This window comes from Amaranthus tricolor, chromosome 7 (genome assembly GCF_026212465.1).
Source record: "Amaranthus tricolor cultivar Red isolate AtriRed21 chromosome 7, ASM2621246v1, whole genome shotgun sequence".
NCBI lineage: Eukaryota > Viridiplantae > Streptophyta > Magnoliopsida > Caryophyllales > Amaranthaceae > Amaranthus > Amaranthus tricolor.
Window position 1 is genome coordinate 2,363,888 of NC_080053.1, and position 72,089 is coordinate 2,435,976.

Below are 72,089 nucleotides of genomic sequence, written 5' to 3' on the forward strand. Positions count from 1 at the left end.
ATAATGAATGAACGATAAAGAATGAACAAGGATCAATGATCATTGAAGAATGAACGATGAAGAATGAATATGGTTCAATGATCATTAAAGAATGAACGATGAAGAATGAACAAGGATCAATGATCATTAAAGAATGAACGATTTAGAATGAACAAGGATAATTTGTCATTGAAGAATGAACGATGAAGAATGAACAAGGATCAATGATCAATAATGAATGAACGATGAAGAATGAACAAGGATCAATGAGCATTGAAAAATGAATGATGAAGAATGAACAAGGATCAATGATCAATGAACAATGAATGATGAATGATGAAGAATGAACGAGGATCAATGTGCATTGTAGAATGAACGATGAAGAATGAACAAGGATGAATGATCAATGAACAATGAACGATGAAGAATGAACCAGGATCAATGAGCATTGAAGAATGAACGATTTAGAATGAACAAGAATCAATGATCATTGAAGATGGAACGATGAAGAATGAACAAGGATCAATGATCATTGAAGAATGAACGATGAAGAATGAATATGGATCAACGATCATTAAAGAATGAACGATGAAGAATGAACAAGGATCAATGATCATTGAAGAATGAACGATGAAGAATGAACAAGGATGAATGATCAATGAACAATGAACGATGAAGAATGAACCAGGATCAATGAGCATTGAAGAATGAACGATTTAGAATGAACAAGGATCAATGATCATTGAAGATGGAACGATGAAGAATGAACAAGGATCAATGATCATTAAAGAATGAACGATTTAGAATGAACAAGGATAATTTGTCATTGAAGAATGAACGATGAAGAATGAACAAGGATCAATGATCAATGAACAATGAACGATGAAAAATGAACCAGGATCAATGAGCATTGAAGAATGAACGATTTAGAATGAACAAGAATCAATGATCATTGAAGATGGAACGATGAAGAATGAACAAGGATCAATGATTAATGAACAATGAACGATGAAGAATGAACAAGGATCAATGAGCATTGAAGAATGAACGATGAAGAATGAACAAGGATCAATGATCAATGAACAATGAACGATGAAGAATGAACAAGGATCAATGATCATTGAAGAATGAACGATGAATAATGAATATGGATCAATGATCATTAAAGAATGAACGATGAAGAATGAACAAGGATCAATGATCATTAAAGAATGAACGATTTAGAATGAACAAGGATAATTTGTCATTGAAGAATGAACGATGAAGAATGAACAAGGATCAATGATCAATGAACAATGAACGATGAAGAATGAACAAGGATCAATGAGCATTGAAGAATGAATGATGAAGAATGAACAAGGATCAATGATCAATGAACAATGAATGATGAATGATGAAGAATGAACGAGGATCAATGTGCATTGTAGAATGAACGATGAAGAATGAACAAGGATGAATGATCAATGAACAATGAACGATGAAGAATGAACCAGGATCAATGAGCATTGAAGAATGAACGATTTAGAATGAACAAGAATCAATGATCATTGAAGATGGAACGATGAAGAATGAACAAGGATCAATGATCATTGTAGAATGAACGATGAAGAATGAATATGGATCAACGATCATTAAAGAATGAACGATGAAGAATGAACAAGGATCAATGATCATTGAAGAATGAACGATGAAGAATGAACAAGGATGAATGATCAATGAACAATGAACGATGAAGAATGAACCAGGATCAATGAGCATTGAATAATGAACGATTTAGAATGAACAAGGATCAATGATCATTGAAGATGGAACGATGAAGAATGAACAAGGATCAATGATCATTAAAGAATGAACGATTTAGAATGAACAAGGATAATTTGTCATTGAAGAATGAACGATGAAGAATGAACAAGGATCAATGATCAATGAACAATGAACGATGAAGAATGAACCAGGATCAATGAGCATTGAAGAATGAACGATTTAGAATGAACAAGGATCAATGATCATTGAAGATGGAACGATGAAGAATGAACAAGGATCAATGATTAATGAACAATGAACGATGAAGAATGAACAAGGATCAATGAGCATTGAAGAATGAACGATGAAGAATGAACAAGGATCAATGATCAATGAACAATGAACGATGAAGAATGAACAAGGATCAATGATCATTGAAGAATGAACGATGAATAAATAATATGGATCAATGATCATTAAAGAATGAACGATGAAGAATGAACAAGGATCAATGATCATTGAAGAATGAACGATGAAGAATGAACAAGGATCAATGATCAATGAACAATGAACGATGAAGAATGAACCAGGATCAATGAGCATTGAAGAATGAACGATGAAGAATGAATATGGATCAACGATCATTAAAGAATGAACGATGAAGAATGAACAAGGATCAATGATCATTGAAGAATGAACGATGAAGAATGAACAAGGATGAATGATCAATGAACAATGAACGATGAAGAATGAACCAGGATCAATGAGCATTGAAGAATGAACGATTTAGAATGAACAAGGATCAATGATCATTGAAGAATGAACGATGAAGAATGAATATGGATCAATGATCATTAAAGATTGAACGATGAAGAATGAACAAGGATCAATGATCATTGAAGAATGAACGATGAAGAATGAACAAGGATGAATGATCAATGAACAATGAACGATGAAGAATGAACCAGGATCAATGAGCATTGAAGAATGAACGATTTAGAATGAACAAGGATCAATGATCATTGAAGATGGAACGATGAAGAATGAACAAGGATCAATGATCATTAAAGAATGAACGATTTAGAATGAACAAGGATAATTTGTCATTGAAGAATGAACGATGAAGAATGAACAAGGATCAATGATCAATAATGAATGAACGATGAAGAATGAACAAGGATCAATGATTAATGAACAATGAACGATGAAGAATGAACAAGGATCAATGAGCATTGAAGAATGAACGATGAAGAATGAACAAGGATCAATGATCAATGAACAATGAACGATGAAGAATGAAACAGGATCAATGAGCATTGTAGAATGAACGATGAAGAATATACAAGGATCAATGATGAATAATGAATGAACGATGAAGAATGAACAACGATCAATGATCATTGAAGAATGAACGATGAAGAATGAATATGGTTGAATGATCATTAAAGAATGAACGATGAAGAATGAACAAGGATCAATGATCATTGAAGAACGAACGATGAAAAATGAACAAGGATCAATGATCAATGAACAATGAACGATAAAGAATGAACCAGGATCAATGAGCATTGAAGAATGAACGATTTAGAATGAACAAGAATCAATGATCATTGAAGATGGAACGATGAAGAATGAAAAAGGATCAATGATCATTGAAGAATGAACGATGAAGAATGAATATGGATCAATGATCATTAAAGAATGAACGATGAAGAATGAACAAGGATCAATGATCATTGAAGAATGAACGATGAAGAATGAACAAGGATGAATGATCAATGAACAATGAACGATGAAGAATGAACCAGGATCAATGAGCATTGAAGAATGAACGATTTAGAATGAACAAGGATCAATGATCATTGAAGATGGAACGATGAAGAATGAACAAGGATCAATGATCATTAAAGAATGAGCGATTTAGAATGAACAAGGATAATTTGTCATTGAAGAATGAACGATGAAGAATGAACAAGGATCAATGATCAATAATGAATGAACGATGAAGAATGAACAAGGATCAATGATTAATGAACAATGAACGATGAAGAATGAACAAGTATCAATGAGCATTGAAGAATGAACGATGAAGAATGAACAAGGATCAATGATCAATGAACAATGAACGATGAAGAATGAAACAGGATCAATGAGCATTGTAGAATGAACGATGAAGAATATACAAGGATCAATGATGAATAATGAATGAACGATGAAGAATGAACAAGGATCAATGATTAATGAACAATGAACGATGAAGAATGAACAAGGATCAATGATCAATGAACAATGAACGATGAACAATGAACCAGGATTAATGAGCATTGAAGAATGAACGATTTAGAATGAACAAGGATCAATGATCATTGAAGATGGAACGATGAAGAATGAACAAGGATCAATGATTAATGAACAATGAACGATGAAGAATGAACAAGGATCAATGAGCATTGAAGAATGAACGATGAAGAATGAACAAGGATCAATGATCAATGAACAATGAACGATGAACAATGAACCAGGATTAATGAGCATTGAAGAATGAACGATTTAGAATGAACAAGGATCAATGATCATTGAAGATGGAACGATGAAGAATGAACAAGGATCAATGATCATTAAAGAATCAACGATTTAGAATGAACAAGGATAATTGATCATTGAAGAATGAACGATGAAGAATGAACAAGGATCAATGATCAATAATGAATGAACGATGAAGAATGAACAAGGATCAATGATTAATGAACAATGAACGATGAAGAATGAACAAGGATCAATGATCAATGAACAATGAACGATGAAGAATGAACCAGGATCAATGAGCATTATAGAATGAACGATGAAGAATGTACAAGGATCAATGATGAATAATGAATGAACGATGAAGAATGAACAAGGATCAATGATCATTGAAGAATGAACGATGAAGAATGAATATGGATCAATGATCATTAAAGAATGAACGATGAAGAATGAACAAGGATCAATGATCATTGAAGAATGAACGATGAAGAATGAATATGGATCAATGATCATTAAAGAATGAACGATGAAGAATGAACAAGGATCAATGATCATTGAAGAATGAACGATGAAGAATGAACAAGGATGAATGATCAATGAACAATGAACGATGAAGAATGAACCAGGATCAATGAGCATTGAAGAATGAACGATTTAGAATGAACAAGGATCAATGATCATTGAAGATGGAACGATGAAGAATGAACAAGGATCAATGATCATTAAAGAATGAACGATTTAGAATGAACAAGGATCAATGATCATTGAAGAATGAACGATGAAGAATGAATATGGTTCAATGATCATTAAAGAATGAACGATGAAGAATGAACAAGGATCAATGATCATTGAAGAATGAACGATGAAGAATGAACAAGGATCAATGATCAATGAACATTGAACGATGAAGAATGAAACAGGATCAATGACCATTGTAGAATGAACGATGAAGAATGTATAAGGATCAATGATGAATAATGAATGAACGATGAAGAATGAACAAGGATCAATGATCATTGAAGAATGAACGATGAAGAATGAATATGGATCAATGATCATTAAAGAATGAACGATGAAGAATGAACAAGGATCAATGATCATTGAAGAATGAACGATGAAGAATGAACAAGGATCAATGATCAATGAACAATGAACGATGAAGAATGAACCAGGATCAATGAGCATTGAAGAATGAACGATTTGGAATGAACAAGGATCAATGATCATTGAAGATGGAACGATGAAGAATGAACAAGGATCAATGATCATTGAAGAATGAACGATGAAGAATGAATATGGATCAATGATCATTAAAGAATGAACGATGAAGAATGAACAAGGATCAATGATCATTGAAGAATGAACAAGGATCAATGATCAATGAACAATGAACGATAAAGAATGAACAAGGATCAATGATCAATGAACAATGAACGATGAAGAATGAACCAGGATCAATGAGCATTGAAGAATGAACGATTTAGAATGAACAAGGATCAATGATCATTGAAGATGGAACGATGAAGAATGAACAAGGATCAATGATTAATGAACAATGAACGATGAAGAATGAACAAGGATCAATGAGCATTGAAGAATGAACGATGAAGAATGAATATGGTTCAATGATCATTAAAGAATGAACGATGAAGAATGAACAAGGATCAATGATCATTGAAGAATGAACGATGAAGAATGAACAAGGATCAATGATCAATGAACAATGAACGATGAAGAATGAACCAGGATCAATGAGCATTGAAGAATGAACGATTTAGAATGAACAAGGATCAATGATCATTGAAGATGGAACGATGAAGAATGAACAAGGATCAATGATCATTGAAGAATGAACGATGAAGAATGAATATGGATCAAAGATCATTAAAGAATGAACGATGAAGAATGAACAAGGATCAATGATCATTGAAGAATGAACAAGGATCAATGATCAATGAAAAATGAACGATGAAGAATGAACCAGGATCAATGAGCATTGAAGAATGAACGATTTAGAATGAACAAGGATCAATGATCATTGAAGATGGAACGATGAAGAATGAACAAGGATCAATGATCATTAAAGAATGAACGATTTATAATGAACAAGGATAATTGATCATTGAAGAATGAACGATGAATAATGAACAAGGATCAATGATTAATGAACGATGAACGATGAAGAATGAACAAGGATCAATGAGCATTGAAGAATGAACGATGAAGAATGAACAAGGATCCATGATCATTGAAGAATGAACAAGGATCAATGATCAATGAACAATGAACGATAAAGAATGAACAAGAATCAATGATCAATGAACAATGAACGATGAAGAATGAACCAGGATCAATGAGCATTGAAGAATGAACGATTTAGAATGAACAAGGATCAATGATCATTGAAGATGGAACGATGAAGAATGAACAAGGATCAATGATTAAAGAACAATGAACGATGAAGAATGAACAAGGATCAATGAGCATTGAAGAATGAACGATGAAGAATGAATATGGTTCAATGATCATTAAAGAATGAACGATGAAGAATGAACAAGGATCAATGATCATTGAAGAATGAACGATGAAGAATGAACAAGGATCAATGATCAATGAACAATGAACGATGAAGAATGAACCAGGATCAATGAGCATTGAAGAATGAACGATTTAGAATGAACAAGGATCAATGATCATTGAAGATGGAACGATGAAGAATGAACAAGGATCAATGATCATTGAAGAATGAACGATGAAGAATGAATATGGATCAAAGATCATTAAAGAATGAACGATGAAGAATGAACAAGGATCAATGATCATTGAAGAATGAACAAGGATCAATGATCAATGAAAAATGAACGATGAAGAATGAACCAGGATCAATGAGCATTGAAGAATGAACGATTTAGAATGAACAAGGATCAATGATCATTGAAGATGGAACGATGAAGAATGAACAAGGATCAATGATCATTAAAGAATGAACGATTTATAATGAACAAGGATAATTGATCATTGAAGAATGAACGATGAATAATGAACAAGGATCAATGATTAATGAACGATGAACGATGAAGAATGAACAAGGATCAATGAGCATTGAAGAATGAACGATGAAGAATGAACAAGGATCCATGATCATTGAAGAATGAACAAGGATCAATGATCAATGAACAATGAACGATAAAGAATGAACAAGAATCAATGATCAATGAACAATGAACGATGAAGAATGAACCAGGATCAATGAGCATTGAAGAATAAACGATTTAGAATGAACAAGGATCAATGATCATTGAAGATGGAACGATGAAGAATGAACAAGGATCAATGATTAAAGAACAATGAACGATGAAGAATGAACAAGGATCAATGAGCATTGAAGAATGAACGATGAAGAATGAATATGGTTCAATGATCATTAAAGAATGAACGATGAAGAATGAACAAGGATCAATGATCATTGAAGAATGAACGATGAAGAATGAACAAGGATCAATGATCAATGAACAATGAACGATGAAGAATGAACCAGGATCAATGAGCATTGAAGAATGAACGATTTAGAATGAACAAGGATCAATGATCATTGAAGATGGAACGATGAAGAATGAACAAGGATCAATGATCATTGAAGAATGAACGATGAAGAATGAATATGGATCAATGATCATTAAAGAATGAACGATAAAGAATGAACAAGGATCAATGATCATTGAAGAATGAACAAGGATCAATGATCAATGAAAAATGAACGATGAAGAATGAACCAGGATCAATGAGCATTGAAGAATGAACGATTTAGAATGAACAAGGATCAATGATCATTGAAGATGGAACGATGAAGAATGAACAAGGATCAATGATCATTAAAAAATGAACGATTTATAATGAACAAGGATAATTGATCATTGAAGAATGAACGATGAAGAATGAACAAGGATCAATGATTAATGAACAATGAACGATGAAGAATGAACAAGGATCAATGAGCATTGAAGAATGAACGATGAAGAATGAACAAGGATCAATGATCAATGAACAATGAACGATGAAGAATGAAACAGGATCAATGAGCATTGTAGATTGAACGATGAAGAATATACAAGGATCAATGATGAATAATGAATGAACGATGAAGAATGAACAAGGATCAATGATCATTGAAGAATGAACGATGAAGAATGAATATGGTTCAATGATCATTAAAGAATGAACGATGAAGAATGAACAAGGATCAATGATCATTGAAGAAAGAACGATGAAGAATGAACAAGGATCAATGATCAATGAACAACGAACGATGAAGAATGAACCAGGATTAATGAGCATTGAAGAATGAACGATTTAGAATGAACAAGGATCAATGATCAATGAACAATGAACGATGAAGAATGAACAAGGATAATTGATCATTGAAGAATGAACGATGAAGAATGAATATGGATCAATGATCATTAAAGAATGAACGATGAAGAATGAACAAGGATCAATGATCATTGAAGATCGAACGATGAAGAATGAACAAGGATCAATGAACAATGAACGATGAACGACGAAGAATGAACCAGGATCAATGAGCATTGAAGAATGAACGATTTAGAATGAACAAGGATCAATGATCATTGAAGATGGAACGATGAAGAATGAACAAGGATCAATGATCATTAAAGAATGAACGATTTAGAATGAACAAGGATAATTGATCATTGAAGAATGAACGATGAAGAATGAACAAGGATCAATGATCAATAATGAATGAACGATGAAGAATGAACAAGGATCAATGATTAATGAACAATGAACGATGAAGAATGAAAAAGGATGAATGATCAATGAACAATGAACGATGAAGAATGAACCAGGATCAATGAGCATTGAAGAATGAACGATTTAGAATGAACAAGGATCAATGATCATTGAAGATGGAACGATGAAGAATGAACAAGGATCAATGATTAATGAACAATGAACGATGAAGAATGAACAAGGATCAATGACCATTGAAGAATGAATGATGAAGAATGAACAAGGATCAATGATCAATGAACAATGAACGATGAAGAATGAACGAGGATCAATGAGCATTGTAGAATGAACGATGAAGAATGTACAAGGATCAATGATGAATAATGAATGAACGATGAAGAATGAACAAGGATCAATGATCATTAAAGAATGAACGATGAAGAATGAATATGGATAAATGATCATTAAAGAATGAACGATGAAGAATGAACAAGAATCAATGATCATTGAAGAATGAACGATGAAGAATGAACAAGGATCAATGATCAGTGAACAATGAACGATGAAGAATGAACCAGGATCAATGAGCATTGAAGAATGAACGATTTAGAATGAACAAGGATCAATGATCATTGAAGATGGAACGATGAAGAATGAACAAGGATCAATGATCATTAAAGAATGAACGATTTACAATGAACAAGGATAATTAATCATTGAAGAATGAACGATGAAGAATGAACAAGGATCAATGATTAATGAACAATGAACGATGAAGAATGAACAAGGATCAATGAGCATTGAAGAATGAACGATGAAGAATGAACAAGGATCAATGATCAATGAACAATGAACTATGAAGAATGAAACAGGATCAATGAGCATTGTAGAATGAACGATGAAGAATGAATATGGTTCAATGATCATTAAAGAATGAACGATGAAGAATGAACAAGGATCAATGATCATTGAAGAATGAACGATGAAGAATGAACAAGGATCAATGATCAATGAACAACGAACGATGAAGAATGAACCAGGATTAATGAGCATTGAAGAATGAACGATTTAGAATGAACAAGGATCAATGATCAATGAACAATGAACGATGAAGAATGAACAAGGATCAATGATCATTGAAGAATGAACGATGAAGAATGAATATGGTTCAATGATCATTAAAGAATGAACGATGAAGAATGAACAAGGATCAATGATCATTGAAGAATGAACGATGAAGAATGAACAAGGATCAATGATCAATGAACAATGAACGATGAAGAATGAACCGGGATCAATGAGCATTGAAGAATGAACGATTTAGAATGAACAAGGATCAATGATCATTGAAGATGGAACAATGAAGAATGAACAAGGATCAATGATCATTGAAGAATGAACGATGAAGAATGAATATGGATCAATGATCATTAAAGAATGAACGATGAAGAATGAACAAGGATCAATGATCATTGAAGAATGAACGATGAAGAATGAACAAGGATCAATGATCAATGAACAATGAACGATGAAGAATGAACCGGGATCAATGAGCATTGAAGAATGAACGATTTAGAATGAACAAGGATCAATGATCATTGAAGATGGAACAATGAAGAATGAACAAGGATCAATGATCATTGAAGAATGAACGATGAAGAATGAATATGGATCAATGATCATTAAAGAATGAACGATGAAGAATGAACAAGGATCAATGATCATTGAAGAATGAAGAAGGATCAATGATCAATGAAAAATGAACGATGAAGAATGAACAAGGATCAATGATCAATGAACAATGAACGATGAAGAATGAACCAGGATCAATGAGCATTGAAGAATGAACGATTTAGAATGAACAAGGATCAATGATCATTCAAGATGGAACGATGAAGAATGAACAAGGATCAACGATCATTGAAGAATGAACGATGAAGAATGAATATGGTTCAATGATCATTAAAGAATGAACGATGAAGAATGAACAAGGATCAATGATCATTGAAGAATGAACGATGAAGAATGAACAAGGATCAATGATCAATGAACAATGAACGATGAAGAATGAACCAGGATCAATGAGCATTGAAGAATGAACGATTTAGAATGAACAAGGATCAATGATCATTGTAGATTGAACGATGAAGAATATACAAGGATCAATGATCATTAAAGAATGAACGATTTAGAATGAACAAGGATAATTGATCATTGAAGACTGAACGATGAAGAATGAATATGGATCAATGATCATTAAAGAATGAACGATGAAGAATGAACAAGGATCAATGATCATTGAAGAACGAACGATGAAGAATGAAAAAGGATCGATGATCAATGAACAATGAACGATGAAGAATGAACCAGGATCAATGAGCATTGAAGAATGAACGATTTAGAATGAAGAAGGATCAATGATCATTGAAGATGGAACGATGAAGAATGAACAAGGATCAATGATCATTAAAGAATGAACGATTTAGAATGAACAAGGATAATTGATCATTGAAGAATGAACGATGAAGAATGAACAAGGATCAATGATCAATAATGAATGAACGATGAAGAATGAACAAGGATCAATGATTAATGAACAATGAACGATGAAGAATGAACAAGGATGAATGATCAATGAACAATGAACGATGAAGAATGAACCAGGATCAATGAGCATTGAAGAATGAACGATTTAGAATGAACAAGGGTCAATGATCATTGAAGATGGAACGATGAAGAATGAACAAGGATCAATGATTAATGAACAATGAACGATGAAGAATGAACAAGGATCAATGAGCATTGAAGAATGAATGATGAAGAATGAACAAGGATCAATGATCAATGAACAATGAACGATGAAGAATGAACGAGGATCAATGAGCATTGTAGAATGAACGATGAAGAATGTACAAGGATCAATGATGAATAATGAATGAACGATCAAGAATGAACAAGGATCAATGATCATTAAAGAATGAACGATGAAGAATGAATATGGATAAATGATCATTAAAGAATGAACGATGAAGAATGAACAAGAATCAATGATCATTGAAGAATGAACGATGAATAATGAACAAGGATCAATGATCAATGAACAATGAACGATGAAGAATGAACCAGGATCAATGAGCATTGAAGAATGAACGATTTAGAATGAACAAGGATCAATGATCATTGAAGATGGAACGATGAAGAATAAACAAGGATCAATGATCATTAAAGAATGAACGATTTATAATGAACAAGGATAATTAATCATTGAAGAATGAACGATGAAGAATGAACAAGGATCAATGATTAATGAACAATGAACGATGAAGAATGAACAAGGATCAATGATCATTGAAGAATGAACGATGAAGAATGAACAAGGATCAATGATCAATGAACAATGAACGATGAAGAATGAAACAGGATCAATGAGCATTGTAGAATGAACGATGAAGAATGTACGTGGATCAATGATGAATAATGAATGAACGATGAAGAATGAACAAGGATCAATGATCATTGAAGAATGAACGATGAAGAATGAATATGGTTCAATGATCATTAAAGAATGAACGATGAAGAATGAACAAGGATCAATGATCATTGAAGAATGAACGATGAAGAATGAACAAGGATCAATGATCAATGAACAATGAACGATGAAGAATGAACCAGGATCAATGAGCATTGAAGAATGAACGATTTAGAATGAACAAGGATCAATGATCATTGAAGATGGAACGATGAAGAATGAACAAGGATCAATGATCATTGAAGAATGAACGATGAAGAATGAATATGGATCAATGATCATTAAAGAATGAATGATGAAGAATGAACAAGGATCAATGATCATTGAAGAATGAAGAAGGATCAATGATCAATGAAAAATGAACGATGAAGAATGAACAAGGATCAATGATCAATGAACAATGAACGATGAAGAATGAACCAGGATCAATGAGCATTGAAGAATGAACGATTTAGAATGAACAAGGATCAATGATCATTGAAGATGGAACGATGAAGAATGAACAAGGATCAACGATCATTGAAGAATGAACGATGAAGAATGAATATGGTTCAATGATCATTAAAGAATGAACGATGAAGAATGAACAAGGATCAATGATCATTGAAGAATGAACGATGAAGAATGAACAAGGATCAATGATCAATGAACAATGAACGATGAAGAATGAACCAGGATCAATGAGCATTGAAGAATGAACGATTTAGAATGAACAAGGATCAATGATCATTGTAGATTGAACGATGAAGAATATACAAGGATCAATGATGAATAATGAATGAACGATGAAGAATGAACAAGGATCATTGATCATTGAAGAATGAACGATGAAGAATGAATATGGTTCAATGATCATTAAAGAATGAACGATGAAGAATGAACAAGGATCAATGATCATTGAAGAATGAACGATGAAGAATGAACAAGGATCAATGATCAATGAACAACGAACGATGAAGAATGAACCAGGATTAATGAGCATTGAAGAATGAACGATTTAGAATGAACAAATCAATGATCAATGAACAATGAACGATGAAGAATGAACAAGGATCAATGATCATTGAAGAATGAACGATGAAGAATGAATATGGTTCAATGATCATTAAAGAATGAACGATGAAGAATGAACAAGGATCAATGATCATTAAAGAATGAACGATGAAGAATGAACAAGGATCAATGATCAATGAACAATGAACGATGAAGAATGAAACAGGATCAATGAGCATTGTAGAATGAACGATTTAGAATGAACAAGGATCAATGATCATTGTAGATTGAACGATGAAGAATATACAAGGATCAATGATCATTAAAGAATGAACGATTTAGAATGAACAAGGATAATTGATCATTGAAGAATGAACGATGAAGAATGAATATGGATCAATGATCATTAAAGAATGAACGATGAAGAATGAACAAGGATCAATGATCATTGAAGAACGAACGATGAAGAATGAAAAAGGATCAATGATCAATGAACAATGAACGATGAAGAATGAACCAGGATCAATGAGCATTGAAGAATGAACGATTTAGAATGAAGAAGGATCAATGATCATTGAAGATGGAACGATGAAGAATGAACAAGGATCAATGATTAATGAACAATGAACGATGAAGAATGAACAAGGATCAATGAGCATTGAAGAATGAACGATGAAGAATGAACAAGGATCAATGATCAATGAACAATGAACTATGAAGAATGAAACAGGATCAATGAGCCTTGAAGATTGAACGATGAAGAATATACAAGGATCAATGATGAATAATGAATGAACGATGAAGAATGAACAAGGATCAATGATCATTGAAGAATGAACGATGAAGAATGAATATGGTTCAGTGATCATTAAAGAATGAACGATGAAGAATGAACAAGGATCAATGATCATTGAAGAATGAACGATGAAGAATGAACAAGGATCAATGATCAATGAACAACGAACGATGAAGAATGAACCAGGATTAATGAGCATTGAAGAATGAACGATTTAGAATGAACAAGGATCAATGATCAATGAACAATGAACGATGAAGAATGAACAAGGATCAATGATCATTGAAGAATGAACGATGAAGAATGAATATGGTTCAATGATCATTAAAGAATGAACGATGAAGAATGAACAAGGATCAATGATCATTGAAGAATGAACGATGAAGAATGAACAAGGATCAATGATCAATGAACAACGAACGATGAAGAATGAACCAGGATTAATGAGCATTGAAGAATGAACGATTTAGAATGAACAAGGATCAATGATCAATGAACAATGAACGATGAAGAATGAACAAGGATCAATGATCATTGAAGAATGAACGATGAAGAATGAATATGGTTCAATGATCATTAAAGAATGAACGATGAAGAATGAACAAGGATCAATGATCATTGAAGAATGAACGATGAAGAATGAACAAGGATCAATGATCAATGAACAATGAACGATGAAGAATGAACCAGGATCAATGAGCATTGAAGAATGAACGATTTAGAATGAACAAGGATCAATGATCATTGAAGATGGAACGATGAAGAATGAACAAGGATCAATGATCATTTAAGAATGAACGATGAAGAATGAATATGGATCAATGATCATTAAAGAATGAAGGATGAAGAATGAACAAGGATCAATGATCATTGAAGAATGAACAAGGATCAATGATCAATGAAAAATGAACGATGAAGAATGAACCAGGATCAATGAGCATTGAAGAATGAACGATTTAGAATGAACAAGGATCAATGATCATTGAAGATGGAACGATGAAGAATGAACAAGGATCAATGATCATTAAAGAATGAACGATTTATAATGAACAAGGATTATTGATCATTGAAGAATGAACGATGAAGAATGAACAAAGATCAATGATTAATGAACAATGAACGATGAAGAATGAACAAGGATCAATGAGCATTGAAGAATGAACGATGAAGAATGAACAAGGATCAATGATCAATGAACAATGAACGATGAAGAATGAAACAGGATCAATGAGCATTGTAGATTGAACGATGAAGAATATACAAGGATCAATGATGAATAATGAATGAACGATGAAGAATGAACAAGGATCAATGATCATTGAAGAATGAACGATGAAGAATGAATATGGTTCAATGATCATTAAAGAATGAACGATGAAGAATGAACAAGGATCAATGATCATTGAAGAATGAACGATGAAGAATGAACAAGGATCAATGATCAATGAACAATGAACGATGAAGAATGAACCATGATCAATGAGCATTGAAGAATGAACGATTTAGAATGAACAAGGATCAATGATCATTGAAGATAGAACGATGAAGAATGAACAAGGATCAATGATCATTAAAGAATGAACGATTTAGAATGAACAAGGATAATTGATCATTGAAGAATGAACGATGAAGAATGAACAAGGATCAATGATCAATAATGAATGAACGATGAAGAATGAACAAGGATCAATGATTAATGAACAATGAACGATTAAGAATGAACAAGGATCAATGAGCATTGAAGAATGAACGATGAAGAATGAACAAGGATCAATGATCAATGAACAATGAACGATGAAGAATGAAACAGGATCAATGAGCATTGTAGAATGAACGATGAAGAATGTACAAGGATCAATGATGAATAATGAATGAACGATGAAGAATGAACAAGGATCAATGATCATTGAAGAATGAACGATGAAGAATGAATATGGTTCAATGATCATTAAAGAATGAGCGATGAAGAATGAACAAGGATCAATGATCATTGAAGAATGAACGATGAAGAATGAACAAGGATCAATGATCAATGAACAATGAACGATGAAGAATGAACCAGGATCAATGAGCATTGAAGAATGAACGATTTGGAATGAACAAGGATCAATGATCATTGAAGATGGAACGATGAAGAATGAACAAGGATCAATGATCATTGAAGAATGAACTATGAAGAATGAATATGGATCAATGATCATTAAAGAATGAACGATGAAGAATGAACAAGGATCAATGATCATTGAAGAATGAACAAGGATCAATGATCAATGAACAATGAACGATAAAGAATGAACAAGGATCAATGATCAATGAACAATGAACGATGAAGAATGAACCAGGATCAATGAGCATTGAAGAATGAACGATTTAGAATGAACAAGGATCAATGATCATTGAAGATGGAACGATGAAGAATGAACAAGGATCAATGATTAATGAACAATGAACGATGAAGAATGAACAAGGATCAATGAGCATTGAAGAATGAACGATGAAGAATGAACAAGGATCAATGATCAATGAACAATGAACGATGAAGAATGAACGAGGATCAATGAGCATTGTAGAATGAACGATGAAGAATGTATAAGGATCAATGATGAATAATGAATGAACGATGAAGAATGAACAAGGATCAATGATCATTGAAGAATGAACGATGAAGAATGAATATGGATCAATGATCATTAAAGAATGAACGATGAAGAATGAACAAGGATCAATGATCATTGAAGAATGAACGATGAAGAATGAACAAGGATCAATGATCAATGAACAATGAACGATGAAGAATGAACCAGGATCAATGAGCATTGAAGAATGAACGATTTAGAATGAACAAGGATCAATGATCATTGAAGATGGAACGATGAAGAATGAACAAGGATCAATGATCATTAAAGAATGAACGATTTAGAATGAACAAGGATAATTGATCATTGAAGAATGAACGATGAAGAATGAACAAGGATCAATGATCAATAATGAATGAACGATGAAGAATGAACAAGGATCAATGATTAATGAACAATGAACGATGAAGAATGAACAAGGATCAATGACCTTTGAAGAATGAACGATGAAGAATGAACAAGGATCAATGTTCAATGAACAATGAACGATGAAGAATGAACGAGGATCAATGAGCATTGTAGAATGAACGATGAAGAATGTACAAGGATCAATGATGAATAATGAATGAACGATGAAGAATGAACAAGGATCAATGATCATTGAAGAATGAACGATGAAGAATGAATATGGTTCAATGATCATTAAAGAATGAGCGATGAAGAATGAACAAGGATCAATGATCATTGAAGAATGAACGATGAAGAATGAACAAGGATCAATGATCAATGAACAATGAACGATGAAGAATGAACCAGGATCAATGAGCATTGAAGAATGAACGATTTGGAATGAACAAGGATCAATGATCATTGAAGATGGAACGATGAAGAATGAACAAGGATCAATGATCATTGAAGAATGAACGATGAAGAATGAATATGGATCAATGATCATTAAAGAATGAACGATGAAGAATGAACAAGGATCAATGATCATTGAAGAATGAACAAGGATCAATGATCAATGAACAATGAACGATAAAGAATGAACAAGGATCAATGATCAATGAACAATGAACGATGAAGAATGAACCAGGATCAATGAGCATTGAAGAATGAACGATTTAGAATGAACAAGGATCAATGATCATTGAAGATGGAACGATGAAGAATGAACAAGGATCAATGATTAATGAACAATGAACGATGAAGAATGAACAAGGATCAATGAGCATTGAAGAATGAACGATGAAGAATGAACAAGGATCAATGATCAATGAACAATGAACGATGAAGAATGAACGAGGATCAATGAGCATTGTAGAATGAACGATGAAGAATGTATAAGGATCAATGATGAATAATGAATGAACGATGAAGAATGAACAAGGATCAATGATCATTGAAGAATGAACGATGAAGAATGAATATGGATCAATGATCATTAAAGAATGAACGATGAAGAATGAACAAGGATCAATGATCATTGAAGAATGAACGATGAAGAATGAACAAGGATCAATGATCAATGAACAATGAACGATGAAGAATGAACCAGGATCAATGAGCATTGAAGAATGAACGATTTAGAATGAACAAGGATCAATGATCATTGAAGATGGAACGATGAAGAATGAACAAGGATCAATGATCATTAAAGAATGAACGATTTAGAATGAACAAGGATAATTGATCATTGAAGAATGAACGATGAAGAATGAACAAGGATCAATGATCAATAATGAATGAACGATGAAGAATGAACAAGGATCAATGATTAATGAACAATGAACGATGAAGAATGAACAAGGATCAATGACCTTTGAAGAATGAACGATGAAGAATGAACAAGGATCAATGTTCAATGAACAATGAACGATGAAGAATGAACGAGGATCAATGAGCATTGTAGAATGAACGATGAAGAATGTACAAGGATCAATGATGAATAATGAATGAACGATGAAGAATCAACAAGGATCAATGATCATTGAAGAATGAACGATGAAGAATGAATATGGATCAATGATCATTAAAGAATGAACGATGAAGAATGAACAAGGATCAATGATCATTGAAGAATGAACGATGAAGAATGAACAAGGATCAATGATAAATGAACAATGAACGATGAAGAATGAACCAGGATCAATGAGCATTGAAGAATGAACGATTTAGAATGAACAAGGATCAATGATCATTGAAGATGGAACGATGAAGAATGAACAAGGATCAATGATCATTAAAGAATGAACGATTTATAATGAACAAGGATTATTGATCATTGAAGAATGAACGATGAAGAATGAACAAAGATCAATGATTAATGAACAATGAACGATGAAGAATGAACAAGGATCAATGAGCATTGAAGAATGAACGATGAAGAATGAACAAGGATCAATGATCAATGAACAATGAACGATGAAGAATGAAACAGCATCAATGAGCATTGTAGATTGAACGATGAAGAATATACAAGGATCAATGATGAATAATGAATGAACGATGAAGAATGAACAAGGATCAATGATCATTGAAGAATGAACGATGAAGAATGAATATGGTTCAATGATCATTAAAGAATGAACGATGAAGAATGAACAAGGATCAATGATCATTGAAGAATGAACGATGAAGAATGAACAAGGATCAATGATCAATGAACAATGAACGATGAAGAATGAACCATGATCAATGAGCATTGAAGAATGAACGATTTAGAATGAACAAGGATCAATGATCATTGAAGATAGAACGATGAAGAATGAACAAGGATCAATGATCATTAAAGAATGAACGATTTAGAATGAACAAGGATAATTGATCATTGAAGAATGAACGATGAAGAATGAACAAGGATCAATGATCAATAATGAATGAACGATGAAGAATGAACAAGGATCAATGATTAATGAACAATGAACGATGAAGAATGAACAAGGATCAATGAGCATTGAAGAATGAACGATGAAGAATGAACAAGGATCAATGGTCAATGAACAATGAACGATGAAGAATGAAACAGGATCAATGAGCATTGTAGAATGAACGATGAAGAATGTACAAGGATCAATGATGAATAATGAATGAACGATGAAGAATGAACAAGGATCAATGATCATTGAAGAATGAACGATGAAGAATGAATATGGTTCAATGATCATTAAAGAATGAGCGATGAAGAATGAACAAGGATCAATGATCATTGAAGAATGAACGATGAAGAATGAACAAGGATCAATGATCAATGAACAATGAACGATGAAGAATGAACCAGGATCAATGAGCATTGAAGAATGAACGATTTGGAATGAACAAGGATCAATGATCATTGAAGATGGAACGATGAAGAATGAACAAGGATCAATGATCATTGAAGAATGAACGATGAAGAATGAATATGGATCAATGATCATTAAAGAATGAACGATGAAGAATGAACAAGGATCAATGATCATTGAAGAATGAACAAGGATCAATGATCAATGAACAATGAACGATAAAGAATGAACAAGGATCAATGATCAATGAACAATGAACGATGAAGAATGAACCAGGATCAATGAGCATTGAAGAATGAACGATTTAGAATGAACAAGGATCAATGATCATTGAAGATGGAACGATGAAGAATGAACAAGGATCAATGATTAATGAACAATGAACGATGAAGAATGAACAAGGATCAATGAGCATTGAAGAATGAACGATGAAGAATGAACAAGGATCAATGATCAATGAACAATGAACGATGAAGAATGAACGAGGATCAATGAGCATTGTAGAATGAACGATGAAGAATGTATAAGGATCAATGATGAATAATGAATGAACGATGAAGAATGAACAAGGATCAATGATCATTGAAGAATGAACGATGAAGAATGAATATGGATCAATGATCATTAAAGAATGAACGATGAAGAATGAACAAGGATCAATGATCATTGAAGAATGAACGATGAAGAATGAACAAGGATCAATGATCAATGAACAATGAACGATGAAGAATGAACCAGGATCAATGAGCATTGAAGAATGAACGATTTAGAATGAACAAGGATCAATGATCATTGAAGATGGAACGATGAAGAATGAACAAGGATAAATGATCATTAAAGAATGAACGATTTAGAATGAACAAGGATAATTGATCATTGAAGAATGAACGATGAAGAATGAACAAGGATCAATGATCAATAATGAATGAACGATGAAGAATGAACAAGGATCAATGATTAATGAACAATGAACGATGAAGAATGAACAAGGATCAATGATCAATGAACAATGAACGATGAAGAATGAACCAGGATCAATGAGCATTGAGGAATGAACGATGAAGAATGTACAAGGATCAATGGTCATTGAAGATGGAACGATGAAGAATGAACAAGGATCAATGATTAATGAACAATGAACGATGAATAATGAACAAGGATCAATGAGCATTGAAGAATGAACGATGAAAAACGAACAAGGATCAATGATCAATGAACAATGAACGATGAAGAATGAAACAGGATCAATGAGCATTGTAGAATGAACGATGAAGAATATACAAGGATCAATGATGAATAATGAATGAACGATGAAGAATGAACAAGGATTAATTATCATTGAAGAATGAACGATAAAGAATGAACAAGGATCAATGATCAATGAACAATGAACGATGAAGAATGAAACAGGATCAATGAGCATTGTAGAATGAACGATGAAGAATGTACAAGGATCAATGATGAATAATGAATGAACGATGAAGAATGAACAAGGATCAATGATCATTGAAGAATGAACGATGAAGAATGAATATGGTTCAATGATCATTAAAGAATGAGCGATGAAGAATGAACAAGGATCAATGATCATTGAAGAATGAACGATGAAGAATGAACAAGGATCAATGATCAATGAACAATGAACGATGAAGAATGAACCAGGATCAATGAGCATTGAAGAATGAACGATTTGGAATGAACAAGGATCAATGATCATTGAAGATGGAACGATGAAGAATGAACAAGGATCAATGATCATTGAAGAATGAACGATGAAGAATGAATATGGATCAATGATCATTAAAGAATGAACGATGAAGAATGAACAAGGATCAATGATCATTGAAGAATGAACAAGGATCAATGATCAATGAACAATGAACGATAAAGAATGAACAAGGATCAATGATCAATGAACAATGAACGATGAAGAATGAACCAGGATCAATGAGCATTGAAGAATGAACGATTTAGAATGAACAAGGATCAATGATCATTGAAGATGGAACGATGAAGAATGAACAAGGATCAATGATTAATGAACAATGAACGATGAAGAATGAACAAGGATCAATGAGCATTGAAGAATGAACGATGAAGAATGAACAAGGATCAATGATCAATGAACAGTGAACGATGAAGAATGAACGAGGATCAATGAGCATTGTAGAATGAACGATGAAGAATGTATAAGGATCAATGATGAATAATGAATGAACGATGAAGAATGAACAAGGATCAATGATCATTGAAGAATGAACGATGAAGAATGAATATGGATCAATGATCATTAAAGAATGAACGATGAAGAATGAACAAGGATCAATGATCATTGAAGAATGAACGATGAAGAATGAACAAGGATCAATGATCAATGAACAATGAACGATGAAGAATGAACCAGGATCAATGAGCATTGAAGAATGAACGATTTAGAATGAACAAGGATCAATGATCATTGAAGATGGAACGATGAAGAATGAACAAGGATCAATGATCATTAAAGAATGAACGATTTAGAATGAACAAGGATAATTGATCATTGAAGAATGAACGATGAAGAATGAACAAGGATCAATGATCAATAATGAATGAACGATGAAGAATGAACAAGGATCAATGATTAATGAACAATGAACGATGAAGAATGAACAAGGATCAATGACCTTTGAAGAATGAACGATGAAGAATGAACAAGGATCAATGATCAATGAACAATGAACGATGAAGAATGAACGAGGATCAATGAGCATTGTAGAATGAACGATGAATAATGTACAAGGATCAATGATGAATAATGAATGAACGATGAAGAATCAACAAGGATCAATGATCATTGAAGAATGAACGATGAAGAATGAATATGGATCAATGATCATTAAAGAATGAACGATGAAGAATGAACAAGGATCAATGATCATTGAAGAATGAACGATGAAGAATGAACAAGGATCAATGATCAATGAACAATGAACGATGAAGAATGAACCAGGATCAATGAGCATTGAAGAATGAACGATTTAGAATGAACAAGGATCAATGATCATTGAAGATGGAACGATGAAGAATGAACAAGAATCAATGATCATTAAAGAATGAACGATTTAGAATCAACAAGGATAATTGATCATTGAAGAATGAACGATGAAGAATGAACAAGGATCAATGTTCAATAATGAATGAACGATGAAGAATGAACAAGGATCAATGATTAATGAACAATGAACGATGAAGAATGAACAAGGATCAATGATCAATGAACAATGAACGATGAAGAATGAACCAGGATCAATGAGCATTGAGGAATGAACGATGAAGAATGTACAAGGATCAATGGTCATTGAAGATGGAACGATGAAGAATGAACAAGGATCAATGATTAATGAACAATGAACGATGAATAATGAACAAGGATCAATGAGCATTGAAGAATGAACGATGAAAAACGAACAAGGATCAATGATCAATGAACAATGAACGATGAAGAATGAAACAGGATCAATGAGCATTGTAGAATGAACGATGAAGAATATACAAGGATCAATGATGAATAATGAATGAACGATGAAGAATGAACAAGGATCAATGATCATTGAAGAATGAACGATGAAGAATGAACAAGGATCAATTATCAATGAACAATGAACGATGAAGAATGAACCAGGATCAATGAGCATTGAAGAATGAACGATTTAGAATGAACAAGGATGAATGATCATTGAAGATGGAACGATGAAGAATGAACAAGGATCAATGATCATTGAAGAATGAACGATGAAGAATGAATATGGATCAATGATCATTAAAGAATGAACGATGAAGAATGAACAAGGATCAATGATCATTGAAGAATGAACGATGAAGAATGAATATGGATCAATGATCATTAAAGAATGAACGATGAAGAATGAACAAGGATCAATGATCATTGAAGAATGAACGATGAAGAATGAACAAGGATGAATGATCAATAAACAATGAACGATGAAGAATGAACCAGGATCAATGAGCATTGAAGAATGAACGATTTAGAATGAACAAGGATCAATGATCATTGAAGATGGAACGATGAAGAATGAACAAGGATCAATGATCATTAAAGAATGAACGATTTAGAATGAACAAGGATCAATGAGCATTGAAGAATGAACGATGAAGAATGAACAAGGATTAATGATCAATGAACAATGAACGATGAAGAATGAACGAGGATCAATGAGCATTGTAGAATGAACGATGAAGAATGTACAAGTATCAATGATGAATAATGAATGAACGATGAAGAATAAACAAGGATCAATGATCATTGAAGAATGAACGATGAAGAATGAATATGGATCAATGATCATTAAAGAATGAACGATGAAGAATGAACAAGGATCAATGATCATTGAAGAATGAACAAGGATGAATGATCAATGAACAATGAACGATGAAGAATGAACCATGATCAATGAGCATTGAAGAATGAACGATGAAGAATGAACAAGGATCAATGAGCATTGAAGAATGAATGATGAACAATGAACAAGGATCAATGATCAATGAACAATGAACGATGAAGAATGAACGAGGATCAATGAGCATTGTAGAATGAACAATGAAGAATGTACAAGGATCAATGATGAATAATGAATGAACGATGAAGAATGAACAAGGATCAATGATCATTGAAGAATGAACGATGAAGAATGAATATTGATCAATGATCATTAAAGAATGAAAGATGAAGAATGAACACGGATCGATGATCATTGAAGAATGAACGATGAAGAATGAACAAGGATCAATGATCAATGAACAATGAACGATGAAGAATGAACAAGGATCAATGATCAATGAGCAATGAACGATGAAGAAAGAACCAGGATCAATGAGCATTGTAGAATGAATGATGAAGAATGTACAAGGATCAATGATGAATAATGAATGAATGATGAAGAATGAGCAAGGATCAATGTTCATTGAAGAATGAACGATGAAGAATGAATATGGATCAATGATCATTAAAGAATGAACGATGAAGAATGAACAAGAATCAATGATCATTGAAGAATGAACGATGAAGAATGAACAAGGATGAATGATCAATGAACAATGAACGATGAAGAATGAACCAGGATCAATGAGCATTGAAGAATGAACGATTTAGAATGAACAAGGATCAATGATCATTGAAGATGTAACGATGAAGAATGAACAAGGATCAATGATTAATGAACAATGAACGATGAAGAATGAACAAGGATCAATGAGCATTGAAGAATGAACGATGAAGAATGAACAAGGATCAATGATCAATGAACAATGAACGAGGATCAATGAGCATTGTAGAATGAACGACGAAGAATGTACAAGGATCAATGATGAATAATGAATGAACGATGAAGAATGAACAAGGATCAATGATCATTGAAGAATGAACGATGAAGAATGAATATGGATCAATGATCATTAAAGAATGAACGATGAAGAATGAACAAGGATCAATGATCATTGAAGAATGAACGATGAAGAATGAACAAGGATGAATGATCAATGAACAATGAACGATGAAGAATGTACCAGGATCAATGAGCATTGAAGAATGAACGATTTAGAATGAACAAGGATCAATGATCATTGAAGATGGAACGATGAAGAATGAACAAGGATCAATGATTAATGAACAATGAACGATGAAGAATGAACAAGGATCAATGAGCATTGAAGAATGAACGATGAAGAATTGATGCAATTATTGATAGCCCACAATCCAAAGCAAAGGAAGAAAAGCATAATTGCATCATTGCACTTGCAAAGCCCATTGAACCTATTGAACTTGCTGATTTTTACTTGAAGACTAAGGAGGATCATTTTCAAATTGGATTAAACAACATCATGGAAGCATGGCAAGATTATGAGGCACCAAAAGAAGAGCTCCCAGCAGCACACAAACAAAACAGTAGCATACAAAGAAACATGCCAGCAACAAAACAAGTAGAGTATCAATCTTCTGGACAGCCTTCCTTGCGAACCATGGAACGCCCAACTTGGTGCTCGTATGAGCGAGGAAACCCAAGGGTGGTCATCTTTGGACATGGAATATTAAGCCAAGACTTAGAGCTAGCACGGAGTGTCCTCACAGAACCCACAAGAGCAGCGCCAAGGTCACGTGTTCGCCAGCTGTTTGATAGTGGCTGATTTCAGAACACCAACCTGACGACCAGCCCACCTTGCGAGCATTGGAACGTTTAGCTTGGTGTGTGTATGAGCGTGGGACTTCGAGGAACAACATCTCTAGACATGGGAGAAGAGGTCAAGACTCAAGGAACACAGAGAGAGTCCTCACAAAGCCCATGGGAACAGCTGCAAAGTCCCATACCCAACAGTTTCTGGACAAAGGCTATATCAGAATACTTAGAATATTTTTGATGTTTCTGTTTTGATTCTTAATATGCACGTGTTTGTAATAATAGGCACGGGGTAGTTAAAGGTTGTTAAAACCCCCAACTAGCCGTTAGACATTGCTCTATATAAAGGGCATGATCATTGTAAACAAATTCAGATTTGGTTATGAAAATTTCTTCAAAGTAATTGTTGTTTCAATTACATCTCTGAGTGTGTTCTTTGTGAGTGAAGCAAAGAGTCATTCAGTTTGTTCCACGAGGATTAGGAGAGTGAATTCTAATCTAAGTGTGAGGACGAGGCCAAGGACTGAGTGAAGGTCCATTTGTCTCCATCCACGACAAAGAACCATCCCCAAAGATTGTTCTTGTCACCCTACTGTTTTCATACAAAACAGAAGGTTTATTGTTCATTGTGTACGTTTAGTGTGTTCTTGATCATCTTCTTGAAGGCATATAGAGGGTTCTTGGATCATTCCACCCCGTACATGCATCAACTTGGTATCAGAGCCGCGTTTCGAAGAGGGACATGATCAAAAGGAACAAGGGAAATCAAGTAATCAAGGTCATACACACGTCTGGTAAGAAGGAATCTGGAAAAAAAAAGGTACTGTGTAAATTTTTTCAATTTTCACGAAATCAGGTACGAATTCAATCTTATACTTCTATCATTCAATCTTTCTTTGTTTAATACTCATTTGTGATTAAGTAATACACATTATATTGATCATTAAACGCAATTTGATTGTGGAATGCAATTTCTGAAATTCTGATTTTTGTATGAATGAATGTGCATCACTTGATTTCTGAAAAATTTGTTTTGAATCATTATACATATCATATATTGTTCATTAAATTTGATTCTTGAATGTCTGGAGTGGATACTTGTTGAAGATTTGGCGACATTGATGATTTGAATACTCGAACATTGGGTTTTCGCTGAGGAAATTGATAAATTCGATTTTTATTTCTGTAATTTGATTCTCTGATTACTGAGGAAGTAATAGCTGGTAGGAATTAGATACATTTGTGTATGAATCATTGAATAACATTTTCGTTTGAGGAAGATTGACAATAACCAATTGATTCACGAAATTTGTTTTGAGAAATTAGGGCTTGGTATTGTGCAGCTGAAATTTTTACTCCTTGATTGGTTCAATTGATTCTCTATAATTAATTGAATGCATTAGATTGTTTGATTACTGTCCTTGCATTGTATAACACCACACTACAATCTTGAATAATCATTGCCTAAAGAAATTCAGAAAGCAAAAGATTGAAGAACAAAAAAAAAACCAGTCATCCATTTTCGTTCAACCATAATTCTTTGAACATTGATTTGTTTGAAACAAATTTATTCTACGTACTATATATTTGGTTAAAATTGATCATAAACAGAAGATTTTGGTGCAACAATTCCAAAATCCAAGCATTCCTTGCTGATTTACACTACTGGCAGAAGGTATTGAAATTCTTCCATTCAAGGTTTCTGAATTATTGAACATTTGGGCTATTAAATCATTATCCACTGCATTAGATTGTTTGATTCTTGTGTGGATCTTAGCTGTGGCGTTGTAGTGTATCAATAAATTTGAAAGCTAAGTCATTGTCTGTGTTCTCTCTTGTTTCTGTCAGTATACATTAGCTCCATTTGAACTGTATCATTGTGCATTCATCTTTATTCCTGAAAACTTGTTTATTGCATTGTGGTATTGAGGACAAAATGAATACTAATGAGAGGTTGGGTAAGATGGCTCTTGCCATTACACAACTTGCATATGTAGTGAACAAACTTGTCCTAAATGAGGGAGGATTAACAAATCTTGTACCCATACCTCCATGTAAGACCATGACTACTACAAAACGAAACAAAACAAGCTATGTGCTGTCCAAACGTGACTGTCATGAGGGAGTTCAGATTAGGAGAGGATCTAGGCATTTGATTGTGAAAAAAACTAAGGAGGAACAAGACCCACAGCACAACAAAGCATTAAAAAAACTAGAGGGCAAAACAGTAGACCTTGAATTGACTAAGCCTACGAATATTGATGATATTGAGATGAATAAATTGTGCTGTAATAACAATGATTTTCAATTCATGAATAACAAGAAAGCAAGCTGTGCCTTGAATAAGAGTGAATGTTACAAAGAAATTCAGAAGGAGAAGGACACTGTGCAACTATTCACTAAAGAAATCAGTGAAGATCAAACCCAACAGCAAAGCAAAGCTTTGAAATCAGTAGAGGATGAAGCATTAGACACTGAACTAATCAAAACCATACCTGTTAATAACATTGAAAACAACAAACTGCATCAGGAAAACCTATATGCATACTGTGATCAAGTCCAAACCATACATATTGATGATATTGAGTTAAACAACCTGCATTTGCAAGCTTCATCTTCATGCTGTGAGCTGAATGGGTTTTATTTCATAGAAGATGAGATTACTAACTTTTCTTATGATTGTAGGTACCATACAAACAGTGAACAAAGGACTGAAGGGCAGCTACAAACACAAAAGGAATTCAGACATGAGGAGCTGCAGGAAGGGCCTTTGTTAAGGAAGCATTTGAAACTACTGCACAGCTATGGGATCTCAACGACTTTCAACTTGGATGATTCAAAAAAGCATGAGAGCAACGCAGAATTGAGGACAATTCTGTTTAAAGAAGGAGGGATTGATGCAATTATTGATAGCCCACAATCCAAAGCAAAGGAAGAAAAGCATAATTGCATCATTGCACTTGCAAAGCCCATTGAACCTATTGAACTTGCTGATTTTTGCTTGAAGACTAAGGAGGATCATTTTCAAATTGGATTAAACAACAACATGGAAGCATGGCAAGATTATGAGGCACCAAAAGAAGAGCTCCCAGCAGCACACAAACAAAACAGTAGCATACAAAGAAACATGCCAGCAACAAAACAAGTAGAGTATCAATCTTCTGGACAGCCTTCCTTGCGAACCATGGAACGCCCAACTTGGTGCACGTATGAGCGAGGAAACCCAAGGGTTGTCATCTTTGGACATGGAATATTAAGCCAAGACTTAGAGCTAGCACGGAGTGTCCTCACAGAACCCACAAGAGCAGCGCCAAGGTCACGTGTTCGCCAGCTGTTTGATAGTGGCTGATTTCAGAACACCAACCTGACGACCAGCCCACCTTGCGAGCATTGGAACGTTTAGCTTGGTGTGTGTATGAGCGTGGGAATTCGAGGAACAACATCTCTAGACATGGGAGAAGAGGTCAAGACTCAAGGAGCACACAGAGAGTCCTCACAAAGCCCATGGGAACAGCTGCAAAGTCCCATACCCAACAGTTTCTGGACAAAGGCTATATCAGAATACTTAGAATATTTTTGATGTTTCTGTTTTGATTCTTAATATGCACGTGTTTGTAATAATAGGCACGGGGTAGTTAAAGGTTGTTAAAACCCCCAACTAGCCGTTAGACATTGCTCTATATAAAGGGCATGATCATTGTAAACAAATTCAGATTTGGTTATGAAAATTTCTTCAAAGTAATTGTTGTTTCAATTACATCTCTGAGTGTGTTCTTTGTGAGTGAAGCAAAGAGTCATTCAGTTTGTTCCACGAGGATTAGGAGAGTGAATTCTAATCTAAGTGTGAGGACGAGGCCAAGGACTGAGTGAAGGTCCATTTGTCTCCATCCACGACAAAGAACCATCCCCAAAGATTGTTCTTGTCACCCTACTGTTTTCATACAAAACAGAAGGTTTATTGTTCATTGTGTACGTTTAGTGTGTTCTTGATCATCTTCTTGAAGGCATATAGAGGGTTCTTGGATCATTCCACCCCGTACATGCATCAAGAATGAACAAGGATCAATGATCATTGAAGAATGAACGATGAAGAATGAACAAGGATCAATGATCAATGAACAATGAACGATGAAGAATGAACCAGGATCAATGAGCATTGAAGAATGAACGATTTAGAATGAACAAGGATCAATGATCATTGAAGATGGAACGATGAAGAATGAACAAGGATCAATGATCATTAAAGAATGAACGATTTAGAATGAACAAGGATAATTGATCATTGAAGAATGAACGATGAAGAATGAACAAGGATCAATGATCAATAATGAATGAACGATTAAGAATGAACAAGGATCAATGATTAATGAACAATGAACGATGAAGAATGAACAAGGATCAATGATCAATGAACAATGAACGATGAAGAATGAACCAGGATCAATAAGCATTGTAGAATGAACGATGAAGAATGTACAAGGAGCAATGATGAATAATGAATGAACGATGAAGAATGAACAAGGATGAATGATCATTGAAGAATGAACGATGAAGAATGAATATGGATCAATGATCATTAAAGAATGAGTGATGAAGAATGAACAAGGATCAATGATCATTGAAGAATGAACGATGAAGAATGAACAAGGATCAATGATCAATGAACAATGAACGATGAAGAATGAACCAGGATCAATGAGCATTGAAGAATGAACGATGAAGAATGTACAAGGATCAATGATCATTGAAGATGGAACGATGAAGAATGAACAAGGATCAATGATTAATGAACAATGAACGATGAAGAATGAACAAGGATGAATGAGCATTGAAGAATGAACGATGAAGAATGAACAAGGATCAATGATCAATGAACAATGAACGATGAAGAATGAACGAGGATCAATGAGCATTGTAGAATGAACGATCAAAAATGTACAATAATCAATGATGAATAATGAATGAACGATGAAGAATGAACAAGGATCAATGATCATTGAAGAATGAACGATGAAGAATGAATATGGATCAATGATCATTAAAGAATGAACGATGAAGAATGAACAAGGATCGATGATCATTGAAGAATGAACGATGAAGAATGAACAAGGATCAATGATCAATGAACAATGAACGATGAAGAATGAACAAGGATCAATGATCAATGAACAATGAACGATGAAGAATGAACCAGGATCAATGAGCATTGTAGAATGAACGATGAAGAATGTACAAGGATCAATGATGAATAACGAATGAATGACGAAGAATAAGCAAGGATCAAAGATCATTGAAGAATGAACGATGAAGAATGAATATGGATCAATGATCATTAAAGAATGAATGATGAAGAATGAACAAGAATCAATGATCATTGAAGAATTAACGATGAAGAATGAACAAGGATGAATGATCAATGAACAATGAACGATGAAGAATGAACCAGGATCAATGAGCATTGAAGAATGAACGATTTAGAATGAACAAGGATCAATGATCATTGAAGATGGAACGATGAAGAATGAACAAGGATCAATGATCATTAAAGAATGAACGATTTAGAATGAACAAGGATAATTGATCATTGAAGAATGAACGATGAAGAATGAACAAGGATCAATGATCAATAATGAATGAACGATGAAGAATGAACAAGGATCAATGATTAATGAACAATGAACGATAGAGAATGAACAAGGATCAATGAGCATTGAAGAATGAACGATGAAGAATGAACAAGGATCAATGATCAATGAACAATGAACGATGAAGAATGAAACAGGATCAATGAGCATTGTAGAATGAACGATGAAGAATATACAAGGATCAATGATGAATAATGAATGAACGATGAAGAATGAACAAGGATCAATGATCATTGAAGAATGAACGATGAAGAATGAATATGGATCAATGATCATTAAAGAATGAACGTTGAAGAATGAACAAGGATCAATGATCATTGAAGAATGAACGATGAAGAATGAACAAGGATGAATGATCAATGAACAATGAACGATGAAGAATGAACCAGGATCAATGAGCATTGAAGAATGAACGATTTAGAATGAACAAGGATCAATGATCATTGAAGATGGAACGATGAAGAATGAACAAGGATCAATGATCATTAAAGAATGAACGATTTAGAATGAACAAGGATAATTGATCATTGAAGAATGAACGATGAAGAATGAACAAGGATCAATGATCAATAATGAATGAACGATGAAGAATGAACAAGGATCAATGATTAATGAACAATGAACGATGAAGAATGAACAAGGATCAATGAGCATTGAAGAATGAACAATGAAGAATGAACAAGGATCAATGATCAATGAACAATGAACGATGAAGAATGAAACAGGATCAATGAGCATTGTAGAATGAAGGATGAAGAATATACAAGGATCAATGATGAATAATGAATGAACGATGAAGAATGAACAAGGATCAATGATCATTGAAGAATGAACGATGAAGAATGAATATGGTTCAAGGATCATTAAAGAATGAACGATGAAGAATGAATATGGTCAATGATCATTAAAGAATGAACGATGAAGAATGAACAAGGATCAATGATCATTGAAGAATGAACGATGAAGAATGAACAAGGATCAATGATCAATGAACAATGAACGATGAAGAATGAACCAGGATCAATGAGCATTGAAGAATGAATCATTTAGAATGAACAAGGATCAATGATCATATAAGATGGAACGATGAAGAATGAACAAGGATCAATGATCAATAATGAATGAACGATGAAGAATGAACAAGGATCAATGATTAATGAACAATGAACGATGAAGAATGAACAAGGATCAATGATCAATGAACAATGAACGATGAAGAATGAACCAGGATCAATGAGCATTGAAGAATGAACGATGAAGAATGTACAAGGATCAATGATCATTGAAGATGGAACGATGAAGAATGAACAAGGATCAATGATTAATGAACAATGAACGATGAAGAATGAACAAGGATCAATGAGCATTGAAGAATGAACGATGAAGAATGAACAAGGATCAATGATCAATGAACAATGAACGATGAAGAATGAACGAGGATCAATGAGCATTGTAGAATGAACGATCAAAAATGTACAATAATCAATGATGAATAATGAATGAACGATGAAAAATGAACAAGGATCAATGATCATTGAAGAATGAACGATGAAGAATGAATATGGATCAATGATCATTAAAGAATGAACGATGAAGAATGAACAAGGATCGATGATCATTGAAGAATGAACGATGAAGAATGAACAAGGATCAATGATCAATGAACAATGAACGATGAAGAATGAACAAGGATCAATGATCAATGAACAATGAACGATGAAGAATGAACCAGGATCAATGAGCATTGTAGAATGAACGATGAAGAATGTACAAGGATCAATGATGAATAACGAATGAATGACGAAGAATAAGCAAGGATCAAAGATCATTGAAGAATGAACGATGAAGAATGAATATGGATCAATGATCATTAAAGAATGAATGATGAAGAATGAACAAGAATCAATGATCATTGAAGAATTAACGATGAAGAATGAACAAGGATGAATGATCAATGAACAATGAACGATGAAGAATGAACCAGGATCAATGAGCATTGAAGAATGAACGATTTAGAATGAACAAGGATCAATGATCATTGAAGATGGAACGATGAAGAATGAACAAGGATCAATGATCATTAAAGAATGAACGATTTAGAATGAACAAGGATAATTGATCATTGAAGAATGAACGATGAAGAATGAACAAGGATCAATGATCAATAATGAATGAACGATGAAGAATGAACAAGGATCAATGATTAATGAACAATGAACGATAGAGAATGAACAAGGATCAATGAGCATTGAAGAATGAACGATGAAGAATGAACAAGGATCAATGATCAATGAACAATGAACGATGAAGAATGAAACAGGATCAATGAGCATTGTAGAATGAACGATGAAGAATATACAAGGATCAATGATGAATAATGAATGAACGATGAAGAATGAACAAGGATCAATGATCATTGAAGAATGAACGATGAAGAATGAATATGGATCAATGATCATTAAAGAATGAACGTTGAAGAATGAACAAGGATCAATGATCATTGAAGAATGAACGATGAAGAATGAACAAGGATGAATGATCAATGAACAATGAACGATGAAGAATGAACCAGGATCAATGAGCATTGAAGAATGAACGATTTAGAATGAACAAGGATCAATGATCATTGAAGATGGAACGATGAAGAATGAACAAGGATCAATGATCATTAAAGAATGAACGATTTAGAATGAACAAGGATCAATGAGCATTGAAGAATGAACGATGAAGAATGAACAAGGATTAATGATCAATGAACAATGAACGATGAAGAATGAACGAGGATCAATGAGCATTGTAGAATGAACGATGAAGAATGTACAAGGATCAATGATGAATAATGAATGAACGATGAAGAATGAACAAGGATCAATGATCATTGAAGAATGAACGATGAAGAATGAATATGGATCAATGATCATTAAAGAATTAACGATGAAGAATGAACAAGGATCAATAATCATTGAAGAATGAACAAGGATGAATGATCAATGAAAAATGAACGATGAAGAATGAACCATGATCAATGAGCATTGAAGAATGAACGATTTAGAATGAACAAGGATCAATGATCATTGAAGATGGAATGATGAAGAATGAACAAGGATCAATGATCATTAAAGAATGAACGATTTAGAATGAACAAGGATAATTGATCATTGAAGAATGAACGATGAAGAATGAACAAGGATGAATGATCAATAATGAATGAACGATGAAGAATGAACAAGGATCAATGATTAATGAACAATGAACGATGAAGAATGAACAAGGATCAATGATCAATGAACAATGAACGATGAAGAATGAACCAGGATCAATGAGCATTGAAAAATGAACGATGAAGAATGTTCAAGGATCAATGATCGTTGAAGATGGAACGATGAAGAATGAACAAGGATCAATGATTAATGAACAATGAACGATGAAGAATGAACAAGGATCAATGAGCATTGAAGAATGAACGATGAAGAATGAACAAGGATCAATGATCAATGAACAATGAACGATGAAGAATGAACGAGGATCAATGAGCATTGTAGAATGAACGATGAAGAATGTACAAGGATCAATGATGAATAATGAATGAACGATGAAGAATGAACAAGGATCAATGATCATTGAAGAATGAACGATGAAGAATGAATATGGTTCAATGATCATTAAAGAATGAACGATGAAGAATGAACAACGATCAATGATCATTGAAGAATGAACGATGAAGAATGAACAAGGATCAATGATAAATGAACAATGAACGATGAAGAATGAACCAGGATCAATGAGCATTGAAGAATGAACGATTTAGAATGAACAAGGATCAATGATCATTGAAGATGGAATGATGAAGAATGAACAAGGATCAATGATCATTAAAGAATGAACGATTTAGAATGAACAAGGATAATTGATCATTGAAGAATGAACGATGAAGAATGAACAAGGATCAATGATCAATAATGAATGAACGATGAAGAATGAACAAGGATCAATGATTAATGAACAATGAACGATGAAGAATGAACAAGGATCAATGATCAATGAACAATGAACGATGAAGAATGAACCAGGATCAATGAGCATTGAAAAATGAACGATGAAGAATGTTCAAGGATCAATGATCGTTGAAGATGGAACGATGAAGAATGAAAAAGGATCAATGATTAATGAACAATGAACGATGAAGAATGAACAAGGATCAATGAGCATTGAAGAATGAACGATGAAGAATGAACAAGGATTAATGATCAATGAACAATGAACGATGAAGAATGAACGAGGATCAATGAGCATTGTAGAATGAACGATGAAGAATGTACAAGGATCAATGATGAATAATGAATGAACGATGAAGAATGAACAAGGATCAATGATCATTGAAGAATGAACGATGAAGAATGAATATGGTTCAATGATCATTAAAGAATGAACGATGAAGAATGAACAACGATCAATGATCATTGAAGAATGAACGATGAAGAATGAACAAGGATCAATGATAAATGAACAATGAACGATGAAGAATGAACCAGGATCAATGAGCATTGAAGAATAAACGATTTAGAATGAACAAGGATCAATGATCATTGAAGATGGAATGATGAAGAATGAACAAGGATCAATGATCATTAAAGAATGAACGATTTTGAATGAACAAGGATAATTTGTCATTGAAGAATGAACGATGAAGAATGAACAAGGATCAATGATCAATAATGAATGAACGATGAAGAATGAACAAGGATCAATGATTAATGAACAATGAACGATGAAGAATGAACAAGGATCAATGAGCATTGAAGAATGAACGATGAAGAATGAACAAGGATCAATGATCAATGAACAATGAACGATGAAGAATGAAACAGGATCAATGAGCATTGTAGAATGAACGATGAAGAATATACAAGGATCAATGATGAATAATGAATGAACGATGAAGAATGAACAAGGATCAATGATCATTGAAGAATGAACGATGAAGAATGAATATGGTTCAATGATCATTAAAGAATGAACGATGAAGAATGAACAAGGATCAATGATCATTGAAGAATGAACGATGAAGAATGAACAAGGATCAATGATCAACGAACAATGAACGATGAAGAATGAACCAGGATCAATGAGCATTGAAGAATGAACGATTTAGAATGAACAAGGATCAATGATCATTGAAGATGGAACGATAAAGAATGAACAAGGATCAATGATCATTGAAGAATGAACGATGAAGAATGAATATGGATCAATGATCATTAAAGAATGAACGATGAAGAATGAACAAGGATCAATGATCATTGAAGAATGAACGATGAAGAATGAACAAGGATCAATGATCAATGAACAATGAACGATGAAGAATGAACCAGGATCAATGAGCATTGAAGAATGAACGATTTAGAATGAACAAGAATCAATGATCATTGAAGATGGAACGATGAAGAATGAACAAGGATCAATGATCATTGAAGAATGAACGATGAAGAATGAATATGGATCAATGATCATTAAAGAATGAACGATGAAGAATGAACAAGGATCAATGATCATTGAAGAATGAACGATGAAGAATGAACAAGGATAAATGATCAATGAACAATGAACGATGAAGAATGAACCAGGATCAATGAGCATTGAAGAATGAACGATTTAGAATGAACAAGGATCAATGATCATTGAAGATGGAACGATGAAGAATGAACAAGGATCAATGATCATTAAAGAATGAACGATTTAGAATGAACAAGGATAATTGATCATTGAAGAATGAACGATGAAGAATGAACAAGGATCAATGATCAATAATGAATGAACGATGAAGAATGAACAAGGATCAATGATTAATGAACAATGAACGATGAAGAATGAACAAGGATCAATGATCAATGAACAATGAACGATGAAGAATGAACCAGGATCAATGAGCATTGTAGAATGAACGATGAAGAATGTACAAGCATCAATGATGAATAATGAATGAACGATGAAGAATGAACAAGGATCAATGATCATTGAAGAATGAACGATGAAGAATGAATATGGATCAATGATCATTAAAGAATGAATGATGAAGAATGAACAAGGATCAATGATCATTGAAGAATGAACGATGAAGAATGAACAAGGATCAATGATCAATAAACAATGAACGATGAAGAATGAACCAGGATCAATGAGCATTGAAGAATGAACGATTTAGAATGAACAAGGATCAATGATCATTGAAGATGGAACGATGATGAATGAACAAGGATCAATGATCATTAAAGAATGAATGATTTAGAATGAACAAGGATAATTGATCATTGAGGAATGAACGATGAAGAATGAACAAGGATCAATGATCAATAATGAATGATCGATGAAGAATGAACAAGGATCAATGATTATTGAACAATGAACGATGAAGAATGAACAAGGATCAATGATCAATGAACAATGAACGATGAAGAATGAACCAGGATCAATGAGCATTGTAGAATGAACGATGAAAAATGTACAAGGATGAATGATGAATAATGAATGAACGATGAAGAATGAACAAGGATCAATGATCATTGAAGAATGAAAGACGAAGAATGAATATGGATCAATGATCATTAAAGAATGAACGATGAAGAATGAACAAGGATCAATGATCATTGAAGAATGAACGATGAAGAATGAACAAGGATCAATGATCAATGAACAATGAACGATGAAGAATGAACCAGGATCAATGAGCATTGAAGAATGAACGATTTAGAATGAACAAGGATCAATGATCAATGAAGATGGAACGATGAAGAATGAACAAGGATCAATGATTAATGAACAATGAACGATGAAGAATGAACAAGGATCAATGATCAATGAACAATGAACGATGAAGAATGAACGAGGATCAATGAGCATTGATCCATGAACGATGAAGAATGTACAAGGATCAATGATGAATAATGAATGAACGATGAAGAATGAACAAGGATCAATGATCATTGAAGAATGAATGATGAAGAATGAACAAGGATCAATGATCAATAATGAATGAACGATGAAGAATGAACAAGGATCAATGATTAATGAACAATGAACGATGAAGAATGAACAAGGATGAATGATCAATGAAGAATGAACCAGGATCAATGAGTATTGAAGAATGAATGATTTAGAATGAACAAGGATCAATGATGAATAATGAATGAACGATGAAGAATGAACAAGGATCAATGATCATTGAAAAATGAACGATGAAGAATGAATATGGTTCAATGATCATTAAAGAACGAACGATGAAGAATGAACAAGGATCAATGATCATTGAAGAATGAACGATGAAGAATGAACAAGGATCAATGATCAATGAACAATGAACGATGAAGAATGAACCAGGATCAATGAGCATTGAAGAATGAACGATTTAGAATGAACAAGAATCAATGATCATTGAAGATGGAACGATGAAGAATGAACAAGGATCAATGATCATTTAAGAATGAACGATGAAGAATGAATATGGATCAATGATCATTAAAGAATGAACGATGAAGAATGAACAAGGATCAATGATCATTGAAGAATGAACGATGAAGAATGAATATGGATCAATGATCATTAAAGAATGAACGATGAAGAATGAACAACGATCAATGATCATTGAAGAATGAACGATGAAGAATGAACAAGGATCAATGATAAATGAACAATGAACGATGAAGAATGAACCAGGATCAATGAGCATTGAAGAATGAACGATTTAGAATGAACAAGGATCAATGATCATTGAAGATGGAACGATGAAGAATGAACAAGGATCAATGATTAATGAACAATGAACGATGAAGAATGAACAAGGATCAATGATCAATGAACAATGAACGATGAAGAATGAACGAGGATCAATGAGCATTGATCCATGAACGATGAAGAATGTACAAGGATCAATGATGAATAATGAATGAACGATGAAGAATGAACAAGGATCAATGATCATTGAAGAATGAATGATGAAGAATGAACAAGGATCAATGATCAATAATGAATGAACGATGAAGAATGAACAAGGATCAATGATTAATGAACAATGAACGATGAAGAATGAACAAGGATGAATGATTAATGAAGAATGAACCAGGATCAATGAGTATTGAAGAATGAATGATTTAGAATGAACAAGGATCAATGATGAATAATGAATGAACGATGAAGAATGAACAAGGATCAATGATCATTGAAAAATGAACGATGAAGAATGAATATGGTTCAATGATCATTAAAGAACGAACGATGAAGAATGAACAAGGATCAATGATCATTGAAGAATGAACGATGAAGAATGAACAAGGATCAATGATCAATGAACAATGAACGATGAAGAATGAACCAGGATCAATGAGCATTGAAGAATGAACGATTTAGAATGAACAAGAATCAATGATCATTGAAGATGGAACGATGAAGAATGAACAAGGATCAATGATCATTTAAGAATGAACGATAAAGAATGAATATGGATCAATGATCATTAAAGAATGAACGATGAAGAATGAACAAGGATCAATGATCATTGAAGAATGAACGATGAAGAATGAATATGGATCAATGATCATTAAAGAATGAACGATGAAGAATGAACAACGATCAATGATCATTGAAGAATGAACGATGAAGAATGAACAAGGATCAATGATAAATGAACAATGAACGATGAAGAATGAACCAGGATCAATGAGCATTGAAGAATGAACGATTTAGAATGAACAAGGATCAATGATCATTGAAGATGGAACGATGAAGAATGAACAAGGATCAATGATCATTAAAGAATGAACGATTTAGAATGAACAAGTATAATTGATCATTGAAGAATGAACGATGAAGAATGAACAAGGATCAATGATCAATAATGAATGAACGATGAAGAATGAACAAGGATCAATGATTAATGAACAATGAACGATGAAGAATGAACAAGGATCAATGATCAATGAACAATGAACGATGAAGAATGAACCAGGATCAATGAGCATTGAAGAATGAACGATTTAGAATGAACAAGGATCAATGATCATTGAAGATGAAACGATGAAGAATGAACAAGGATCAATGATGAATAATGAATGAACGATGAAGAATGAACAAGGATCAATGATCATTGAAGAATGAATGATGAAGAATGAACAAGGATCAATGATCAATAATGAATGAACGATGAAGAATGAACAAGGATCAATGATCATTGAAGAATGAACGATGAAGAATGAATATGGATCAATGATCATTAAAGAATGAATGATGAAGAATGAACAAGGATCAATGATCATTGAAGAATGAACGATGAAGAATGAACAAGGATCAATGATCAATGAACAATGAACGATGAAGAATGAACCAGGATCAATGAGCATTGAAGAATGAACGATTTAGAATGAACAAGGATCAATGATCATTGAAGATGGAACGATGATGAATGAACAAGGATCAATGATCATTAAAGAATGAACGATTTAGAGTGAACAAGGATAATTGATCATTGAGGAATGAACGATGAAGAATGAACAAGGATCAATGATCAATAATGAATGATCGATGAAGAATGAACAAGGATCAATGATTAATGAACAATGAACGATGAAGAATGAACAAGGATCAATGATCAATGAACAATGAACGATGAAGAATGAACCAGGATCAATGAGCATTGTAGAATGAACGATGAAAAATGTACAAGGATGAATGATGAATAATGAATGAACGATGAAGAATGAACAAGGATCAATGATCATTGAAGAATGAACGATGAAGAATGAATATGGATCAATGATCATTAAAGAATGAAGGATGAAGAATGAACAAGGATCAATGATCATTGACGAATGAACGATGAAGTATGAACAACGATCAATGATCAATGTACAATGAACGATGAAGAATGAACCAGGATCAATGAGCATTGAAGAATGAACGATTTAGAATGAACAAGGATCAATGATCATTGAAGATGGAACGATGAAGAATGAACAAGGATCAATGATTAATGAACAATGAACGATGAAGAATGAACAAGGATCAATGATCAATGAACAATGAACGATGAAGAATGAACGAGGATCAATGAGCATTGATCCATGAACGATGAAGAATGTACAAGGATCAATGATGAATAATGAATGAACGATGAAGAATGAACAAGGATCAATGATCATTGAAGAATGAATGATGAAGAATGAACAAGGATCAATGATCAATAATGAATGAACGATGAAGAATGAACAAGGATCAATGATTAATGAACAATGAACGATGAAGAATGAACAAGGATGAATGATCAATGAACAATGAACGATGAAGAATGAACCAGGATCAATGAGTATTGAAGAATGAATGATTTAGAATGAACAAGGATCAATGATCATTGAAGATGGAACGATAAAGAATGAACAAGGATCAATGATTAATGAACAATGAACGATGAAGAATGAACAAGGATCAATGATCAATGAACAATGAACGATGAAGAATGAACCAGGATCAATGAGCATTGAAGAATGAACGATTTAGAATGAACAAGGATCAATGATCATTGAAGATGGAACGATAAAGAATGAACAAGGATCAATGATTAATGAACAATGAACGATGAAGAATGAACAAGGATCAATGATCAATGAACAATGAACGATGAAGAATGAACGAGGATCAATGAGCATTGTAGAATGAACGATGAAGAATGTACAAGGATCAATGATCATTGAAGAATGAACGATGAAGAATGAATATGGATCAATGATCATTAAAGAATGAACGATGAAGAATGAACAAGGATCAATGATCATTGAAGATGGAACGATGAAAAATGAACAAGGATCAATGATTAATGAACAATGAACGATGAAGAATGAACAAGGATCAATGAGCATTGAAGAATGAATGATGAAGAATGAACAAGGATCAATGATCAATGAACAATGAACGTTGAAGAATGAACGAGGATCAATGAGCATTGTAGAATGAACGATGAAGAATGTACAAGGATCAATGATGAATAATGAATGAACGATGAAGAATGAACAAGGATCAATGATCATTGAAGAATGAATGATGAAGAATGAACAAGGATCAATGATCAATAATGAATGAACGATGAAGAATGAACAAGGATGAATGATTAATGAACAATGAACGATGAAGAATGAACAAGGATCAATGATCAATGAACAATGAACGATGAAGAATGAACCAGGATCAATGAGCATTGTAGAATGAACGATGAAGAATGTACAAGGATCAATGATCATTGAAGATGGAACGATGAAGAATGAACAAGGATCAATGATTAATGAACAATGAACGATGAAGAATGAGCAAGGATCAATGAGCATTGAAGAATGAACGATGAAGAACAAGGATCAATGATCAATGAACAATGAATGATGAAGAATGAAAGAGGATCAATGAGCATTGTAGAATGAACGATGAAGAATGTACAAGGATCAATGATGAATAATGAATGAACGATGAAGAATGAACAAGGATCAATGATCATTGAAGAATGAACGATGAAGAATGAATATGGATCAATGATCATTAAAGAATGAACGATGAAGAATGAACAAGGATCAATGATCATTGAAGAATGAACGATGAAGAATGAACAAGGATGAATGATCAATGAACAATGAACGATGAAGAATGAACCAGGATCAATGAGCATTGAAGAATGAACGATTTAGAATGAACAAGGATCAATGATCATTGAAGATGGAACGATGAAGAATGAACAAGGATCAATGATTAATGAACAATGAACGATGAAGAATGAGCAAGGATCAATGAGCATTGAAGAATGAACGATGAAGAACAAGGATCAATGATCAATGAACAATGAATGATGAAAAATGAAAGAGGATCAATGAGCATTGTAGAATGAACGATGAAGAATGTACAAGGATCAATGATGAATAATGAATGAACGATGAAGAATGAACAAGGATCAATGATCATTGAAGAATGAACGATGAAGAATGAATATGGATCAATGATCATTAAAGAATGAACGATGAAGAATGAACAAGGATCAATGATCATTGAAGAATGAACGATGAAGAATGAACAAGGATGAATGATCAATGAACAATGAACGATGAAGAATGAACCAGGATCAATGAGCATTGAAGAATGAACGATTTAGAATGAACAAGGATCAATGATCATTGAAGATGGAACGATGAAGAATGAACAAGGATCAATGATTAATGAACAATGAACGATGAAGAATGAGCAAGGATCAATGAGCATTGAAGAATGAACGATGAAGAACAAGGATCAATGATCAATGAACAATGAATGATGAAAAATGAAAGAGGATCAATGAGCATTGTAGAATGAACGATGAAGAATGTACAAGGATCAATGATGAATAATGAATGAACGATGAAGAATGAACAAGGATCAATGATCATTGAAGAATGAACGATGAAGAATGAATATGGATCAATGATCATTAAAGAATGAACGATGAAGAATGAACAAGGATCAATGATCATTGAAGAATGAACGATGAAGAATGAACAAGGATGAATGATCAATGAACAATGAACGATGAAGAATGAACGAGGATCAATGAGCATTGTAGAATGAACGATGAAGAATGTACAAGGATCAATGATCATTGAAGAATGAACGATGAAGAATGAATATGGATCAATGATCATTAAAGAATGAACGATGAAGAATGAACAAGGATCAATGATCATTGAAGATGGAACGATGAAAAATGAACAAGGATCAATGATTAATGAACAATGAACGATGAAGAATGAACAAGGATCAATGAGCATTGAAGAATGAATGATGAAGAATGAACAAGGATCAATGATCAATGAACAATGAACGTTGAAGAATGAACGAGGATCAATGAGCATTGTAGAATGAACGATGAAGAATGTACAAGGATCAATGATGAATAATGAATGAACGATGAAGAATGAACAAGGATCAATGATCATTGAAGAATGAATGATGAAGAATGAACAAGGATCAATGATCAATAATGAATGAACGATGAAGAATGAACAAGGATCAATGATTAATGAACAATGAACGATGAAGAATGAACAAGGATCAATGATCAATGAACAATGAACGATGAAGAATGAACCAGGATCAATGAGCATTGTAGAATGAACGATGAAGAATGTACAAGGATCAATGATCATTGAAGATGGAACGATGAAGAATGAACAAGGATCAATGATTAATGAACAATGAACGATGAAGAATGAGCAAGGATCAATGAGCATTGAAGAATGAACGATGAAGAACAAGGATCAATGATCAATGAACAATGAATGATGAAGAATGAAAGAGGATCAATGAGCATTGTAGAATGAACGATGAAGAATGTACAAGGATCAATGATGAATAATGAATGAACGATGAAGAATGAACAAGGATCAATGATCATTGAAAAATGAACGATGAAGAATGAATATGGATCAATGATCATTAAAGAATGAACGATGAAGAATGAACAAGGATCAATGATCATTGAAGAATGAACGATGAAGAATGAACAAGGATGAATGATCAATGAACAATGAACGATGAAGAATGAACCAGGATCAATGAGCATTGAAGAATGAACGATTTAGAATGAACAAGGATCAATGATCATTGAAGATGGAACGATGAAGAATGAACAAGGATGAATGATCAATGAACAATGAACGATGAAGAATGAACCAGGATCAATGAGCATTGAAGAATGAACGATTTAGAATGAACAAGGATCAATGATGAATAATGAATGAACGATGAAGAATGAACAAGGATCAATGATCATTGAAGAATGAACGAGGATCAAAGAGCATTGTAGAATGAACGATGAAGAATGTACAAGGATCAATGATGAATAATGAATGAACGATGAAGAATGAACAAGGATCAATGATCATTGAAGAATGAACGATGAAGAATGAATATGGATCAATGATCATTAAAGAATGAACGATGAAGAATGAACAAGGATCAATGATCATTGAAGAATGAACGATGAAGAATGAATATGGATCAATGATCATTAAAGAATGAACGATGAAGAATGAACAAGGATCAATGATCATTGAAGAATGAACGATGAAGAATGAACCAGGATCAATGAGCATTGAAGAATGAACGATTTAGAATGAACAAGGATCAATGATCATTGAAGATGAAACGATGAAGAATGAACAAGGATCAATGATCATTAAAGAATGAACGATTTAGAATGAACAAGGATAATTGATCATTGAAGAATGAACGATGAAGAATGAACAAGGATCAATGATCAATAATGAATGAACGATGAAGAATGAACAAGGATCAATGATTAATGAACAATGAACGATGAAGAATGAACAAGGATCAATGAGCATTGAAAAACGAACGAGGAAGAATGAACCAGGATCAATGATCAATGAACAATGAACGATGAAGAATGAACGAGGATCAATGAGCATTGTAGAATGAACGATGAAGAATGTACAAGGATCAATGATGAATAATGAATGAACGATGAAGAATGAACAAGGATAAATGATCATTGAAGAATGAACGATGAAGAATGAATATGGATCAATGATCATTAAAGAATGAACGATGAAGATTGAACAACGATCAATGATCATTGAAGAATGAACAATGAAGAATGAACAAGGATGAATGATCAATGAACAATGAACGATGAAGAATGAACCAGGATCAATGAGCATTGAAGAATGAACGATTTAGAATGAACAAGGATCAATGATCATTGAAGATGGAACGATGAAGAATGAACAAGGATCAATGATCATTAAAGAATGAACGATTTAGAATGAACAAGGATAATTGATCATTGAAGAATGAACGATGAAGAATGAACAAGGATCAATGATCAATAATGAATGAACGATGAAGAATGAACAAGGATCAATGATTAATGAACAATGAACGATGAAGAATGAACAAGGATTAATGAGCATTGAAAAACGAACGAGGAAGAATGAACCAGGATCAATGATCAATGAACAATGAACGATGAAGAATGAACGAGGATCAATGAGCATTGTAGAATGAACGATGAAGAATGTACAAGGATCAATGATGAATAATGAATGAACGATGAAGAATGAACAAGGATCAATGATCATTGAAGAATGAACGATGAAGAATGAATATGGATCAATGATCATTAAAGAATGAACGATGAAGAATGAACTACGATCAATGATCATTGAAGAATGAACAATGAAGAATGAACAAGGATCAATGATCAATGAACAATGAACGATGAAGAATGAACCAGGATCAATGAGCATTGAAGAATGAACGATTTAGAATGAACAAGGATCAATGATCATTGAAGATGGAACGATGAAGAATGAACAAGGATCAATGATCATTAAAGAATGAACGATTTAGAATGAACAAGGATAATTGATCATTGAAGAATGAACGATGAAGAATGAACAAGGATCAATGATCAATAATGAATGAACGATGAAGAATGAACAAGGATCAATGATTAATGAACAATGAACGATGAAGAATGAACAAGGATCAATGATCAATGAACAATGAACGATGAAGAATGAACCAGGATCAATGAGCATTGTAGAATGAACGATGAAGAATGTACAAGGATTAATGATGAATAATGAATGAACGATGAAGAATGAACAAGGATGAATGATCATTGAAGAATGAACGATGAAGAATGAACAAGGATCAATGATCAATGAACAATGAACGATGAAGAATGAACCAGGATCAATAAGCATTGAAGAATGAACGATTTAGAATGAACAAGGATCAATGATCATTGAAGATGGAACGATGAAGAATGAACAAGGATCAATGATTAATGAACAATGAACGATGAAGAATGAACAAGGATCAATGAGCATTGAAGAATGAACGATGAAGAATGAATATGGATCAATGATCAATGAACAATGAACGATGAAGAATGAACAAGGATCAATGATCATTAAAGAATGAACTATTTAGAATGAACAAGGATAATTGATCATTGAAGAATGAACGATGAAGAATGAACAAGGATCAATGATCAATAATGAATGAACGATGAAGAATGAACAAGGATCAATGATTAATGAACAATGAACGATGAAGAATAAACAAGGATCAATGAGCATTGAAGAATGAACGATGAAGAATGAACAAGGATCAATGATCAATGAACAATGAACGATGAAGAATGAACCAGGATCAATGAGCATTGTAGAATGAACGATGAAGAATGTACAAGGATCAATGATGAATAATGAATGAACGATGAAGAATGAACAAGGATCAATGATCATTGAAGAATGAACGATGAAGAATGAATATGGATCAATGATCATTAAAGAATGAACGATGAAGAATGAACAAGGATCATTGATCATTGAAGAATGAACGATGAAGAATGAACAAGGATCAATGATCAATGAACAATGAACGATGAAGAATGAACCAGGATCAATGAGCATTGAAGAATGAACGATTTAGAATGAACAAGGATCAATGATCATTGAAGATGAAACGATGAAGAATGAACAAGGATCAATGATCATTAAAGAATGAACGATTTAGAATGAACAGGGTAAATTGATCAATGAAGAATGAACGATGAAGAATGAACAAGGATCAATGATCAATAATGAATGAACGATAAAGAATGAACAAGGATCAATGATCATGGAAGAATGAACGATGAAGAATGAACAAGGATCAATGATCATTGAAGAATGAACGATGAAGAATGAACAAGGATCAATGATTAATGAACAATGAATGATGAAGAATGAACAAGGATCAATGAGCATTGTAGAATGAACGATGAAGAATGTACAAGGATTAATGATGAATAATGAATGAACGATGAAGAATGAACAAGGATGAATGATCATTGAAGAATGAACGATGAAGAATGAACAAGGATCAATGATCAATGAACAATGAACGATGAAGAATGAACCAGGATCAATGAGCATTGAAGAATGAACGATTTAGAATGAACACGGATCAATGATCATTGAAGATGGAACGATGAAGAATGAACAAGGATCAATGATTAATGAACAATGAACGATGAAGAATGAACAAGGATCAATGAGCATTGAAGAATGAACGATGAAGAATGAATATGGATCAATGATCAATGAACAATGAACGATGAAGAATGAACAAGGATCAATGATCATTAAAGAATGAACGATTTAAAATGAACAAGGATAATTGATCATTGAAGAATGAACGATGAAGAATGAACAAGGATCAATGATCAATAATGAATGAACGATGAAGAATGAACAAGGATCAATGATTAATGAACAATGAACGATGAAGAATAAACAAGGATCAATGAGCATTGAAGAATGAACGATGAAGAATAAACAAGGATCAATGATCAATGAACAATGAACGATGAAGAATGAACCAGGATCAATGAGCATTGTAGAATGAACGATGAAGAATGTACAAGGATCAATGATGAATAATGAATGAACGATAAAGAATGAACAAGGATCAATGATCATGGAAGAATGAACGATGAAGAATGAACAAGGATCAATGATCATTGAAGAATGAACGATGAAGAATGAACAAGGATCAATGATTACTGAACAATGAATGATGAAGAATGAACAAGGATCTATGAGCATTGTAGAATGAACGACGAAGAATGAACAAGGATCAATGATCAATAATGAATGAATAATGAAGAAAGAACAAGGATCAATGATCATTGAAGAATGAATGATGAACAATGAACAAGGATTAATGATCAATGAAGAATGAACGATGAAGAATGAACAAGGATCAATGATCAATGAAGAATGAACGATGAAGAATGAACAAGGATCAATGATCAATGAAGAATGAACGATGAAGTATGAACAAGGATCAATGATCATTGAAGAATGAACGATGAAGAATGAACAAGCATCAATGATCATTGAAGAATGCATGATGAAGAATGAACAAGAATCAATGATCTATAATGAATGAAAGATGAAGAATGAACAAGGATCAATGATCATTGAAGAATGAACGATGAAGAATGAACAATGATCAATGATCATTGAAGAATGAACGATGAAGAATGAACAAGGATCAATGATTAATGAACAATGAATGATGAAGAATGAACAAGGATCAATGAGCATTGTAGAATGAACGATGAAGAATGAACTAGGATCAATGAACAATAATGAATGAACGTTGAAGAAAGAACAAGTATCAATGATCAATGATGAATGAACGATGAAGAATAAAAAAGGATCAATGATCATTGAAGAATGAACGATGAACAATGAACAAGGATCAATGATCAATAAAGAATACACGATTAAGAAAGAACAAGGATCAATGATCATTGAAAAATGAACGATGAAGAATGAACAAGGATCAATGATTAAAGAACAATGAACGATGAAGAATAAACAAGGATCAATGAGCATTGAAGAATGAACGATGAAGAATGAACAAGGATCAATGATCAAACAATGAATGATGAAGAATGAACCAGGATCAATGAGCATTGTAGAATGAACGATCAAGAATGTAAAAGGATCAATGATGAATAATGAATGAACGATGAAGATTGAACAAGGATCAATGATCATTGAAGAATGAACGATGAAGAATGAATATGGATCAATGATCATTAAAGAATGAACGATGAAGAATGAACAACGATCAATGATCATTGAAGAATGAACAATGAAGAATGAACAAGGATCAAAGATCAATGAACAATGAACGATGAAGAATGAACCAGGATCAATGAGCATTGAAGAATGAACGATTTAGAATGAACAAGGATCAATGATCATTGAAGATGGAACGATGAAGAATGAACAAGGATCAATGATCATTAAAGAATGAACGATTTAGAATGAACAAGGATAATTGATCATTGAAGAATGAACGATGAAGAATGAACAAGGATCAATGATCAATAATGAATGAACGATGAAGAATGAACAAGGATCAATGATTAATGAACAATGAACGATGAAGAATGAACAAGGATCAATGATCAATGAACAATGAACGATGAAGAATGAACCAGGATCAATGAGCATTGTAGAATGAACGATGAAGAATGTACAAGGATTAATGATGAATAATGAATGAACGATGAAGAATGAACAAGGATGAATGATCATTTAAGAATGAACGATGAAGAATGAACAAGGATCAATGATCAATGAACAATGAACGATGAAGAATGAACCAGGATCAATGAGCATTGAAGAATGAACGATTTAGAATGAACACGGATCAATGATCATTGAAGATGGAACGATGAAGAATGAACAAGGATCAATGATTAATGAACAATGAACGATGAAGAATGAACAAGGATCAATGAGCATTGAAGAATGAACGATGAAGAATGAATATGGATCAATGATCAATGAACAATGAACGATGAAGAATGCACAAGGATCAATGATCATTAAAGAATGAACGATTTAAGATGAACAAGGATAATTGATCATTGAAGAATGAACGATGAAGAATGAACAAGGATCAATGATCAATAATGAATGAACGATGAAGAATGAACAAGGATCAATGATTAATGAACAATGAACGATGAAGAATAAACAAGGATCAATGAGCATTGAAGAATGAACGATGAAGAATAAACAAGGATCAATGATCAATGAACAATGAACGATGAAGAATGAACCAGGATCAATGAGCATTGTAGAATGAACGATGAAGAATGTACAAGGATCAATGATGAATAATGAATGAACGATGAAGAATGAACAAGGATCAATGATCATTGAAGAATGAATGATGAAGAATGAACAAGGATCAATGATCAATAATGAATGAACGATGAAGAATGAACAAGGATCAATGATTAATGAACAATGAACGATGAAGAATGAACAAGGATCAATGATCAATGAACAATGAACGATGAAGAATGAACCAGGATCAATGAGCATTGTAGAATGAACGATGAAGAATGTACAAGGATCAATGATCATTGAAGATGGAACGATGAAGAATGAACAAGGATCAATGATTAATGAACAATGAACGATGAAGAATGAGCAAGGATCAATGAGCATTGAAGAATGAACGATGAAGAACAAGGATCAATGATCAATGAACAATGAATGATGAAGAATGAAAGAGGATCAATGAGCATTGTAGAATGAACGATGAAGAATGTACAAGGATCAATGATGAATAATGAATGAACGATGAAGAATGAACAAGGATCAATGATCATTGAAGAATGAACGATGAAGAATGAATATGGATCAATGATCATTAAAGAATGAACGATGAAGAATGAACAAGGATCAATGATCATTGAAGAATGAACGATGAAGAATGAACAAGGATCAATGATCAATGAACAATGAACGATGAAGAATGAACCAGGATCAATGAGCATTGAAGAATGAACGATTTAGAATGAACAAGGATCAATGATCATTGAAGATGGAACGATGAAGAATGAACAAGGATCAATGATTAATGAACAATGAACGATGAAGAATGAGCAAGGATCAATGAGCATTGAAGAATGAACGATGAAGAACAAGGATCAATGATCAATGAACAATGAATGATGAAGAATGAAAGAGGATCAATGAGCATTGTAGAATGAACGATGAAGAATGTACAAGGATCAATGATGAATAATGAATGAACGATGAAGAATGAACAAGGATCAATGATCATTGAAGAATGAACGATGAAGAATGAATATGGATCAATGATCATTAAAGAATGAACGATGAAGAATAAACAAGGATCAATGATCATTGAAGAATGAACGATGAAGAATGAACAAGGATGAATGATCAATGAACAATGAACGATGAAGAATGAACGAGGATCAATGAGCATTGTAGAATGAACGATGAAGAATGTACAAGGATCAATGATCATTGAAGAATGAACGATGAAGAATGAATATGGATCAATGATCATTAAAGAATGAACGATGAAGAATGAACAAGGATCAATGATCATTGAAGATGGAACGATGAAAAATGAACAAGGATCAATGATTAATGAACAATGAACGATGAAGAATGAACAAGGATCAATGAGCATTGAAGAATGAATGATGAAGAATGAACAAGGATCATTGATCAATGAACAATGAACGTTGAAGAATGAACGAGGATCAATGAGCATTGTAGAATGAACGATGAAGAATGTACAAGGATCAATGATGAATAATGAATGAACGATGAAGAATGAACAAGGATCAATGATCATTGAAGAATGAATGATGAAGAATGAACAAGGATCAATGATCAATAATGAATGAACGATGAAGAATGAACAAGGATCAATGATTAATGAACAATGAACGATGAAGAATGAACAAGGATCAATGATCAATGAACAATGAACGATGAAGAATGAACCAGGATCAATGAGCATTGTAGAATGAACGATGAAGAATGTACAAGGATCAATGATCATTGAAGATGGAACGATGAAGAATGAACAAGGATCAATGATTAATGAACAATGAACGATGAAGAATGAGCAAGGATCAATGAGCATTGAAGAATGAACGATGAAGAACAAGGATCAATGATCAATGAACAATGAATGATGAAGAATGAAAGAGGATCAATGAGCATTGTAGAATGAACGATGAAGAATGTACAAGGATCAATGATGAATAATGAATGAACGATGAAGAATGAACAAGGATCAATGATCATTGAAGAATGAACGATGAAGAATGAATATGGATCAATGATCATTAAAGAATGAACGATGAAGAATGAACAAGGATCAATGATCATTGAAGAATGAACGATGAAGAATGAACAAGGATGAATGATCAATGAACAATGAACGATGAAGAATGAACCAGGATCAATGAGCATTGAAGAATGAACGATTTAGAATGAACAAGGATCAATGATCATTGAAGATGGAACGATGAAGAATGAACAAGGATGAATGATCAATGAACAATGAACGATGAAGAATGAACCAGGATCAATGAGCATTGAAGAATGAACGATTTAGAATGAACAAGGATCAATGATGAATAATGAATGAACGATGAAGAATGAACAAGGATCAATGATCATTGAAGAATGAACGAGGATCAAAGAGCATTGTAGAATGAACGATGAAGAATGTACAAGGATCAATGATGAATAATGAATGAACGATGAAGAATGAACAAGGATCAATGATCATTGAAGAATGAACGATGAAGAATGAATATGGATCAATGATCATTAAAGAATGAACGATGAAGAATGAACAAGGATCAATGATCATTGAAGAATGAACGATGAAGAATGAATATGGATCAATGATCATTAAAGAATGAACGATGAAGAATGAACAAGGATCAATGATCATTGAAGAATGAACGATGAAGAATGAACAAGGATGAATGATCAATGAACAATGAACGATGAACAATGAACCAGGATCAATGAGCATTGAAGAATGAACGATTTAGAATGAACAAGGATCAATGATCATTGAAGATGGAACGATGAAGAATAAACAAGGATGAATGATCAATGAACAATGAACGATGAAGAATGAACCAGGATCAATGAGCATTGAAGAATGAACGATTTAGAATGAACAAGGATCTATGATGAATAATGAATGAACGATGAAGAATGAACAAGGATCAATGATCATTGAAGAATGAACGAGGATCAAAGAGCATTGTAGAATGAACGATGAAGAATGTACAAGGATCAATGATGAATAATGAATGAACGATGAAGAATGAACAAGGATCAATGATCATTGAAGAATGAACGATGAAGAATGAATATGGATCAATGATCATTAAAGAATGAACGATGAAGAATGAACAAGGATCAATGATCATTGAAGAATGAACGATGAAGAATGAATATGGATCAATGATCATTAAAGAATGAACGATGAAGAATGAACAAGGATCAATGATCATTGAAGAATGAACGATGAAGAATGAACAAGGATCAATGATCAATGAACAATGAACGATGAAGAATGAACCAGGATCAATGAGCATTGAAGAATGAACGATTTAGAATGAACAAGGATCAATGATCATTGAAGATGAAACGATGAAGAATGAACAAGGATCAATGATCATTAAAGAATGAACGATTTAGAATGAACAAGGATAATTGATCATTGAAGAATGAACGATGAAGAATGAACAAGGATCAATGATCAATAATGAATGAACGATGAAGAATGAACAAGGATCAATGATTAATGAACAATGAACGAAGAAGAATGAACAAGGATCAATGAGCATTGAAGAATGAACGATGAAGAATGAACAAGGATCAATGATCAATGAACAATGAACGATGAAGAATGAAACAGGATCAATGAGCAATGTAGAATGAACGATGAAGAATGTACAAGGATCAATGATGAATAATGAATGAACGATGAAGAATGAACAAATCAATGATCATTGAAGAATGAACGATGAAGAATGAATATGGATCAATGATCATTAAAGAATGAACGATGAAGAATGAACAAGGATCAATGATCATTGAAGAATGAACAATGAAGAATGAACAAGGATCAATGATCAATGAACAATGAACGATGAAGAATGAACCAGGATCAATGAGCATTGAAGAATGAACGATTTAGAATGAACAAGGATCAATGATCATTGAAGATGGAACGATGAAGAATGAACAAGGATCAATGATCATTAAAGAATGAACGATTTAGAATGAACAAGGATAATTGATCATTGAAGAATGAACGATGAAGAATGAACAAGGATCAATGATCAATAATGAATGAACGATGAAGAATGAACAAGGATCAATGATTAATGAACAATGAACGATGAAGAATGAACAAGGATCAATGAGCATTGAAAAACGAACGAGGAAGAATGAACCAGGATCAATGATCAATGAACAATGAACGATGAAGAATGAACGAGGATCAATGAGCATTGTAGAATGAACGATGAAGAATGTACAAGGATCAATGATGAATAATGAATGAACGATGAAGAATGAACAAGGATCAATGATCATTGAAGAATGAACGATGAAGAATGAATATGGATCAATGATCATTAAAGAATGAACGATGAAGAATGAACAACGATCAATGATCATTGAAGAATGAACAATGAAGAATGAACAAGGATCAAAGATCAATGAACAATGAACGATGAAGAATGAACCAGGATCAATGAGCATTGAAGAATGAACGATTTAGAATGAACAAGGATCAATGATCATTGAAGATGGAACGATGAAGAATGAACAAGGATCAATGATCATTTAAGAATGAACGATTTAGAATGAACAAGGATAATTGATCATTGAAGAAAGAACGATGAAGAATGAACAAGGATCAATGATCAATAATGAATGAACGATGAAGAATGAACAAGGATCAATGATTAATGAACAATGAACGATGAAGAATGAACAAGGATCAATGATCAATGAACAATGAACGATGAAGAATGAACCAGGATCAATGAGCATTGTAGAATGAACGATGAAGAATGTACAAGGATTAATGATGAATAATGAATGAACGATGAAGAATGAACAAGGATGAATGATCATTGAAGAATGAACGATGAAGAATGAACAAGGATCAATGATCAATGAACAATGAACGATGAAGAATGAACCAGGATCAATGAGCATTGAAGAATGAACGATTTAGAATGAACAAGGATCAATGATCATTGAAGATGGAACGATGAAGAATGAACAAGGATCAATGATTAATGAACAATGAACGATGAAGAATGAACAAGGATCAATGAGCATTGAAGAATGAACGATGAAGAATGAATATGGATCAATGATCAATGAACAATGAACGATGAAGAATGAACAAGGATCAATGATCATTAAAGAATGAACGATTTAGAATGAACAAGGATAATTGATCATTGAAGAATGAACGATGAAGAATGAACAAGGATCAATGATCAATAATGAATGAACGATGAAGAATGAACAAGGATCAATGATTAATGAACAATGAACGATGAAGAATAAACAAGGATCAATGATCATTGAAGAATGAATGATGAAGAATGAACAAGGATCAATGATCAATAATGAATGAACGATGAAGAATGAACAAGGATCAATGATTAATGAACAATGAACGATGAAGAATGAACAAGGATGAATGATCAATGAACATAGAACGATGAAGAATGAACCAGGATCAATGAGTATTGAAGAATGAATGATTTAGAATGAACAAGAATCAATGATCATTGAAGATGGAACGATGAAGAATGAACAAGGATCAATGATCATTGAAGAATGAACGATGAAGAATGAATATGGATCAATGATCATTAAAGAATGAACGATGAAGAATGAACAAGGATCAATGATCATTTAAGAATGAACGATGAAGAATGAACAAGGATAAATGATCAATGAACAATGAACGATGAAGAATGAACCAGGATCAATGAGCATTGAAGAATGAACGATTTAGAATGAACAAGGATCAATGATCATTGACGATGGAACGATGAAGAATGAACAAGGATCAATGATCATTAAAGAATGAACGATTTAGAATGAACAAGTATAATTGATCATTGAAGAATGAACGATGAAGAATGAATAAGGATCAATGATCAATAATGAATGAACGATGAAGAATGAACAAGGATCAATGATTAATGAACAATGAACGATGAAGAATGAACAAGGATTAATGATCAATGAACAATGAACGATGAAGAATGAACCAGGATCAATGAGCATTGTAGAATGAACGATGAAGAATGTACTAGGATCAATGATGAATAATGAATGAACGATGAAGAATGAACAAGGATCAATGATCATTGAAGAATGAAAGATGAAGAATGAATATGGATCAATCATCATTAAAGAATGAATGATGAAGAATGAACAAGGATCAATGATCATTGAAGAATGAACGATGAAGAATGAACAAGGATCAATGATCAATGAACAATGAACGATGAAGAATGAACCAGGATCAATGAGCATTGAAGAATGAACGATTTAGAATGAACAAGGATCAATGATCATAGAAGATGGAACGATGATGAATGAACAAGGATCAATGATCATTAAAGAATGAACGATTTAGAATGAACAAGGATAATTGATCATTGAGGAATGAACGATGAAGAATGAACAAGGATCAATGATCAATAATGAATGATCGATGAAGAATGAACAAGGATCATTGATTAATGAACAATGAACGATGAAGAATGAACAATGATCAATGATCAATGAACAATGAACGATGAAGAATGAACCAGGATCAATGAGCATTGTAGAATGAACGATGAAAAATGTACAAGGATGAATGATGAATAATGAATGAACGATGAAGAATGAACAAGGATCAATGATCATTGAAGAATGAACGATGAAGAATGAATATGGATCAATGATCATTAAAGAATGAACAATGAAGAATGAACAAGGATCAATGATCATTGAAGAATGAACGATGAAGAATGAACAAGGATCAATGATCAATGAACAATGAACGATGAAGAATGAACCAGGATCAATGAGCATTGAAGAATGAACGATTTAGAATGAACAAGGATCAATGATCATTGAAGATGGAACGATGAAGAATGAACAAGGATCAATGATTAATGAACAATGAACGATGAAGAATGAACAAGGATCAATGATCAATGAACAATGAACGATGAAGAATGAACGAGGATCAATGAGCATTGATCCATGAACGATGAAGAATGTACAAGGATCAATGATGAATAATGAATGAACGATGAAGAATGAACAAGGATCAATGATCATTGAAGAATGAATGATGAAGAATGAACAAGGATCAATGATCAATAATGAATGAACGATGAAGAATGAACAAGGATCAATGATTAATGAACAATGAACGATGAAGAATGAACAAGGATGAATGATCAATGAACAATGAACGATGAAGAATGAACCAGGATCAATGAGTATTGAAGAATGAATGATTTAGAATGAACAAGGATCAATGATGAATAATGAATGAACGATGAAGAATGAACAAGGATCAATGATCATTGAAGAATGAATGATGAAGAATGAACAAGGATCAATGATCAATAATGAATGAACGATGAAGAATGAACAAGGATCAATGATTAATGAACAATGAACAAGGATGAATGATCAATGAACAATGAACGATGAAGAATGAACCAGGATCAATGAGTATTGAAGAATGAATGATTTAGAATGAACAAGGATCAATGATGAATAATGAATGAACGATGAAGAATGAACAAGGATCAATGATCATTGAAGAATGAACGATGAAGAATGAATATGGTTCAATGATCATTAAAGAACGAACGATGAAGAATGAACAAGGATCAATGATCATTGAAGAATGAACGATGAAGAATGAACAAGGATCAATGATCAATGAACAATGAACGATGAAGAATGAACCAGGATCAATGAGCATTGAAGAATGAACGATTTAGAATGAACAAGGATCAATGATCATTGAAGATGGAACGATAAAGAATGAACAAGGATCAATGATTAATGAACAATGAACGATGAAGAATGAACAAGGATCAATGATCAATGAACAATGAACGATGAAGAATGAACGAGGATCAATGAGCATTGTAGAATGAACGATGAAGAATGTACAAGGATCAATGATCATTGAAGAATGAACGATGAAGAATGAATATGGATCAATGATCATTAAAGAATGAACGATGAAGAATGAACAAGGATCAATGATCATTGAAGATGGAACGATGAAAAATGAACAAGGATCAATGATTATTGAACAATGAACGATGAAGAATGAACAAGGATCATTGAGCATTGAAGAATGAATGATGAAGAATGAACAAGGATCAATGATCAATGAACAATGAACGATGAAGAATGAACGAGGATCAATGAGCATTGTAGAATGAACGATGAAGAATGTACAAGGATCAATGATGAATAATGAATGAACGATGAAGAATGAACAAGGATCAATGATCATTGAAGAATGAATGATGAAGAATGAACAAGGATCAATGATCAATAATGAATGAACGATGAAGAATGAACAAGGATCAATGATTAATGAACAATGAACGATGAAAATGAACAAGGATCAATGATCAATGAACAATGAACGATGAAGAATGAACCAGGATCAATGAGCATTGTAGAATGAACGATGAAGAATGTACAAGGATCAATGATGAATAATGAATGAACGATGAAGAATGAACAAGGATGAATGATCATTGAAGAATGAACGATGAAGAATGAATATGGATCAAAGATCATTAAAGAATGAAGCATGAAGAATGAACAAGGATCAATGATCATTGAAGAATGAACGATGAAGTATGAACAAGGATCAATGATCAATGAACAATGAACGATGAAGAATGAACCAGGATCAATGAGCATTGAAGAATGAACGATTTAGAATGAACAAGGATCAATGATCATTGAAGATGGAACGATGAAGAATGAACAAGGATCAATGATTAATGAACAATGAACGATGAAGAATGAACAAGGATCAATGATCAATGAACAATGAACGATGAAGAATGAACGAGGATCAATGAGCATTGATCCATGAACGATGAAGAATGTACAAGGATCAATGATGAATAATGAATGAACGATGAAGAATGAACAAGGATCAATGATCAATAATGAATGAACGATGAAGAATGAACAAGGATCAATGATTAATGAACAATGAACGATGAAGAATGAACAAGGATGAATGATCAATGAACAATGAACGATGAAGAATGAACCAGGATCAATGAGTATTGAAGAATGAATGATTTAGAATGAACAAGGATCAATGATGAATAATGAATAAACGATGAAGAATGAACAAGGATCAATGATCATTGAAGAACGAACGATGAAGAATGAATATGGTTCAATGATCATTAAAGAACGAACGATGAAGAATGAACAAGGATCAATGATCTTTGAAGAATGAATGATGAAGAATGAACAAGGATCAATGATCAATGAACAATGAACGATGAAGAATGAACCAGGATCAATGAGCATTGAAGAATGAACGATTTAGAATGAACAAGGATCAATGATCATTGAAGATGGAACGATAAAGAATGAACAAGGATCAATGATTAATGAACAATGAACGATGAAGAATGAACAAGGATCAATGATCAATGAACAATGAACGATGAAGAATGAACGAGGATCAATGAGCATTGTAGAATGAACGATGAAGAATGTACAAGGATCAATGATCATTGAAGAATGAACGATGAAGAATGAATATGGATCAATGATCATTAAAGAATGAACGATGAAGAATGAACAAGGATCAATGATCATTGAAGATGGAACGATGAAAAATGAACAAGGATCAATGATTAATGAACAATGAACGATGAAGAATGAACAAGGATCATTGAGCATTGAAGAATGAATGATGAAGAATGAACAAGGATCAATGATCAATGAACAATGAACGATGAAGAATGAACGAGGATCAATGAGCATTGTAGAATGAACGATGAAGAATGTACAAGGATCAATGATGAATAATGAATGAACGATGAAGAATGAACAAGGATCAATGATCATTGAAGAATGAATGATGAAGAATGAACAAGGATCAATGATCAATAATGAATGAACGATGAAGAATGAACAAGGATCAATGATTAATGAACAATGAACGATGAAGAATGAACAAGGATCAATGATCAATGAACAATGAACGATGAAGAATGAACCAGGATCAATGATCATTAAAGAATGAACGATTTAGAATGAACAAGGATAATTGATCATTGAAGAATGAACGATGAAGAATGAACAAGGATCAATGATCAATAATGAATGAACGATGAAGAATGAACAAGGATCAATGATTAATGAACAATGAACGATGAAGAATAAACAAGGATCAATGATCATTGAAGAATGAATGATGAAGAATGAACAAGGATCAATGATCAATAATGAATGAACGATGAAGAATGAACAAGGATCAATGATTAATGAACAATGAACGATGAAGAATGAACAAGGATGAATGATCAATGAACATAGAACGATGAAGAATGAACCAGGATCAATGAGTATTGAAGAATGAATGATTTAGAATGAACAAGAATCAATGATCATTGAAGATGGAACGATGAAGAATGAACAAGGATCAATGATCATTGAAGAATGAACGATGAAGAATGAATATGGATCAATGATCATTAAAGAATGAACGATGAAGAATGAACAAGGATCAATGATCATTTAAGAATGAACGATGAAGAATGAACAAGGATAAATGATCAATGAACAATGAACGATGAAGAATGAACCAGGATCAATGAGCATTGAAGAATGAACAATTTAGAATGAACAAGGATCAATGATCATTGACGATGGAACGATGAAGAATGAACAAGGATCAATGATCATTAAAGAATGAACGATTTAGAATGAACAAGTATAATTGATCATTGAAGAATGAACGATGAAGAATGAATAAGGATCAATGATCAATAATGAATGAACGATGAAGAATGAACAAGGATCAATGATTAATGAACAATGAACGATGAAGAATGAACAAGGATTAATGATCAATGAACAATGAACGATGAAGAATGAACCAGGATCAATGAGCATTGTAGAATGAACGATGAAGAATGTACTAGGATCAATGATGAATAATGAATGAACGATGAAGAATGAACAAGGATCAATGATCATTGAAGAATGAAAGATGAAGAATGAATATGGATCAATCATCATTAAAGAATGAATGATGAAGAATGAACAAGGATCAATGATCATTGAAGAATGAACGATGAAGAATGAACAAGGATCAATGATCAATGAACAATGAACGATGAAGAATGAACCAGGATCAATGAGCATTGAAGAATGAACGATTTAGAATGAACAAGGATCAATGATCATAGAAGATGGAACGATGATGAATGAACAAGGATCAATGATCATTAAAGAATGAACGATTTAGAATGAACAAGGATAATTGATCATTGAGGAATGAACGATGAAGAATGAACAAGGATCAATGATCAATAATGAATGATCGATGAAGAATGAACAAGGATCATTGATTAATGAACAATGAACGATGAAGAATGAACAAGGATCAATGATCAATGAACAATGAACGATGAAGAATGAACCAGGATCAATGAGCATTGTAGAATGAACGATGAAAAATGTACAAGGATGAATGATGAATAATGAATGAACGATGAAGAATGAACAAGGATCAATGATCATTGAAGAATGAACGATGAAGAATGAATATGGATCAATGATCATTAAAGAATGAACAATGAAGAATGAACAAGGATCAATGATCATTGAAGAATGAACGATGAAGAATGAACAAGGATCAATGATCAATGAACAATGAACGATGAAGAATGAACCAGGATCAATGAGCATTGAAGAATGAACGATTTAGAATGAACAAGGATCAATGATCATTGAAGATGGAACGATGAAGAATGAACAAGGATCAATGATTAATGAACAATGAACGATGAAGAATGAACAAGGATCAATGATCAATGAACAATGAACGATGAAGAATGAACGAGGATCAATGAGCATTGATCCATGAACGATGAAGAATGTACAAGGATCAATGATGAATAATGAATGAACGATGAAGAATGAACAAGGATCAATGATCATTGAAGAATGAATGATGAAGAATGAACAAGGATCAATGATCAATAATGAATGAACGATGAAGAATGAACAAGGATCAATGATTAATGAACAATGAACGATGAAGAATGAACAAGGATGAATGATCAATGAACAATGAACGATGAAGAATGAACCAGGATCAATGAGTATTGAAGAATGAATGATTTAGAATGAACAAGGATCAATGATGAATAATGAATGAACGATGAAGAATGAACAAGGATCAATGATCATTGAAGAATGAATGATGAAGAATGAACAAGGATCAATGATCAATAATGAATGAACGATGAAGAATGAACAAGGATCAATGATTAATGAACAATGAACAAGGATGAATGATCAATGAACAATGAACGATGAAGAATGAACCAGGATCAATGAGTATTGAAGAATGAATGATTTAGAATGAACAAGGATCAATGATGAATAATGAATGAACGATGAAGAATGAACAAGGATCAATGATCATTGAAGAATGAACGATGAAGAATGAATATGGTTCAATGATCATTAAAGAACGAACGATGAAGAATGAACAAGGATCAATGATCATTGAAGAATGAACGATGAAGAATGAACAAGGATCAATGATCAATGAACAATGAACGATGAAGAATGAACCAGGATCAATGAGCATTGAAGAATGAACGATTTAGAATGAACAAGGATCAATGATCATTGAAGATGGAACGATAAAGAATGAACAAGGATCAATGATTAATGAACAATGAACGATGAAGAATGAACAAGGATCAATGATCAATGAACAATGAACGATGAAGAATGAACGAGGATCAATGAGCATTGTAGAATGAACGATGAAGAATGTACAAGGATCAATGATCATTGAAGAATGAACGATGAAGAATGAATATGGATCAATGATCATTAAAGAATGAACGATGAAGAATGAACAAGGATCAATGATCATTGAAGATGGAACGATGAAAAATGAACAAGGATCAATGATTATTGAACAATGAACGATGAAGAATGAACAAGGATCATTGAGCATTGAAGAATGAATGATGAAGAATGAACAAGGATCAATGATCAATGAACAATGAACGATGAAGAATGAACGAGGATCAATGAGCATTGTAGAATGAACGATGAAGAATGTACAAGGATCAATGATGAATAATGAATGAACGATGAAGAATGAACAAGGATCAATGATCATTGAAGAATGAATGATGAAGAATGAACAAGGATCAATGATCAATAATGAATGAACGATGAAGAATGAACAAGGATCAATGATCATGGAAGAATGAACGATGAAGAATGAACAAGGATTAATGATCAATGATGAATGAACGATGAAGAATAAAAAAGGATCAATGATCATTGAAGAATGAACGATGAACAATGAACAAGGATCAATGATCAATAAAGAATACACGATTAAGAAAGAACAAGGATCAATGATCATTGAAAAATGAACGATGAAGAATGAACAAGGATCAATGATTAAAGAACAATGAACGATGAAGAATAAACAAGGATCAATGAGCATTGAAGAATGAACGATGAAGAATGAACAAGGATCAATGATCAAACAATGAATGATGAAGAATGAACCAGGATCAATGAGCATTGTAGAATGAACGATCAAGAATGTAAAAGGATCAATGATGAATAATGAATGAACGATGAAGAATGAACAAGGATCAATGATCATTGAAGAATGAACGATGAAGAATGAATATGGATCAATGATCATTAAAGAATGAACGATGAAGAATGAACAACGGTCAATGATCATTGAAGAATGAACAATGAAGAATGAACAAGGATCAAAGATCAATGAACAATGAACGATGAAGAATGAACCAGGATCAATGAGCATTGAAGAATGAACGATTTAGAATGAACAAGGATCAATGATCATTGAAGATGGAACGATGAAGAATGAACAAGGATCAATGATCATTAAAGAATGAACGATTTAGAATGAACAAGGATAATTGATCATTGAAGAATGAACGATGAAGAATGAACAAGGATCAATGATCAATAATGAATGAACGATGAAGAATGAACAAGGATCAATGATTAATGAACAATGAACGATGAAGAATGAACAAGGATCAATGATCAATGAACAATGAACGATGAAGAATGAACCAGGATCAATGAGCATTGTAGAATGAACGATGAAGAATGTACAAGGATTAATGATGAATAATGAATGAACGATGAAGAATGAACAAGGATGAATGATCATTTAAGAATGAACGATGAAGAATGAACAAGGATCAATGATCAATGAACAATGAACGATGAAGAATGAACCAGGATCAATGAGCATTGAAGAATGAACGATTTAGAATGAACACGGATCAATGATCATTGAAGATGGAACGATGAAGAATGAACAAGGATCAATGATTAATGAACAATGAACGATGAAGAATGAACAAGGATCAATGAGCATTGAAGAATGAACGATGAAGAATGAATATGGATCAATGATCAATGAACAATGAACGATGAAGAATGAACAAGGATCAATGATCATTAAAGAATGAACGATTTAAAATGAACAAGGATAATTGATCATTGAAGAATGAACGATGAAGAATGAACAAGGATCAATGATCAATAATGAATGAACGATGAAGAATGAACAAGGATCAATGATTAATGAACAATGAACGATGAAGAATAAACAAGGATCAATGAGCATTGAAGAATGAACGATGAAGAATAAACAAGGATCAATGATCAATGAACAATGAACGATGAAGAATGAACCAGGATCAATGAGCATTGTAGAATGAACGATGAAGAATGTACAAGGATCAATGATGAATAATGAATGAACGATGAAGAATGAACAAGGATCAATGATCATTGAAGAATGAACGATGAAGAATGAATATGGATCAATGATCATTAAAGAATGAACGATGAAGAATGAACAAGGATCATTGATCATTGAAGAATGAACGATGAAGAATGAACAAGGATCAATGATCAATGAACAATGTACGATGAAGAATGAACCAGGATCAATGAGCATTGAAGAATGAACGATTTAGAATGAACAAGGATCAATGATCATTGAAGATGAAACGATGAAGAATGAACAAGGATCAATGATCATTAAAGAATGAACGATTTAGAATGAACAGGGATAATTGATCAATGAAGAATGAACGATGAAGAATGAACAAGGATCAATGATCAATAATGAATGAACGATAAAGAATGAACAAGGATCAATGATCATGGAAGAATGAACGATGAAGAATGAACAAGGATCAATGATCATTGAAGAATGAACGATGAAGAATGAACAAGGATCAATGATTAATGAACAATGAATGATGAAGAATGAACAAGGATCAATGAGCATTGTAGAATGAACGATGAAGAATGAACAAGGATCAATGATCAATAATGAATGAATGATGAAGAAAGAACAAGGATCAATGATCATTGAAGAATGAATGATGAACAATGAACAAGGATCAATGATCAATGAAGAATGAACGATGAAGAATGAACAAGGATCAATGATCAATGAAGAATGAACGATGAAGAATGAACAAGGATCAATGATCAATGAAGATTGAACGATGAAGTATGAACAAGGATAAATGATCATTGAAGAATGAACGATGAAGAATGAACAAGCATCAATGATCATTGAAGAATGAACGATGAAGAATGAACAAGGATCAATGATCATTGAGGAATGAACGATGAAGAATGAACAAGGATCAATGATTAATGAACAATGAATGATGAAGAATGAACAAGGATCAATGAGCATTGTAGAATGAACGATGAAGAATGAACAAGGATCAATGAACAATAATGAATGAACGTTGAAGAAAGAACAAGTATCAATGATCAATGATGAATGAACGATGAAGAATAAAAAAGGATCAATGATCATTGAAGAATGAACGATGAACAATGAACAAGGATCAATGATCAATAAAGAATACACGATTAAGAAAGAACAAGGATCAATGATCATTGAAAAATGAACGATGAAGAATGAACAAGGATCACTGATTAAAGAACAATGAACGATGAAGAATAAACAAGGATCAATGAGCATTGAAGAATGAACGATGAAGAATGAACAAGGATCAATGATCAATGAACAATGAATGATGAAGAATGAACCAGGATCAATGAGCATTGTAGAATGAACGATGAAGAATGTACAAGGATCAATGATGAATAATGAATGAACGATGAAGAATGAACAAGGATCAATGATCATTGAAGAATGAACGATGAAGAATGAATATGGATCAATGATCATTAAAGAATGAACGATGAAGAATGAACAAGGATCAATGATCATTGAAGAATGAACGATGAAGAATGAACAAGGATCAATGATCAATGAAAAATGAACGATGAAGAATGAACCAGGATCAATGAGCATTGAAGAATGAACGATTTAGAATGAACAAGGATCAATGATCATTGAAGATGGAACGATGAAGAATGAACAAGGATCAATGATCATTAAAGACTGAACGATTTAGAATGAACAGGGATAATTGATCATTGAAGAATGAACGATGAAGAATGAACAAGGATCAATAATCAATAATGAATGAACGATGAAGAATGAACAAGGATCAATGATCATTGAAGAATGAACGATGAAGAATGAACAAGGATCAATGATCATTGAAGAATGAACGATGAAGAATGAACAAGGATCAAATATCATTGAAGAATGAACGATGAAGAATGAACAAGGATCAATGATCATTAAAGAATCAACGATGAAGAATGAACAAGGATCAATGATCATTGAAGAATGAACAATTTAGAATGAACAAGGATAAATGATCATTGAAGAATGAACGATGGAGAATGAACAAGGGTCAATGATCAATAATGAATGAACGATGAAGAATGAATAAGAATCAATGATCATTAAAGAATGAACGATGATGTAAGAATAAGGATCAATGATCAATGAAGAATGAACGATGAGGAACGAACAAGGATCAATGATCATTGAACAATGAACGATCAAGAATGAACAATGAAGAATGAAGAAGCATTAATGATCATTGAAGAATGAACAATTTAGAATGAACAAGGATCAATGATCATTGAAGAATGAACGATGAAGAATGAACAAGGATCAATGATCAATGAACAATGAACGATGAAGAATGAACAAGGATCAATGAGCATTGTAGAATGAAGGATGAAGAATGAACAAGGATCAATGATCTATAATCAATGAACGATGAAGAATGAACAAGAATCAATGATCATTGAAGAATGAACGATGAAGAATGAACAAGGATCAATGATCATTGAAGAATGAACGATGAAGAATGAACAAGGATCAATGATCAATAATGAATGAACGATGAAGAATGAAAAAGGATCAATGATCATTGAAGAATGAACGATGAAGAATGAACAAGGATCAATGATCATTGAAGAATGAACGATGAAGAATGAACAAGGATCAATGATCATTGAAGAATGAACGATGAATAATGAACAAGGATCAATGATCATTAAAGAATGAACGATGAAGAACGAACAAGGATCAATGATCATTGAAGAATGAACAATTTAGAATGAACAAGGATCAATGATCATTGAAGAATGAACGATGAAGAATGAACAAGGATCAATGATCAATAATGAATGAACGATGAAGAATGAACAAGGATCAATGATCATTGAAGAATGAACGATAAAGAATGAACAAGGATCAAATATCATTGAAGAATGAAAGATGAATAATGAACAAGGATCAATGATCATTAAAGAATGAACGATGAAGAATGAACAAGGATCAATGATCATTGAAGAATGAACAATTTAGAATGAACAAGGATAAATGATCATTGAAGAATGAACGATGAAGAATGAACAAGGACCAATGATCAATAATGAATGAACGATGAAGAATGAACAAGAATCAATGATCATTAAAGAATGAACGATGAAGTAAGAATAAGGATCAAGGATCAATGAAGAATGAACGATGAGGAACGAACAAGGATCAATGATCATTGAACAATGAATGATCAAGAATGAACATTGAAGAATGCAGAAGGATTAATGATCATTGAAGAATGAACGATTTAGAATGAACAAGGATCAATCATCATTGAAGAATGAACGATGAAGAATGAACAAGGATCAATGATTAATGAACAATGAACGATGAAGAATGAACAAGGATCAATGAGCAATGTAGAATGAACGATAAAGAATGAACAAGGATCAATGATCAATAATGAATGAATGATGAAGAAAGAACAAGGATCAATGATCATTGAAGAATGAACGATGAACAATGAACAAGGATCAATGATCAATGAAGAATGAACGATGAAGAATGAACAAGGATCAATGATCAATGAAGAATGAACGATGAAGTATGAACAAGGATCAATGATCATTGAAGAATGAACGATGAAGAATGAACAAGCATCAATGATCATTGAAGAATGCATGATGAAGAATAAACAAGAATCAATGATCTATAATGAATGAACGATGAAGAATGAACAAGGATTAATGATCATTGAAGAATGAACGATGAAGAATGAACAAGGATCAATGATTGTGTTTGAAAACAATAGAGGATGCACCAGTAGACCTTGAGTTGACTAAGCCTACGACTGTTGATGATATTGGGATGAATAAATTGTGTTTGAAAAATCCATCTACATGCTGTAATGAAAATGATTTTCAATTCATGAACAATAAGGAAGCAAGCTGTCTTGTGAATAAGAACTTCACCACAGAGATTAGTGAGGATCAAGCTAAACAGCAAACTAAAGCATTGAAATCATTAGAGGATGAAGCATTAAACACGGAGCTGAACAAAATTATACATATTGATGATGTTGAATTAAGCAATCTGCATTTGCAAGCTTCATCTTCATGCTGTGAGCTGAATGGGTTTTATTTCATAAAAGATGTGATTACTAACTTCTCTTATGATTGTAGGTACCATACAAATATTGAACAAAGGACTGAAAGGCTGCTGCAAACACAAAAGGAATCCAGACATAAGGAACTGCAGGAAGGACCTTTGATAAGGAAGCATGTGAACTTGCTGAGTAGCCACGAAATCTCAACAGTTTCCACCTGTGATAACACAAGGAAGCATAAGGGCAACGCAGAATTGAGGACAATTCTGTTTAAAGAAGGAGGGATTGATGCAATTATGAAGAGCTCTCAATTCAATATCAAATTAGGGCATAATTGCATCATGACATTGATAAAGCCCATTGAACCTCCATGTGCTAAACTTAAGAAACGTGCTCATCATGACTTGGATGAAGAAGACAAACTTCAAAGTGGACTAAACATGAACTTGGAAGCATGGCAAGAGCAAGAGGAAACACAAGGAAGCCTTCCCACAAGTATTAGGCAGAACAGAAGGCTGTTCCACAACCTGCAAACAATAAAACCAACAGAACAACAAGTTGACTGCCAGCCCACCTTGCAAGCATCGAAACGTCTAACCTGGTGTGTGGTTAAGCGTGGGAATTCAAAGAATGATATCTTTAGACACAAAGGAAGAAGCCAAGACTTAGAGCTAGCACGGAGTGTCCTCACAGAACCCACAAGAGCAGCTCCAAGGTCACATGTTCGCCAGCTGTTTGATAGTGGCTGATTTCAGAACACCAACCTGACGACCAGCCCACCTTGCGAGCATTGGAACGTTTAGCTTGGTGTGTGTATGAGCGTGGGATTTCGAGGAATGGCATCTTTAGACATGGGAGAAGAGGCCAAGACTCAAGGAACACACAGAGAGTCTTCACAAAGCCCATGGGAACAGCTGCAAGGTCCCGCACTCGTCAGTTTCTGGACATGGGTTGAAATCAGAATACTTAGGCTATTTTCTTTTGTTCTGTTTTATTTCCTTATTTGCACGTGTTTATAATAATAGGCACGGGGTAGTTAGGCTTGTTAGGCTCCCCAAATAGCCGTTGATGATCCTCTATAAAAGGACATCATCCTTGTATCATTCATTTCAGATTTGGTTTATGAAAATTCATTCAAAGTAATTGGTGCAATAACAAACTTGAGTATTACCTTTGTGAGTGAAGCAAGGGAGGTATTCAATCAATTCCACGAGGGTTAAGAGAGTGAATCTTAATCTTGAGTGTGAGGACGAGGCCAAGGACTGAGTGAAGGTCCATTTGTCTCCATCCACGACAAAGAACCATCCCCAAGGATTGTTCTTGTCACCCTACTGTTTTCATACAAAACAGGAGGTTTACTTGTTCTTTGTGTGTCACAAGTGGTCGTGGCATAATTCTTGAAGGCATTAAGCGGGTTCTTGGATCGACCATCCCCATATTCGCATCAAATGA